General features: G+C 45.4%; 2 long non-coding RNA genes across 3 annotated transcripts; both read right to left on the bottom strand.

Moving 5' to 3' along the window:
- Positions 1 to 23,804: 23,804 nt before the first annotated feature.
- Positions 23,805 to 25,237, bottom strand: LOC128110502 (uncharacterized). Of its 2 annotated transcripts, none has more exons than XR_008218230.1 (2): positions 24,234 to 25,237; positions 23,805 to 24,015 (listed from the first exon to the last, which is right to left on the bottom strand). It is a non-coding gene; the product is annotated as an uncharacterized LOC128110502 (long non-coding RNA). The 2 variants fall into 2 exon arrangements; XR_008218231.1 differs by having other exon boundaries at positions 24,257 to 25,237.
- Positions 25,238 to 35,548: 10,311 nt separating this feature from the next.
- LOC128110829 (uncharacterized) lies at positions 35,549 to 71,081 on the bottom strand. Its single transcript, XR_008218342.1, has 3 exons — positions 70,952 to 71,081; positions 70,398 to 70,562; positions 35,549 to 37,313 (listed from the first exon to the last, which is right to left on the bottom strand). It is a non-coding gene; the product is annotated as an uncharacterized LOC128110829 (long non-coding RNA).
- Positions 71,082 to 72,089: the final 1,008 nt, after the last annotated feature.

The raw sequence follows: 72,089 nt of genomic DNA, 5'->3' as shown, positions 1-72,089 counted from the left end.
GAACGCCACCTGTTGTTGTCCTTGGGGCCTGCACACCTGCACACACGTACGTACACACAGAGGGGCAGGGGCTTCTGGTGTGATTCCCCTCATGCCCCAGTCTGCGTCCATTTCCTCCAGGAGGAAGGTGTCTGTGTTGGTTTCTTCTTTGACCATATCAGGGGTGTGGGCTCTGTTCTGTCACTGTGGCCCATCCAAAGGTGGGTTGACGGGCAAAGACTTAGGGAAATACCGTCTTCAGTCAAGGCCTGTAATTTAGAGAAGGAGCGGCCTGTTTCCAGTCCCCACAGAGGACAGCTCTCTGGGAGAGGTGCCCACACCCCATTTCCACAGCACCCTGCAAGCCCCTACTCCACCAGGTGCTCGAGGGTCCAACAAACTGATTGGAGTCCTGGCTCTGCCACACCGGGCAGTCACGCTGCGAGGTGATTTGCTGGCATCTGCATCTGTAAGATGTGGTCACCGTGCGGTTTGACGTCAGCTGAAGAAAGAGCCCTCATGAGGCAAGGATGTGATTTGTGGGCAAGGGTGGGGGGTGGGGTAGGGCGGGGTCGGGGTGATCCAGGAAGTAAGAATGAAACAGTGAGAGACGCACAGAGAAAGAACCAATCCCACGGGGGTTGGGTGGGGGGGAGGAGGGAGGCTGTCAAGCCACGTACGTACGCCTGACTCCTGATCGAGCGTCTTGAGGGACGGTATGGCCCATGCCTCACAACTGTCTGTGTGAGGTGTGAAAGGCCAATGGCACTCTCCTACCTCAGTCCCCATTCTTCAGTGCCAACTCTCCTGATCTTTGCCTGCATTCACTGGTAGAAAGAGCCCTCCCAGCCCAAGGACACCGGGGAGAGATGTTTTCATCTCTGCCACAGCTACAGTCACAGTTAGTAAAGGTGGGCAGACCCTGCGGGTCTTCCTATACTATCTCCTTGCTTTTGGAATGGAGTGGAAGCTTCCTGTCAAGCTCAGAGTGACTCAAGAAATAGATCTGTAACAGCTAGGTAAGGATTAAATAACACAACATCCTAAAATGCTTAACCCAGAACCTCAGAGTACCAGATGCTGCTTCTATTATTAGTAATTGCTCTTTATTAATAGACAATGATATGCTTTAAGGGGCACAGGACTCATTTGGGGAAAATGATTTTGGACTTGCCTGGAAGTCTGACTAGCTAGAGAAAGGAAGTACTTTTCACCTTGACCCGTAGTGGGGAAGCTTCAGGGGGACACGCCCTCTTTTCAGACACCTGGGCACAGTTTCTGATGTACAGCCCGGTCTTTTCCTGAGTGGGACTGACGGGTTCTAATGCAAGAACCAAAGGCTTATGACAGGGTGAATTACCTGGTGACCCCAGATGTCACCATCTGGTTTAACTGGGTAAGGCGGTGGGGGGGCATTCATGAAATACCAATACAGAATGTTCTGCCCAAACCTCTGTGGTTTGAGTTCAGACTGCACCTCAAGGTACCCAAACAATGACTGTGTAAAGGTTTTCACCTCATGATTTTGCTCCTGGGACTATCTAGACCGGTTTCAGCATCCCAAGAGAAGGCCCAGCCTGACCATAGGAACACAGGAGACATGAGGGTCAAGCAGGGGACAGCTCTTGTTAGACAAGGACCATGGCGTAGTCACCTTTGGAAGTCCTTGGTCCTGAGGGGAAAGTGCTCCCTGAAGGAGGCCTGTCTTTACCGTGAACAGAGTCTGTCTTAAGGAAAGAAAGCAGAGCTGGATCCCGGGGGGCTCACAGGCCTAAGATCTGATGAGGAGAGAAATCCAAAGCTGTTGACTTACATCACTCAGGCAGGACAGCTTGTAGCTCCCTTAGCATGACTTCCACCAGGTTTGGGATTCTCGACGGACAGCTGCCCTGCTTCAAAATCAGTGCTGTGAGTCTGAGCCCTCCCTACCAGCTATTTTCTAGTTTCAACCATCACCCCGCTGGGCACCTGTCCACCCTCCGCTAAGTGGCCACCCTGAAGGCCGAACGTTTTTACCTCAGACATCTGACTTCAGGCCCGGGGAGCTGGGTGCAGGAAATCAGTGTATCTGTTTCGCGGTGTTGTGAGGTATATAGTCCCCTCCCTCAGCCACAGCAGATGTACTTGGCTCTCCCCGGCACAGGGCACCCTCAGAGATCGGCTTAAAAACACATTGCTCAAGCCGCCTTGTCAGAGCTAATATATTCAGAAGCTGAAGGTGGTTCCCAGGACAGCCATGTCGGGTCTAGCATTCAAACATTTAGTGGCCGAGTAATTAGTGTAATAATTAATTTCTGTTGCTTAATCTAGCAATCAGGCATGTCTCTTTACACATGGGAAAATGCTAGTCCCTGTAGGGGTGTGTGTGTGTGTGTGTGTGTGTGTGTGTGTGTGTGTGTGTGTGTGTAAAATATAGAGTGTCAAGTGTGATGTAATTTAGGTTTGGAGATCAGTTTACGGAATAAATATGCTTTTGGGGCTGGGAGTGTTTCTCGGAGGTGAAGCACGTGATTAGCATGCTTGAGGCCTCTGCGTTCAATCCTGAGCGCACACGCGCACGCACACACACACACACACACACTGGATTTTAAAGCTGCTTTTCCTTTTGTTTGTTGTCAGAAGTTTGGGAGGAAAAGCAAAAAAGCAAATATCGAGAAACAAAAATTAAACATGCCTAACTTCAAATGCCAACTCTGTGAGAATTTTCCCGGGTAGGATTTGGTCAAATGCTATAATTTGCAGCTTTGTCAGTGAAATGTATGAGCAGCTAATCTTACCCAAATCCATCCTAGGCTTTTAGAGCCATGCATAGGAATCTGCTGTAATCCATAGGTTAGCTTAAATTTTTCTAGTAACCACATTTCTTAAAAGTCAAAAGAGATGGTAGAATTATTTTAAAGAATAGTCTTTACTTAACACAGTGTATTAGAGACACTGATTTTCAAATGCTAACCAACAGAGACGTGTTAACAGGATATTTTGCATTTTTTTTTCTTTCTACAATCCTGGAACTCTGGTGCATGTTTTGCATTTATAGCATGTCTCAATTTAATTACAATTCCAGTTCTTCAGCCTATGTGCGTGGTGCATGTCTGTAATTCTAGCTGAGAGAGGCTGAAGCAGGAGGATGACAGCTTCCAGGTCAGCCTGGGCTATATAGCAAGACACCGTCTAAAACAGGATAAATTCAGATCTTTGGTCTCCTTAGCTGTGTCTCACATGCTGGTGGTCACAGGTGACTGAAGGCTTCTCTACTGGCCGGCACAGAGGCACAGGGCAATGACAGAGTCACCTCTGTAGAGCTGTGACTTAACCAGAGATGACAATGTGGTCATCAAACAAATGGAGATGTTGTTTCATGTGTCCCGGTATTGTTGAGAAAATTCTAAATTAATCCTCTACCATCGCTAGCTCTTGGTCCTCTTAAAGTCGCCACTGCTGGGCAGCACATGATTAGTCTCCCGTTAGTTCTGCTGTGGATAGCACCTCTGGTGTATTGACGATGTCCATGATGCTTGTCTGGGATGCCGTTCAAGGACCTGAAGCTCACTTTTACTGAGAGTACCAAGTCCTCCCTTGCATCTGCAGCATGTCGTCTAGGTAACTGGAACGGGATGGGAAGGTTGCTCATCTCGATCTTCATATTGGGCCTGTTCCTTTGCTCTCCAAGTCTTTGGGTTAGAGGCTACTTACTCAGCTATGTGTATGGACATGCTAATGACTGGGGAGGTGTTTTGTGCAGAACTGTAACATAGGATTAACCTGACCTAGACTTGTCTACTCTCTCTCTCTCCTCTCTCTCTCTCTCTCTCTCTCTCTCTCTCTCTCTCTCTCTCTCTCTCTCTCTCTCTGTCTCTCTCTCTGTCTCTCTCTCTGTCTCTCTGTCTCTGTCTCTGTCTCTCTCTCTCTCTCTCTCTCTCTCTCTCTCTCTCTCTCTCTCTTTTGTTTTCTGAGACAGGGTTTCTCTGTGTAGCTTTGCGCCTTTCCTGGAACTCACTCTGTAGCCTAGGCTGGCCTCGAACTCACAGAGATCCACCTGGCTCTGCCTCCCGAGTGCTGGGATTAAAGGTGTGCACCACCACCGCCTGGCTTCTCTCTCTTCTCTTAAAACAAAACAAAACACCCCAAAGATACCTATGAGCCATCACCACCAGAAATACCAGACCATGAAAAAAGTAAAAGCAGGTAGAGGACCACCACCCAATCCTAGAAAGAACACAGATGCCCCTTTCTTTCATTAGTCCTGCCTGTCATCATTCCTGTTCTGTGTCTGCAGTCCTAGCCCCCCTAGAGTCGAGAAGCAGATAAGTGAGTGAAGTCCCCTTTTTTCTTTGGCCATTGACAAAGCCTTTCTTTCCCCCCGTAACTCATCTCTCAGACATTGATTTTTTCCTTGGAAGGAGCTTGCAGGATGATTTGGTTCAATGTAAACATTTATTGGATACCTTGATAGACTGGAGATGGGACTGCATCCTTCTTACCCTTCTACCTCTTTTTGCATTCATTGTGTGTGTGCGCGTGCGCGCGCGCGCGTGTGTGTGTGTGTGTGTGTGTGTGTGTGTGTGTGTGTGTGTGTGTTTAATCTTCCAGGGTGGAGTACCTTGTGAGGACCCAGTAAATACTGAGTGAATGCTGAGCCCCTTGCAATAGGGAATGCATGGAAAGAGTTCAGGCTGGCTGTGAACTTAAAGGACTTCTCACCAGGACGGAGAGGTGACATTATTAGGAAATGATGGAGGCCCTCAGAAAGCATAATTTTGTGATATGGAGAATATGATTTCCTGCCCAAAGGAGAGGGAACAGAAATGTCCTTACTGGCTCTACTTACCATGGGTAGATTTTATAGAGTGGTCAGGCTGGGTGGGGTTTGGTAGCCATGGAGACAAGTGCCTAGAGGAGAGGAAAGAGTCTGGGGTTGGCGAGCATCCCTTTTTCCACATTCTTTCAACCCGTGTTCACTCAGGGGATGCTGTGATGGTTAATATTGATTGTGTCAGTCGACAGGATCCAGAATCTCCTAGGAGACAAGCTCTGGGCAGGTGGGTGAGGGATCTTCTAGATCAGGTTGAATGAGATGGGAAGACCCGTCTTAACGTTTGGATTGATAAACAAGAAAGGGAGGCATGCTGGGAAGATGGCTAGGCAGGAAAAGCACTTGCTATGTAAGTGTGGGGAGCAGAGTTTTGATCCCCAATACCCATAGAGATGCTGGGTAGGCATGGTGGCTGCCTGCAACCCCAGTTTACGGGGCGGTGCTGTGGGATGAGTGAGCTGACTAGTCAGACTAGGCAAATCTGGGTTCAAATGAGAGATTTCCATGTGTGTACAGATTCATGAGCACCTACACATACGCATGTGTCCACATACATGTAAACATGCAAACACATATGCCCGCACACCGCACACATGTACACCTCATTTTTTTTCTTAATACAAAAAGGCAAAAGCAAGCTGAACACGAGTCCCCCACACTCTCTGCTTCCTGACTGTGGATGCACTGTGACCCCAAGCTCCTCCAGCCGTGACCTCCTCGCCATGATGGGCTGTACTCTTGAACTGGGAGCGGCACAAACCCTTATTTCTCTAAGGGGCGTCTGTCGGGCATTTTGTCACAGCCATGAGACAAGTGACTAAAATAGGGCGGTGTGTGTGTGTGTGTGTGTGTGTGTGTGTGTGTGTGTGTGTGTGTGTGGCCTCTATCCAAGGCCAGCCAAAAGTCAGAGCCGTTGCGTTTGAAGGGCGGTCAGTGCAGTGCCGCCTCATCCTCAGAAAGCCCCCCCCCCCCCCCCCCCCCCCCCCCCCCCCCCCCCGGCCATGGCAGACTTTCCTTTGGTCCCCAATTAATTAGTCCTTAAGTGCCATGCCTCAGGGTCCTAAGTTCCCATCTTCTGCCAGGATTGCACTTCCTGGGCCCCTGGTACTTGGGTGGGACCATCTGGCTAGTTGCAGCCAATTAACTTTGAGTAGTCATGAAGTGAGTCCTAGACCAGAGTGCTCCTTCTTCAGCCCCAGCCCTAGGAGATTTCTCTGAAGGACTGGCTGCTCCATCCACCTGAGTCACCATAGTGCTCCGAGCTCTTCCGCTGGCTGGCAGGGCAGTCGCGGAGACAGGGCCGAGCGTAGTGAAAGCACTTGGAAGCGGTGTGCCCTTCTTGGCTGACGGACAAATAGACAAGCCTATGGGGATCCTGGCTGCCCATAAACCTGCTGCTCCGACATCCTTTCTCTTCTACAGCTCTGCAGCTTCGGGCTGCTTCTGAGACCTGCCTTCCTTTTCTTTGACCCTTCCAAGCTGATTTTTCCTGCTTATTTGTTTCCTGCGGTGCTGGTGTGGGATTGAACACAGGGCCTCCTACTTGCTGAACAAACACAGTCTACCACGGTTACTCCCTTCGGCCACCAAACTGCTCCTTAGGGTCTACCTTGCGAGATGAGCGACGGATCTCACACCATTCATTCAGCAATTTAACAAAATACACCGAAAGCCTGCCTCCTGTGTGCTCACTCAGTTACAAAACCTCACCGCATGCATTCTTGCCCCCAAAGGAGTGTCATCCAGTGGTGTCGGAGCCCCTCGCAGTGACAGGCAAGAGATGATGACTCCAAGCCTGGAGAGTTAGCAGCCACTGGGCAGAGTGAAGGGAGGGGCGGGAGATCTCCTTGAGGGGACAGAGTGAGAAAGAGCAACAAAGACCAGGAGCTGAGCTGGGTCCATTCAGGGTCCACCAAGTGGCTGGGTATGAATAGCTGGGGTGGTGGTGTGGGCAAGTGGTAGATATGTATGAAATGGAGGGGGCAGAGGCAGGTCCCCAAGAGCCTGGTAACCATGGCAACAGAGATGTGCACAGGCCAGTAAAGAGATGCCCAGAGATTTCAGCAAAGGAATACTTGGATCAGGCTTGTGTGTGGTTGGAGAGGAGAAAGGAAATTTTTTTCTTGTTTCTTTTTCTTTCTTTCTTTCTTTCCTTTTTTTTTTTAATGAGTTGTCCAGACAGAGAAGACTTTCTGTGTGCTTCCTTGTGTATTTGTGTGCTTGTTTCTGTTAGGTGTAATTCTCTGGGGGAAGAACAGGGAGTGGTTAAAAAGAAAAAGCTCCAGAGCAGTGGTTCTCAACCTTCCTAATGCTGTGACCCTTTAATACAGTTCCTCATGTTGTGGTGACCCCCAGCCATGAAATTATTTCATTACTACTTCATAGCTATAATTTTGCTTCATAACTATAATTCTGTTATGAATCATGATGTAAATATCTGATATGCAACCAGGGTGGGGGTCGTGACCCAATCACTGCCCTGAACCAGAGTCCAGAGTGGGGGCAGAGCAGTGGGATGCAGACATCCGACAACAACTTGGGACCACTTGGTGAGGTGAAGACCGGGTGGAGGTGGGGCATGATGGAGGGAAAAAAGCCACAGGACAGACAGAACCAGCAAGTGAGAGACATCAGCCGGGAGGTGAGAGAGCCTAGCTAAGACAGACAGACTCAGGCAGTATCCTGGAGTGAAGGACTTCTGGAAACAGGGAAGGTCAATAGCAAGGCTTTTTTGTTGTTGTTTTTGTTTGTTTGTTTGTTTTTTCGAGACAGGGTTTCTCTGTGTAGTTTTTGTGCCTGTCCTGAAATTTGCTTTGTAGACCAGGCTGGCCTCGAACTCACAGAGATCCTCCTGGTTCTGCCTCCCGAGTGCTGGGATTAAAGGTGTGCATCACCGCTGCCTGGCCAATAGCAAAGCTTTAAGCAATCAGCAGCACCATGGAGCAAGAGCATCCCACCCACTTTGGTCCTTACCAACCCTCACCAGAAGGGACTTGGGCATAGGCTCAGGCCAGAGAGTGGGAACAGCCATGAGGCTGCTCCAGAGTGGAACTGAGGAAGTCAGCAATGGGAATCCGGGGTCTGTGAAGTACAACAGGTCCCCTCAAGGGATCATTGGAGATGCGGTTAGGAATCAAGTTTGAGTCTAACCTCCTTGATGCAATAAAGGCACGATTCAAGAAGAGAGGGTGTGAATGGCCACTAGGGTCTAGCAATTCTCTGAGAAAATGCATGGTAAGACATTGTCCATAGTCACCTGAGGATGTTGCAGGACAGAGAGATGTGTGTGGGTGGGTGTAAGGTAGCTTTGAATGGTGTCCGATCCACAGGAAAGTAAACTTATGATAGACCCTGAGCTTTGAAAATTGCTTTCTAAGATCTTCCCGGACTGTCTGCTAAGAAGTATTTAAGCTGATTTTTCTTGATGAAGTGGGTGGTGCTAATGGTGTGCAGATGGCCATATATATATGTGTGTATATATACATGTATGTATATATATATGTATATATGCATATGTATACACACACACACACACACACACACACAGAGTCTATGCTTGCAGAAAAGCGGCTTCAGAGTCTAAGGCCTCGGGTTCAGAACTTGGGTCCCAGCATCCTCTCCCTCCTTCCCCGCAACCCCCTTCTCCTACGGTGTTAGCCACTTTCCTACTGCTGTGATAAAATGCCCCCAACAAAAGTAACTTAAGGGAGGGAAAAAAGGGTCTGCCTTGGCTCACACAGTCCCAGGGTACAGTCTATCATGGCAGCAAGGACTTGAGGTCCTGGTCACGTGGCATCTGCAGGCAGGAAGCAGAGAGGTAGGAATGATTCTGCTCAGCTAGCTCTCTCCTTTATATGCAACCCAGGACCTGAGGCCAAGGAACGGTGCTCTCTGCTTATGGGTGGGTCCTCCCACCTCATTAACCTCATCAAGACAATCCCTTGCAAGTGTGCTTGGAGGCCCACCTCCTAGGGGATTCTACACTCTGTTAAGCTGACACTCGATATTACCCATCATACCTACTTAACCAAGGATCCTGTTACCTTGGGTCTGCATGCCGGCCGTCACCTCCAAAGTCATTGCCCAAGATCAGAACTAAATTAAAGGCATTTCCACTTTCCTACTTATAAGGAGGGAAAGAAGGAATTTGGGGGAGGGCTTCTTCTCCTTCTTATAAGGTGACTGAAAGTAAGAGACTGTAGTGGGATGTCCACAAACGCGGATGCAGACAGCGCCTGTGCTAGGGCCAGAATTGAGCCTCTCATGCTCCGTGCAAAATGGTTTAACTTTGACCTCACAGGTTGCGGCAGTTTCTAGCAACCACTGGGAATAAATCCTAATGGTTTTCTTCTCTTTTTCCTTTCAGGGAAGTGCCTCGCTGGAGGCTTTGCCCCTGAAGCTAAACACAGGATTCTCAATTCTTCAGTCTCCGCTTCCCCACTAGTAAAGGAGGCCCCGCTGCTCATATGACCTCCGATAGGCTCAAGTGCAGGGTGGTGAATGTGTCCTAAGGCATGAGGATGGATACTGTGTTCCCTTCCTAGACTGGCTGTCAAGGCATGAGTGGAGGCCCCTGCTCTGCACCCTGGCCTGTCTCCGCCCGGGACATCCCTAGCCCTGTGTCGTCTGCCGGAGGGTGGTGCGGCAGCGCCACCGTGTGGCCACACGACATCAAAGCGCCGTGGCTCCGCCCGCTGGGGTATCTCTCGCTGCTTAGCCAAGGGTCTGTCTGATTAGGATGCTTGGTTTAGGAACTTGGCTTGCCACAGAGGGCATCTCCTCCGGTCCCCATCTCGATTTTCTTGCACTGCCCCCTGGTGGAGGCGAGGTGCAGAGGGCATCTGCAGAAGGACCATTGACGGCAGAGGCAACTGTCTAGCTGCCAGAGTGTACCTCAGTGGTTTGAGTGCTCCGGTCTCAAAAAACAGGTAAAACAAAAATTCTCTGAGAGCTCACGACCAGGCCATGCGTTTGTTTCCCCCAGAGTCGGGAGAGGAAATGAGTATAACCCGCAGTCTCTAAGGAGGGTGCCCAGACAGACATGGTTACAAGCGACAGCAGGAAGTATCCTGCCTTCGGGGTCTTTGGTCATCCACTGTGGCACCCTGTTCCAAGCTTGGTGATTCCGAGAATCATCCCAGGGGGCTGTGTTCCAGCATGAACAGTCTCCAGATTTCAGGAGGTCCCTATGTAGGCTAGGTCCTGGATGCTGGAAAGGGAGACTTAACAACACCCTGGCACCTCTGTCGCTATGGAAACGCTCCCCGACTCAAAGCGGGTTAGGCATATGCTAAACTCCCGCAGTAAAAGAGCTATAGGGACCTTTAACTTATAGTGGGGGGAACTTTTCAAGGTCGCCCAGTGAACAAAGGCAGGAACCCAAGCCATCCTCCGTTAGGATAAGATGCAGCCTTGAGTCCCCTTCGCCTTTCCACCTGGAGACTTCTCTACAGAGTGAGGAGCTCACACTGACCCGACCCAGGAAAGATGGGGATTTGGGAAGAGAACTCATATTCAATCAGAGAACCTTGATCTTTCCACTTCTCCATGCCCAAGCCCCTCCCAGCTGCCTCCCTGCCTGAGGAATCAAGAGGTTTACCAGCACCTGTCTGTGACAGAGAAAGAGGAGACAGGTTTCTAAAGACTGCCCAGTCTTACAGATCTGCCCCTGCTGGGTAGATAGTGATCACAAATAAATCTGGACCTGGTGCATCACTTCCAGCTTTCTGAATCCACTCTGCTTTGTAATTACCGGCAGTTAATGGTTTTAAGGCTCTTGTCAAGTGTAAGGGAGCAGCGCCACGAATTAACACATTTGCTGTTTACAAAATATTGCATGCGCTGTGATTAGCCTCATTGTTCCGATAAGGAAACTGAAGCACAGTGAAGTATGTCACCAAAGGTCACTCAGAGAACACCCAACCCCCCCAACCCCAGGTGCTCCATCCGCCACCATGCTTCTGATGAAGAGGAGACATTCAGGACCTCTCAGTGGCGCTCAGGAGCCCAGAGAGAGCAAACATGTGTCCCCAACAAGACAGAGCTTTTCAATCAAAATCCTGGAATGGCAGAACCATGGTTTTTTCTCTTTATGAGAAAGAAAACTGCAAGGATCTTCTTGTGCGTTTGTTTCTTGTTGTTCTGTGTGGGAGGAAGATGTTCACTGCATCTGGGAGAAATATTGTCTGATCATACAGAGACTTATGGGAAGTCCCTTTGGTACCCTCTTAGACACGCCATTCTTCTCATTCTGTGTGGGATTGTACTTCTGTTTGGAGAAAAGATACTTGCCCTTTAACAGCTTTTAAAAACAATAACACTAATAACAGACAATCCAACATTGTGTGTGTGTGTGTGTGTGTGTGTGTGTGTGTCTGTGCATCCTATTCTTTGGATAGTGGAGTGGCAGATTGTATTTTCTTTTTTTATTAATTTTTTTTAATTCATTTCATATACCAACCACAGATCCCCCTATCATCCCTCCTCCTGCTCCCCGCTTCCCACCCAGATCTACCCCCATCTCCTCTTCCAAAAGGGTAAGTCCTCCCATAGAGGGACAGCTAAGCCTGGTACATTCAGTTGAGGCAGGACCAAGCCCCTCCCCCCTGCATCAAGGGTGAACAAGGTGTCCCACCATAGGTAATGGGCTCCAGAAAGCCAGCTCATGCACCAGGGATAGATCCTGATCCCACTGCCAGGGGACCCTCAAGAAGACCAAGCTACACAACTGTCTCCCTTATGCAGACGGTCTAGTCCGGTCCCATGCAGGTTCCACAGCTGTCGGTATAAAGTTCATGAGTTCCTATGAGCTTGGTTCAGTTATCTCTGAAGATTTCTCCATCATGATCTTGACTCCTCCAGGTTGTATTTTCTAAAAGCTTTTGGCCCAAATACATTCCATCTCACACTCTTATGAACTGAGACACTCCCATTGAAATTTCTAAGCCAGCTTAAGATGCTTCCTCCATGCTGCCCCTCCCAAACCTATGGGGAAAAAAAAAAAAAACACATGTAAGTGCTCTAGTCTCCAGGTTCTTCCACTGTGCCTGAATGTGAGTATTACAAAGATTTTGGTAATAATAAAAGGTTTCTGAACACACAACAACCTGAAATCAGTTTAAATGAGCAACAAATACCAAGTGTCCTGGTCATTGCTCACCTGTGCTGCATTGTGAGACTTCACTGCAGCCTTGGTTCTGCAGACACAACATGAGCACGGTGCTCTATGCATGCCCTGACACCATGCACTGCCAGTTAATGCAGTCTGAAACATTGGGGCTCGGAATCCAGACTTATGGCACGAATTGCAATGTTCTGGTTTTTGTTGTTGTTTTTACTGTACATATACAGTTTTATTCTCCTGTGGAAACATAATGGTTTAATTACAGAAAACAAAGGCACAATACTTTCCTGCCATTGTTTCTCAAGAGGTTAAGTATTAACTTAGTATACCTTTATATTGTATCGTGGTAGAGTGTTTGATTTTAAATTTTGATTTTTGAATTGCTGACTTGAGTTTCAGTAAATAAACCTTGGTTTGTACTTAGGACAGGACTTCCGACAATTTCTGAAATGGCCCTACGTATTCTTACGTCCCACACACTACATGTTTTTGTGAGGCAGCAGTCTCAGCATGGATAATTCTAAAATCAAAGTATCAGTCAACTCTGAAAAGCTTTGAAGAACTCTATATCCTGCAGTTTCAAGATTTCATTCCTTATATAAAAATAAGCAAGCACATTCATCTCAGTAGTGTGCAAAATTGCTTTCATATTTAATAAGCGGCAAAACTGCATATACATATCTCTCAAAGAATTGTTTTTAAAATGAACTTCTCTATGAGTTATTGTCAATAAATGTTTGTTTTATCTGCCTGTTTTATATAGCTATACATGTAGGATTGTAAAGTTATCTCGGGTGGAAAGGGGACATAAGGGACTATAATGACTAGCTTCTGAGGCACTTCAGCTGTTACTGTAGGCGACAGAGCTGGGCTGTCCCCACATACAAGATTGAGGAACTGGGTAACTTATTACCAGGATTTAAGCCACTAAGTTTGGGTGGCTTGAATGTAGTAGTAAATGGCTGTAATGATTCTGAACACTTTTATTTTACTGTTATCTTCTGTTCTTCAGTGAAGTTCAGGCACATCCACTTCTAAGCATACAGAAAGATTTCCCTGCGGGGATCTCTAGAGGCAGAATCGCTAGGCCCGATCTCAGTCTCAAAGGGGGTACTACCAAAGTGTAAGAAGGAACCCCCGACAATGGAGAGACACCTTGAAAATACACTAAGCAAATGGGTGTGTGTAAAATGACACAGCACAATATCGGTTTCCTAAAATTCTAAGAACACTCACTTAAGTGGTGAGAAGGATTGGTACCTGAAGGAAAAGGAGAGATATTTGAATTGAGTGATGAGTCCTTCAAGGGTCAAAGGCCTTGAGAATCTAGCCTCTGCTTAGGACACACTATCTCCAGCAGCATACTCACAGATACAGGGATCCTCCTGAGTCATTGCCTACAAGTCCCTAGCTGACAGACATCCTGGGCCAGGATCTCTAACTTGGGAAGTAAGCTAACAACAATGGGGGTATGTACCAGGCTTTTTTTTGTGGGGGGCCACCAACCAGCTCCCAAATCATGACACAGAGACTTGTTTTTAGTTTTGAATGCTTGGCTTAGCTTAGGCTTGTTTCTTGCTAGCTCTTTTAACTTAAATTAACCTGTTTCCCTTTATCTACCTTTTTGCCTCGGGGCTTTTTACCTTCTCACTTCTGTGTATCTTACTCCCACCGCTTCTTTATGGCTGGCTGCTGGCTGCCTGGCTTCTTGCCCCGGCGTGTCCCTCATGTCCCTCATTCTCTCCTCCTCCTTCTCTTGTTCCTCCTTTTTTTTTTTCCTTCTGAGCCTAGATTTCTCCTCCTATTTATTTTCTCTCCCTGCTAGCCCTGCCTATCCTTTCTCCTGCCTAGCTATTGGCTGTTCAGCTCTTTACTAGACCAATCAGGTGCCTTAGGCAGGTAAGGTGAAACAGATTCAACACATTTTTACATAATTAAACACACATCCTTATATCGTTAAATAAATGCAGCAGAAACAAAAGCAACACACCTTTACACAGTGAAAGTGATATTCTGCAGCATAAACAGATGTAACACATCCCTACATAGGTAAAATAATATATCACAACAGGGGTATTGGTACCACACATCATGTTCCCTATTCCCTTCTTACTTGGAGAATCAGAGAGCCTGACTGCATGCTCATGTGTGAAACATCCTCCATCCTCATAAATGTATCAAAAAGAGACCCTGCTCCTGCCAAGGTACCCTGATTCATCTGTCCAGAGACCCTGCCATGCTGTCTGTCTTTCTGTCTGCCCATGGTGTTAATAACTTTTCTAATAAATGTATTTCCCAGTGATCTGTCTTGGTGTTCTCTTGAACCCCCTACACCTTGAAACCTGGCTTTTGTTTATGAGACTCTGGGTGTAGCCAAGGTGTACAGTCTCCAGGAAAGTGATACTGATGTGGGGGAGGGAACTGTGAAACTTCAGTACTGTCTGTAACATTTTATTAGGAAGAAAGAAGGCATCCCAACCTCAAGGTTCAAAGCAAAGCCTATGATGCTGACCTCTATTAGAGTGTGGGGAATATATGAACATTGTTATTTAATTTTTAAAAATTGTTTTATCTATGCTATGTATTAATACTTTTATTATAATTATGTGAATATTTCTTCTCTTTTTTTTGAGGTAGGGTCTCTCTACAAAGCCTACATAGCCCTGGCTGTCCTGGAACTCACTACGTAGTTTAAAACCAGGCTGGCTTTTTTTTTTTTGGTTTTTTTCGAGACAGAGTTTCTCTGTGTAGCTTTGCGCCTTTCCTGGAACTCGCTTTGGAGACCAGGCTGGCCTCGAACTCACAGAGATCCACCTGGCTCTGCCTCCCGAGTGCTGGGATTAAAGGCGTGCGCCACCACCGCCCGGCAAAACCAGGCTGGCTTTAAACTCACAGAGATCTACCTGCTTCTGTCTCCTGAGTGCTGGGATTAAAGGTATGCATCACCATGCCTAGCTTTGATTGTTCCATTATTAAATGTAAAACTTTCAACTAATAATTTTAGGTCACAGTGATTATGGCTTTTGTGATTTTCTGTGCCTTAATGAATTTGAGCACATAACCAGATACTTAAAGCAAGGCCTTTGGTCTGTGAGGGGCTGATCTCTTGATTCAAATGTCTCTCCCTCCCCATTGCACATCCTTCTTACTACACACCAGGACTCCCCCTTTAAGAAACATGCATCAAGGCTCTGGCTGTAACTCAGCAGTAGAGTCCTTGCCCAGCATGCACCAGGGCGAGGGTTAATTCCAGACACTGCATTAAAGATGGAAGGAACCGACGTTCCCTTAGTTCTCCATCCTTCCACTGGTGCCTCTCCCTGGGGGAATGGTTCCCAGACATTCAGCTTTGCAAATCATTCCCTTGTCTCTTTTTGTCACCACACTCTAGGCTGTGGATCGTCCTTTGCCTTGGGCTGAGTGCTGGGAACATGCCAAGTATCGCTCAAAATACCTTCTCTTATAAATGAGTTCTGCTATAATAGCCATTTCAAAGACAATTTTTAAAAACTGACTTTGGCTTAAGTTGTTTGTTATTACTTTAACAATACGGTTTCTGTTATTTTTCCTCAAAACTTTCATGGCAGAGCAAGACTGAACCAAACCATGTTAGGCCTTAACCCTTAGGCCATCTGCTCATTGTGAGAAAGTTCTTCTTCTTCTTCTTCTTTTTAAATCTCAAGTTACAGGTAAAGAAACAGACTCCAAGAGTGTTTCTCTCTCCTGATAAATTGTTCATTCTTCCAGATCCATTTGAATGCCACTTACATAGGAAGCTTTTCTGCTGATGCCCCTGGGAGAGCAGTCCATATCCCACCACCTGTAGGGAATGATCTTCCTCCCTTCTCTGCTGTAGAGAGCCAAGCTTGGAGGCAGAGAGTGGCTTCTGCTCACTTGCATTAGTAGAACCAAGAAAAGCGCCTGATGTGTTGTGGCCACCTGCAAGGAATCCTGATTAGAACCTGCCTTGCTGGAGGAATTCCTGAGCCTGCATATGCTCATCAGTACCGACAGCAGAGCATTTCATCTGAGTGTATAATGGTACTCTTTGTGCAAAACAGCTCACAGCTGTCCAGGTTATTCCCATAAGACAAAAACAGGAAACTCCACCCACTTTATGGAAGAAACTTGGCCAAGGGACTGTCTGACTTGAGAGCCTAGATTCATAGTTAGGATACCGAACACTCCATTAACAATAATAGCAACAGAACAAATGTATTTGATGCATAACCTGTGACAGTCTGTTCTCTCTATCCACCATGTGGGTTCCAGGGATTGAACTCAGGTCACCAATGTGAACAAGAACTCCTAGGAAGAATCTGGGTCTGCAAGGATGGACTGATTAGAACTGTAGTGATTTGGAGAGATTGGAATGTTGTAGGTCCGGAGCCTAATTACTCTTTATCAATTTAGGGGCTAGCCTTAGCTCCCTAAATGGCCATTCCAGGCCCACCTCTGTATCTGACCTAACATCCCATGGTTAACAAATAAATAACCACACACCACTAGCTTCCACCTACTGAAAAGTTAAGAACGTCATCAGATAGCACAGGAGGCCTAGAGACTCCCCATCTTTCTGTACCAACCCCTCTGAGGTTTCCAACAATGTAGTATTAAAATATCTTGACTTGTAACTCGCTTTGTTCTGTTGCTATAAATCTCCACAAACTGCTTCCATAATGAAACATTATATCCAGGGAGATCTAAATGGTTCCTGGACCATAGTCACTCATAATTTTGCTTCCAGAATAAACTACATCTTATTCCTTTGAGACAAGAGCCATGTCTTTTGACAACACCAGGCTTAGGGCCAGTTATCTTTATCCTCAGAGCCATCTCATCTGCCTGAATATAGTGTCTTAGCTCAGAAGCTTTATCCTGTTACCACTGACCTCTTTGAGACAAGGGTTGTCTATTGGACTCTACTGGGGGCGGGGATGCGTATATGACAGTGTCGGTGAATGATGTATCATGGTGTACTTTGTCAATATTTCTTTCAAACTGCACCAGGGAGAGACAGGCAATACTGTGTGGAGTGATCTGCGCTGTGACATGAGACACCAGGAAGGCTCTGGGGTCAACCCAGCTGTTCTCAGGAAGGACTGAAAGAGCGTTGGCATGGCGGTGCTGTTTCCCTTCCAATGCCACACTTGATTAACTGAAACCCTCCTGCCACACCGGACAGCTGAAACCAGGCATCCCGCCCACCTAGGATGTGCGTCTCAGTGTCTTGTCTTACCTGAGTGTTGGTGTCGTTCTGTCCTGCTGCCCAGTTTCCTCCAAACACTTAGGAATGCGGCAATGGACAGGCCAGGTCCCACATGTGACAATTTTGCTAAAAGGTAGATGCTACCAGTCAAGGGTGTATGTTGAGTCTATGCTGTGGGGTGAACATGTTATTTGGTTTTCTGAATGGTTCCACAGAAATTTAAAACTTCAGCTCAAAGAGCTTAATCCTCAACTGCATGGGTGAAATTATGAAAAACCATATGAAATTATTATTATTGAAATCATATAAATTATTAAACTTACAAAAAAGCTCACAAAACAGTTGAGAATATTCCTTATGCTCAGGTTCAAATGTCTGTGAATAGAAACAAGAAGAAAACAATCTTCAAGATGAGGGAAAAACCAACTTCCTCTTCTAGCCCCAACCCCAAAGGGCAGAGAGAATATAATCAGGTTGTCAAGAAACTCAACTCTTGGGTTTCGAGGCCCTGACCAGCCATGGTGCCAGGAGTCATCCTTGAGCCTTTTAAGCCACTGGAGGGTGATTCAGCTGGGTCCCAAATGGGAGCTCTGCTGGAGAAAAGTGTGAAGGAAAAGGACTGTCCATCTCCTTCTGGATCTTCTAAAGTCAGTAGCATGTTGGTATTTCTTGCTTGAGGCTGGAGCTAAAATCAGTGATGTGGTCCAAGGACATGTCTCCTTAAGAGAAGTGATGGAAGAGCTGTGAGAAATGGTGTCATTAAGTTCACTGTAAACCATTTGACAACATTCAGCATCCTTCCGTGAGGTGTGGAGGTCAGTGAATGAATGATTAATAATTTTGATTAAGGAAGACGATGCATATAGCGTGATCTTGTGAGAGAAAATCCTGAACAACTCATAAAAGAACATTAGAACAACAACAACAACCCCTCCCCATGCCCAAATACGGCAATGTTTCATTTGTAGACAAGCCACACAGGAAAACCGACTGCATTTCTGTGGACTAGCAACAGACTTCAAAACCGAAATGAAGAAAACAATCTCATTGACAGCAGCACAACATTGGGACAAATTTAAAAGTATAAACCTTATAAGGATGAAATCGATGAATAAAAAGATAAATATACAATTAAATGGGCACTGTGCCCTGTGCTGGAGGACTTAACATTGTTGAGCAGTACTCACTATAAGATGATTTATGGATTCAATGCACACTCTGCTGAATCTCAAATGTCTCTTTTGCAGATACTGGGAAACAGGAATTCCAAGGTAGACAATAAATCTTAAGAAAGAAAAAGCAAATGGAGAGACTCCTAATTTCTGATTTTAGATGCCAGGTTAATTGGAGTGTGGCACTTTCTACAGAAAGAGAAGTCTGTCTATAGGAGGGAAGAGAGTAGAGGGTCCCCAAAGAAACTGTCACATACGTGGTCAATTAATTGTCAAGAAGAGTTCTGAGACAATTCACCTGTAACAACTGAATATCCACTGAAAACAACGATGTTGGGTCCCTACCTCACACTATTTAAAAATATTAACTTGAAGTGGTCATCAACCTAGACATCAGGATGAAAACTCTATGAGTCTTGGAATAAAAATAAATTGTCAGGATGTTGGGCTAGGAAATGCTTTCTTCACTATGATATTAAAGGCAAAAGCAATAAACAGAAAACGAAGTGAGTTGGACTCCATCAGAATTAGCATTTGTGATTCGAAGGACACATTAAGAAAAGGAAAAGACAGTCCATAAATGGGAGAAAATATTTGTAATCATTTATCCGGTAAGGTGTTGAGGGCTAGGCTGATTCCAGACTTTCCCTGAGGCTCCGATCTATGGACAATATAGATACTTCCCTAAACCAGAAATATGCTTGGCAAAGTTAGTAATAGCCTGGGGCCAGGGCCTTGGGAGCTTTTCCCTGAGGCCCTGATGCATAGGGAAGGACATAGTTTCTTTTCTAAAACCTGGAATATACTTGGCAGAGCCAGTAATGGCCTAGGGCCAGGGCCTTGGGGGAGTTTCAGCTTTGGGGTTTTTTTCCTAAGAACTGGACTCTTCCTAAGGGTCTGTGGTTACAAGTCCCAAGACTGCTACGTGTTTGTCTGTGCTTAGACACCCTGTATCCCCTTTCTGCAATAGTGCTTGATTAGCTTCCTGCTTACTTTGTCCCTTTGGATGATAGCTGTCCCCCGACACGGTCCCACTTCTCCCCTAAAAACTGTATATAAGATGCTGTACTTTCTTAATAAGCCTGCTCGGTGCAAGATACAGCTTGTTCAAGACCTCCCCATCCCAAACTTGTCTCCTTATCTTCCGACCTCCTGGTCCTCTCTCTCAGGAGCCTGTCACTGAAGAATGACCTGCTGGTCCAGTTCATTAAGGCACTTCAATCTGGACTATACAGTGAACTTTTATAATTAAACAATAAACAATGATATTCCAATTTTAAATGGCAAAGGATTTGAATAAGACTCTTCCCCAAATAGGATGTATCAATTGCCAACAGGTAAAGATGGTCAACATCACTGGTATCTAGACAGTGATACCCAAGGCACAGAAGGACTCTAATTCACTCTCAGGAGGATGACTGTAATAGGAAAGAAAGATAACAATGGCCATTGGCAAGGACACAGAGAAATTAGAGCCACCACACACTACAGACAGGACTGCAGGATGGGGCAGTCACTTTAGATGAGACTGGAGTTGTTCAGGGTGATCTGGCTGTAGACAGTGCAGTTACTTTATGAAAATACTCTTACAGATCTACAAAAATCTGTAAGTGTAGTATCCAAATGAACACATGAGCCAGTAATTCTACCTCTAGCTACATAGCCAATAGGAAAGAAAATGCAAGCCCCTAGACACTGTTCCTAGCAGTTTTAGGCCTATAATAAATAAAAGGATCATGTGATTTTTTTTTTCTAGGCAGATATGGACAAATGTCTACGCATCTTCTAAGGTGTTGGTGATAGATCAAAGGAAAAATTACAAGCAAGTGTAGTGTGATTTTTTTGGGGATTGCTTTTGGGGACAAGGGGAGCAAGGCATTACCAAGAAACCCACACCAGCATGGACGATGACTCATGAGAGCTCACACCCTGGAGCTCCCTGTGTGACTTGTATGCAGCCCTCTGGTCAGAGAGTCTCCTCTACCCAGTATTTGTTTCTGTTTGTATAATCTTGGGGAGAGGCTTTGGGAATCTTTTCAATTTTTGGAGTTTTCTGAGACTGTAAGTTTTGTGTACTTCCTGAGCCTTGTAAATTTCACTTACTTCCTAAGTCTTCAGGACGGAATGTTTTGACTCAGAGGAAGTAACTACACAACAAAAAGATAAGAACAACCAACGGCCAGTGGCTGAATGGGTAGATAAAATGATGCATATTTATATGCAGGATTTTGACCAGGCCAAAAATGAAACGAAGCACTGATACCTGCTCTAATATGGATGGGCCTTGAAAACATGATGCTAAGTGAAAAAAAGGAAATCCTAGATGTAGTATAGGATTCCATTTGAATGAAATATACAGAACAGGCAAACTTAAGGGAGACAGAATGATGGCTCATGGGCACGGAGCTTTCTTTGAGGGGCTATTATGAAAGTGATTGTAGTGATGGATGTGCAATTCTGTGAATATATTAAAAACCATTGAACTGTGATATTTAAATTGGTGAATTATTTAAACCACATGACTGAAGTGGTGACCATTAATAATGGCATTAAAAATACCAGCCACCGTTCCCTGGTCTTCCAGGACAAAAGAAGCGACGAGATGAGTTTACACTCAAACCAATAGGCCGAGTTCAGAAGTGCTGCCAAGCAACATCTTGGAGTTTAGGGAGCTTGGTGCTACGCCCATTTTTCAGGTGAGGAAATTAAGCCTGAGAGACTTTAATAACACGCTCAAAGCCAGGATTCAGGTTCGGTAAAGACATGCTGCTACAATACCAATCACAGGGAAAGTGGATTCTTCGCCTCAAATTTAGCCTGAGGAAATGGAACAAAATGAGTCTTTGTGAGACTATAGGGACAGTTGTTTTACATGGCAGGTGGACCCAGAAACGCTTCTAAGACAAGTGGTTCTACTTTGGAGCTGGGTAGACACTTGTGCTTGCTGGACATTCTGTCCAGGATGGAGACAATGTATTGTAGTAATGAGGTGCTGGCGCCCCAGGTTTGTGCCTCTTGGACACAGGATGCTCTGAGCCTGTCCATGAACCTTCACAAAGCTAGCCTGACTGTTGAGGCCATTTATGCTCTGTGACCAGCGAGAATATTATTTATGTACCCACTCTCCTGTCCTCGCCTCCTACCTTGCAACCACATTTGTGCTAGTGAAATCAACCTGGCTTCCAAGGACACCTACAGGGCCCTACGAAGAGACAGGCAACCTGAGCGTGTTGGAGTTTCACTGGAAGGGAGGCAATTCCTTTCTTTGGTGATGGGAGAGAGGAAGACAAGACCAGAAAGAATGGGTAATTTGGATGGGTTAGCAACTTTACAGCTTATTTAAGAATGTATATATTTTTTTAATTTTGGTTTTGAGACAGGGTCTCATGTAGCCCAGGCTTTTCTCAGATTTGTTATGTGGACGAGGATGACTTCGAACTCTTGATCTTGGTGCCTCCACCTTGAGTGCTGGGATTACAGGTATTGTTCTCCACCAATCCAGTTTTATGTGGTGCTGGAGACTGAACCCAGGGCTCTTGTGCGTGCTAAGCCAGTACTCTACCAACACAGAGCCTTTCAGCTCTTATAAACGAATGTTCCTTCTATTGTGTTACTAAATTTTTAAATTAACATAATAAATGCCCATGATAATAATGTAAAAATGACCTCTACTCCACACTTCAACCTCTCAGTCACCCACTGCAGGGGGACAACCTGTCTGCTGTGTCCTTGGGGATGTTTCTAGGTTCTCCCGTCCCTCCTGTCTGCTTGCCTCCTGTCTTCTCCTCTTTTCTTTCGTCTTCACCACAGGAACACACTCTGTGGTGTGAACTGAAGTTCCCAGGAGGGAAAAGCCACACCTGTGTTAAAGACTCATCAGGGATAGAGCTGGTAAGATGGCTCAGCAGGTAAAGACACTTACTATGGAAACATGGATGCCTGCATTTGATCCCCAGGACCCGAGTAAAGATGGAAGAAGAGATAGAATACTACAAAGTCAACCCCTGACCTCCACAGTTCACTGTGGTCTGTATGTACACACACACACACACACACACACACACACACACACACACACGCATTCATGCACACAACCAATTTTTTTTTTTTAATTCTTTGAGGCTGACTGATTAGAACTTTGTGATTGTGGAGAGTTGGAACGCAGCAAACTAAGAGCCAGGTTTTCTTGGGCTCTCTTCAGTCCCATTAATAGCCGTTCATTGCCCACCTTTGTGTTGGAACTAACGTTCATTCAACTAACAGGTGAAACATTTGGGATGTATTGAGTCGGTAGATCGCTAGCTTCCACCCATCCAAAAATCTCAGGATGTCTTCAGATAGTGTCTAGAGCCTACAAAGAAGTTTGCCCAGCTTCACTGTAAGTTCCCTACCCGGGTTTCTGCATTGTGTTTGATTTATGACTTCATTTTGTCCTGTGCCCCCCCAAAAAAACGTTCACATTACAGTTTCTGCAATGGAACGTGTTATTATTGGGCAGCCGGGATCTGTATTCACAGGCTATGGTCATTCACATTTGGTGCAGAATTGACCATCCTATCCTTTTGGGGTGTGAGCTGAGTTTTGCGACACCTGCATGGTGTCTCACGCCACAATGTAGTCTCTTACCTTGAAGACTTTTTTTTCACATAGTTCTGTGTCATTCTGCTTGACACCACATCCCATGCTACGGAAGCTCCTTCGCATGTCCACCCAGGCCCCACAGCTAGGCTATTTAGGCCGTTTGCAAACGTAGCTGCTATAAGCAATACCAAAAAAATAATCCTTGCACATCCATTGTCGAGAATACAGGGGAAACATGATCAAAATATATTGTATGGGAAAAGCTAATTATAAAAAACAAACAAACACGCTATGTTGAATTCTTAGGGCTAAGCTGATGAATCCTTAGGAGAAATTGCTGAACCCAAGAGAAAGGATTAGTTTATACTTTCAATAGAGATTTTGGAAGTGTTCCTGGATTAATTGGAGCGCTCACTAACAGGCTGTGTGCTTGTTTCCACTGGTCCATAAACACAACATCACTTTCCAGTCTAGATTGGGATGTGTAGGCTATCGATGATTCTTAAAGAGTCAGGTCCTAGGATCACTAACTTATTAATGTTATATGATAAAGAGTAAAGATCTTTGCAGAGGTTCACAAAATAAGGGATGGCTGAATTATCCACGTGGGCCCAGTGTCCTCACGAGACAGAAGGAAATCTGACACAGGCAGAAGAGAGGAGGCCTCTGTGACAGGCCCAAAGGGAAGCCCTGAGAGAAGGGAGATGCTGGGTCTGGAGAGAGAGCTCGATGGTTAAGAGCACTGGTTGCTCTTTCAGAGGACCTAGGTTTGATTCCCAGCACCCACTTGGCAGTTTACAGCTGTTTGTAACTCCAGTCCCAAGGGGTCCCACATCCTCTTCTGGCCTTTATGTATACCAAGTGTACAAGACACACATGCAGGCAAGCAAACCAGCTAACCAATGAAACCAAACCAAACCATACACATAAAGTTTAAAATTTTTAATAATTTTTTTTTTAAAGGAAGATGCTACCACGCTAGCTTGGAAGGTGGATGTGAGGCCATGAGCCGAGGAACACAGCTCAAGAAAATGGAGAAAGGTATAGGAACAGACTGTCCTTGAGACCCTCGGAGGGAGCATAGCTTTGCCAGCATTCGCGTGTTGGATTGAGCTCCGTAAGAGTCTGGCTCCTAGAACTGTAAGAGAAAACAAACCTTCTGTAAGCCTCTAGGACACTGCTAATTCCTTATGGTGGCGGTAGCCAGCACAGGAGAGAAGGCTTTGTGCTGTGGGGAGGGCAGCTACTGCCTCTTAGCCTCCACATCCTCAGTCATGTGACGCCTGCCGCCCTCTCGCCCTCCCGGCTTGTACCTCTCCCCTGCCGTGTGCGAGCCTTAGTGCTCCCTGGCCTCACCTTCTTGTGCTCCCTGGCCTCACCTTCTTGGGAAGGCGGCTGATTCCATCCCGGGTTGCAAGCTGGATGCTACAGTATTTCCTCTAGCCACCCGCAGATCTCTCCAACAAGGTGCCAGCAAATAGCATTTTCTTTATCTCGGTTTGCTTCCAACACGCTCATTGTGTCGTGTAGGTTGCCTTGGGGACCTCATGTGTATATAAACATTTTTATAGTGTTATTTTGCAGCTCTCACAGTAGAGCGCTATGGGCCCTCTTCTCCAAGGAGGATGTGGGTGGGAGGGGCCCAGTCCTCTATGAATTAGGCATAGCTTTTCTGTTCTGTCTCTGAGAGCAGAGCGGCATCTTTCACTCGGTGCTCTCTTGACATCTGGGATGAGGAAGGCAATCAGTGCTCATTGAAGATATCCGTGGGTTGCTAGAAAGGGGTTTAGGGAAGAATAAAATCTGAAGCTTAATTTGTGCATTCAAAGGTTCAGGTCTGGAGGCAAGACAGGGAGGCAGGCAGCTGCTGGGCGAACTGTTTAGGGCAGTGGTTCTCAGCCTTCCTAATGCAGCGACCCTTTAATACATGTTCCTCATGTTGTGCTGACCCCAACCACAATATTATTTTGTTGCTACTTCATAACTGTTTTGCTACTGTTATGAACCATAATGTAAATATCTGATATGCAGGATATCTGGTACGTGACTCTCAAAGGGGTCTTGACCCACAGGTTGAGAACCATTGGTCTAAAGTCTCTTGAAGGCAGATGTATAGTTGAAGGAAGTCTGAGGTTTACAAAGACATGAGGCTACAGGGTGGAGGCTCACCTTGGCCATCTTTAGATGCCAGAAACACACACACGCACACTCCCCAACCCACACAGTCACATATACATATACTTACAAACACACAGACATATATACACAGATACACACACACATAGACACAGACAAACAGACAGACAGACAGACACACACACTCACCCGTACCCCCAGCGCCCATGCCCTGGGCTTATCGGGTGAAAGCTCAGTGTGTCTGCTCCCCAAATCACCTGTTAAAATAGTCCCGTACTCCCTCACATTCTTTCTGGCAAACAGAACTGGCCAGGCAGCAGATGACAGACTAATTATCCCAACTATCAGAAACTTCCTCCATGTCTTTAATGTACCTTGACGATCTGGTGGCTTGTCATTTGGAGGCCTCTTAATTGGCTACATGATTGACACAAATGTGGGGGATTTTTATTTTAAGAACTGAGGCAAGCCTATGTCTTCAAAGTTAGATCAGTTATATGATGCCAAGAGACCTAGTTTGCACCCACCATGGGCTAGAATGTGAATTTTAGAGTGACTGATCCTAGGTAGCTAGCAAGAATGACAGCGAGAAAGTAAAGTCTTTTTTTCTGGGTTTAATATTTATCTCTCACCAAATGTTCCCCCCAGCCCTAGGTTGTCCTGAATTCCCCTTGCAATGAACGATACCATGAAAAGACCTCTTGTATCTCTTGGGCAGATGTAACCTGACACTTTGCTTTGTCTGGACTTAATCAGTCGGGTCTTTGGGGATTGTAAGTGACAGAAATTTAATTTTAATACAAGTCCAGGAGTTGAGCTGTTTAAATTCTAGCTGTCCACGGGTGCACAAACCGTGGGGGCAGCCCCTGTCACTGTCTGTTTACTCTTCTGACTTCCCTCTGGGAAGTTCTTCTCTTCCTGGGTTGGTAAAGATGACCTCTGGCAGTGCCATCCTTACAGGACCCTAATTACCCATCATGCAAGAGAATCAGCATCTCTCTCAGGATTCAGGAGAGCGCAGCATCCGTGGAAGGCGCTTATTGGGCCTGCATGAGTCACGTGCTCTTGTCCTGACACAGGCACTCGAGGCAAGAGAATGGAGTCTGTTCTACGGTTGGCCAGGCCCCGGTCATGGGATCGTTAGAGCCAAAGATGGCTGTGATTGGCAGTCCCAACAGACCACATGAGATGGGAAAATAACTTCTCTCAGTGACCCGGGGGGCAACCAGACCAAGAAATCATTTTCACAGACACTAGAACTGAAAGGCAGTCCCTGGTAGATCCTGTGTCTAAATTTTCCCTCTGGAATCTCCTCTCTTGATCTGGCAGTGTGGCCAGCTAGGACAGGGAAGCTTTGAGTTTCAGTTGTACTGGTTCTGAATGTGTGAAAAGCTGGGGCTACTTTGGTCTACGGTAGCCTGCTGGGGAGGGTGTGGTCTAGTTCTTTGGGACTGGAGCTGATGAATGGAGGGGAGAGCAGACCTTTTGTAAGATTCAAAGAGAACACGTCTTCATGTGAACTTTCTCCCCTTTCCAAATGTGAGCCACTCTGCTGAGGGTGTCAGTGGGTTCTGAATTGGAGGCGGTATGGATAGCCTTTGGAAGCTTGCACTTTAGTTAAAATGGGTCCTTCATTGCTGGGCTACCATAGCTCTAAAGTCCTCAAAGACCTTTTGGCTGTTGGTCACTTAAAGCTTCCTTTATTTATTTTGCAGAAACACTGGCTAGAAAGACGCTGGAAAGGTACTGATCTGGATCCCCACTTGAAGCTGGAGGTCTCAGTTTGAATCCTGAAGGAGCAAGGTCCCCTTCCCCTCCCTGCCATCCCCTTTGGCAGATTCCCTTCCCAGAGGACAGTCTAGAGGTCCAAATGCTCTTTATTTGGAGCATAAGTTAGTCCTTAGCTCTGGCACACAGAATTTGCCTCACTTCCTCTGTAGCCATTTAAATACGAAAAGACTGTTTTTGGATTCCCTCACACTCCTTTCTCCTCCTCCTTCTCCTCTACTTCCCATCCCTCAGCTAATATTTTTTAGCTCTGTGCAAATTTCTTTACATGCTCATGTTCACCTATTCGTCACCTAACATGTGGGCAGCATCATCACATGCGTTTTGTAGGCAAGGAAATAGCCGTACAGAGTTATGGGGCTGGGAGGGTTACCAAGGGGGCTGTCAGAGTGGGCAGATACCAGAGCTCATGCTCACAACCTCAGCTGACCCACGATTCCTTTACCAAAATCCGCATGAACCACATGTTCAGAATAACCTGCAGACAGTCGATTATGGCCCTGAAAAAGCAGACCAGCATTTTAGGGACGGTGAAGAGGAAGTCTGAATGAGTGCCATCTCAGAGAGGATGAGGAGATGAAAACTGCATCCCTGTGGACCTGGCCCTAGCTCTAAGGGTGATGCTGAATGTCCTGGCCCGAGAAGAGGGCTCTGGGATGCAGTGATCACAAGAAAAAGCGCAGGAGACAGGTCTGTGTTTTATTCTAGACCATACCAAAGAACTAAGGTAGATGTTACATTTTTTGAGAACTGGGGATACCCTTCAGCCCGACCCACCCTAAAGAAAAGTTATGAGAACCAGATGAAATGACAAGATGTGGATTTTTGAAGCCTGAAGGAAAACATCACTAATAGAAAATACCCAATTTTGCTTTTAGGTGAACGATCCGCATTTTCCAGTCTCTGTGGGCAACACAGACTTCTGGGACTTCCAAAGCCAAACCAGAAACCCGTGTGATGACATCTGTGTGCCAGGACATCCCTTAAGGCAGTGAGGGTGACAAGCTGAGAAAGGACCATTTTAGCTAGTGAGAAACTCCGGTCTTTCCACATTTGTGAGAACAAATGCTTTTATCCCATCACCTTCTTTGAGGGTTCTCAGGGGCTCGACTCCAGGAGCGCTGGCTGTGAATTAATCTCCGTGTCTGGAAAAGCTCATTGCATTTGTTTTCTCTTCTCCCATTGAGGAAACTTAGCTTGCCGTAATCTTACCACTTACTACAGCATATGTACAGATGACTCTTTGCCAAGTCTTCCTTGGTTTCCCGTGGCTTTCCCCCGTGCAGAATAAAGTAAAACTCCCTCGACTTTTTCAGCATCTAACAATCCGTTCTGTGATGGTTTAGATGGTCTGACAATTTGACAGATGCTAGAATCGCCCAGGAGACAAGACTCTGCGAAAACCTTGGTTGAGTTCATTGGGCTGGTATTACCCACCCTAAATGTGGGTGCCACCAGTGTGTGGGCTGGGTCTCAGACTGCATAAAAAGGAGGACGCTAGCTGATCACCAGCTTCCTGACTGCCGCTAACACAATGGGATCCGCTGCCTCATACCCCCGCCACCATGACGTCGCCACTATGGACTCAACTCGAGCTGTAAGCCAAGTTCCTCTTGAAGTCACTTTTTGTCTGTCAGCTACCCTCCGTTGTTGATTTATGTCACCATCCTCTTTTCTTTCTTTGCATAGGAACTCTTTATCTTAGCTTTAAAAAAAAAAAAAAATGAGTGCTGGGGCTGGCCTTCCAGAGCTTTGCACACATGATTCAGACAGTCTTGTTTTCTGAATTCATGAGATGACTTCCCCATTTGGGATCCAAAAAAGTCATTTGGTTTATAGAATGCCAACATACTGTGGGAGGAAGGGGAAGGGGCTTTGGGTATCGGCTCTGCAGAGCACAATTTTAGCTACAGAGGATTAGGCTGTCCATTTAAAAGAAAATTAAAAATAGCAGGAACTTAAACAAGATGAAAGCTTGTATCAAATCTAAGGTGTATAAGGCCAGATGTAGTGGTACACATCTATCTCCAAACCCAGCACTTGGGAGGCAGAGGTTGACAGGTCGCTACAAGTTTGGGTCATCCCCGGCTATACAGCAAGGCCCTGTTTACAGCAACAACAATAAAAAAAGTGTTGGGGGCGCTGAGGAGATGGTTTGGTGGATGGCTATGCAAGTACAAGGACCTGAGCCGCAGTACCATGCAAAAGCTGAATGTGGTGGCATGCAACTGTAACGCCAGCTGGGACACAGTGGATCCCAGGAGCTCACTGGCCAGCCAGCCTGGATGAAACAGTGAGCTTCATGTTCAGTGAGAGACAATAAATAAATAAATAAATAGATAAATAAATAAATAAATACAATCAAGGAAGACTTTCAACACCCAACATCAACTTTTGACCTTTGGCGGGGCTCTCCCAACACACACACAGTCTAGAGGCAAGCAGTCAAGGAATGCTGCAGTATGGCCCCCCAGGGTCACTCAGACCCAAGCTCCTAATTCTCCTTTTCTTTCTCAGCATGTGATTTCCAGCTTCAAAGTCAGCTCAAGTCCTCAAATAGTTGCTGGTCATTTTATATGAGTTTTAGGCCAGTTACAGAAACTAAACAAAAGACCAAAAGGCAAGTATTCTAACAGCCCATTCTCTTTCAATTGCTTCTATGAAGTTCCAGACAAAACACTTGCTCACATCTTGTTGACCGAGCTAATTCTGATGGCCATACTTGGTAGTTCTGTAGTAGAGTACCTAAAATCAAATTAGTATTAGAGAAAATGTTTTATTGAGATAATTCATACATTATGCAATTCACCCACTTAATATGTACGATTTCATGGTTCTGATGAATTCAGTTGTGCATTTATTGCTTGACAGAGTGAATGGCAATTTTTCATTACCTCTCCACCAATATGACAGGGACCCTCTAGCCATTCTCCGACTGCCACCCTTTTCTCTTTCCTTCCTCGCATAGTCTCAGCCTTTGGCAGTCCCTTTTCTACATGCAGGCTGTAGATTTGCCTACGCAAGACATTACAATATAAGTGGAACCAAACAAAATGTGGCCCATTGTGATTGGCTTCTTCCACAGCATGAGCTCACCAAAGTTCATGCTTATTGTAGGGTGCATCTGTAAATTCTTTATTTCCTTATTTCTTTTTCAAAGTCAATACTCCATTGCATGGATACGCCTCATTGGTTTACAGACTTCTTGGCCGATGGGCTATACAAACAACGAAGCATGGGCATTTATAATCAAATTTGAATGTGAACATATGCTTTTATTTTTCTTCGGAGTTGAGTTTCTGAGTCATGTGGCAACTGAACACCTAACCTTTTGATGAGCTCTCAGGCTCTGCTGAAGTGTCTGTGCCATTTTATGTTAGCACCAGCAGGACCAGAGGGCTCCCATTTTGCCACATCCTTGCCTCACATATTGTTCTTAGTCTTTGCATGGCAGTGGATGTGAAATTACACCTCATCTACCCATGGACAAACGATACTGAGCCTCCTTGACTATTAGCCATTTATCTTTCTTCCTTGTGGAAGCATACCTTTGGATCTTTGGCCAGTTGCTCAAACTGGATCATTCATCTTTTTAAGATTGGGTTGTAAGAGTTCTTTCTGTATCCTATGTACAAGTCCTTTACTGGATCTGTGATTCATAAATATTTTCTCTCATTTTGTGTGTTGCCTTTTCACTCTGCTGATCAGGTCCTTGGGTGCTTAGAAATCTCTAATGTCAATGTCAACCAATTCATCTATCTTTGGCCTTCGTTGCCTGTACATTTGGTGTCATACCCAATAAATCACTACTGAAGAGTTATAGTGTCATTTAAATGACTTTCCAATGCCCAGATTTTGTCCCAAGCCCTATGGGACTTGATCCCTCTGCTTGAGAATCATGCTCCTTATTTTCTGTGTTTATCTCTTTAATAACTCTTCATCTATTAAGGTGTCCTGGACCTGCCTCAACTCTTCAGAATAAAAGGAACAACTAGGATATTCTTCATCTATGCGCTCAGGATGCTATTGCTGTGGCTTGGAGCAGCTGAGTCTTCTAAATATACACACTAAGAACACAGGAAACTGAATGACTAGGGAGCTGCTGTCTAAGAACACTTCTTGTAGGTCCACCACATACACCACCATATTAAGAACTCTGAGGAAGCATCTTGTCATAAGGAAGCCACTTTGATTTTGTTTAGTGGTTAAATAAGTACATATCTCAGTAGACCTTTTATTCTCAGCATACTATTGACATGCCCAGGAACATGTCATCATTTTAGGTCTCCTTTATCCCTTTCAACTTTCTCTAGTACTGATAACTTCCACCTGCTCTGCTTAGTCCCTGCCTTTCCACTCACTTTCCAATATTAAAGTATTATAGTGCTGTGGGATGACTCATCCCTAACCTGCTTGAGGGCCAGAAGGCCCAAACAAGTAAAAAGATACTTTCTGAGAGCCAGCCTGGGTCTGCCTGATGGTCTTAGCAACAGCAGCTGAAACATGATCTAGAGATGACCCGGACCAATGAGAGGCAGCCATGTCGCACCAGCTGATGCATATTCATCAGACCTCCCCCCAGGGTGGGGTGGAGGGTATATAAGGCTTGCCTCTTCCTGAATAAACTGAGCTTGTTGTTTCGACATTCTCCCAGAGTCTGTGTGGTTTGACTCTGCGCCTACGTGGCCCCCGCCCCCCAGAGGGAACGACAGCAAAGGACCCTGCTACACAGTGCCAGTAAATTTCATAGTCCAGGGACAGCCATTATCAGGCTCTGTCTGATCCACTGCACGTTCTCCAGTGTTGACCTAGTGAAGTCTGCTTCAGACTCTGAGCACAGTGAGCAGGAGCCGCCTGCTTCTCCTTCCCTGTCTGATGACTCTTGTCCCGGTCTACTCTGATGATGGCCTGTGCTCTGTTCCAATCAAATATAGAGACAAGGAGATAGGGACAGAGGAGGACAGCCCATCCTCACTGTTCTGTGTGGCTTGTGCTCTCACATGGGCTATCTGGGAATGGTCACAGCTGGCTCTTGTTGGCAGGCCTTGCTTGAACTGAGTCCCTCACCTACTCCAGTCTGCTCCTTTGCAAAACGTGGCTAGCTAGGTTACAATGAAATGAGCTATTTGGAAATATAAGCGACAAATTTCTCTTGTTGTATAAGTTCCTAAGCATAAATGCTATAGAAAACCCAGAGGCGGGGCTTTGGAATCCTGGAGAATGAAAGAGTGATTCCAGTTGAAACAACAGGGGAGTTTATGGAGAAATCGTTATAAAAAGCAGACAAACTAAATCAAAGTGAGAAGGTGGGGACCTGGGTGCATGTTAATAGGCTGACTGCTTAGGGACAGGGGAAGAAAGGTGGGCAGAGCAGGAGCCAGAACACTTGACAGAGCAGAGAGTCAACACAGCCTCTGAGCAATGTGAGGATGTGAACGCCTCCACAGAAGCCCAAGGAGGAAGGAGACCTTGGATATTAGAGGCTTTGGGGAGTCCCAGTGACATGGCCCAAGCTTGAACCAGACCCATCAAAATGGCAAGGTTGTCAATGTGGGTCAATTTCATAGGTAGACCTAGAAGATGAGCAAATAGATCACAGAGAGTAAGGACTCCATACTGACTGGGGCTCACACAAAGCACTGCCAACTAGGAAAGAGACCCCAGAAAGAGCAGCGAATTTCAAACGGAGAAAGAACATTCAAGGTGGTCTCCGATATAACTCAGAGAAAGTCCCAGTTCAGAAGCAATGGGAACTTGAAAGTCTGCTGATATTGATGACAAAGAACCAAAGCATTTACCAAAATGATGATACCTAACAGAATTTTCCCAAGGGCCTGCCCTGAGAGGATTCCTCCCAGAGTCCTGGGGAAGATGCTATGTCTGGCGTGGGGTTATCTGAGGGAAAAGAATCTATGTACACCATGCTCTTCTGTCCATTACTTTATTTCTCTAATACAAAATTCTGTCTGTACAGCTTCAGTTCCATCCTGACTCTCAGTTCCTCTCTGTACCTACTTTTTCTGTCCCCTCATAGCTCTGGTAATAATTAAGCTGCTATGCTTTTGATCTCATCTTCGTCCCCTGTTCCTTCACCCTACATCTTTCCTTCCTCACTTCTTACCCTTGGCCCTGATTCACCTACAATCTACAAGAAACTTTTCCTTGCTCCTCACTCCTCAGCCTGAGCCATTCTGCATTACCATCTCTGATACAGAAACTCACCTTGTTCTCTTCTCCCCGGCCACGAGGCTCTCCCTACCATCTACAGAAACTGCCTTGTTCTTTCTTTCCTGGCCACATGACTCTCTGCCTGCCTCTGGAATTCTGCTCTAGTCTTTACTGCACCTGGTTACTCAAAAAGCCCTGTTGTCCTCAGTCAGTCGCTCTGCAATGCCCCTAGGCTTGAAGGAAGGGGATGGTCTGAGCTTCATTTGCACAAGAAACAAAGCTATGCATCTACAGCCTGCTTGTCTCCTAGGCCTTGCAGATGTGTTAGTTACCTAGTGGATCAGCATCTGAGACGCTTAGCTGTTTGCCAATATGATCCAGTAGGATATGGGCCCACAAGAATTTCATAGCAGAAGACAGCTGAAATATTAAAAACCGAATAACACCAAATATTCCTTGATAAATGGCTTCCTCTAGAAAAATGCCTTGAAATTTCGAGGTATAGCTTTAATGTACAGCTGAATCTCTATAATATATTCTTGTGGCCTGCAAGAGATACCTGTAATAAAAAAAAGTAGTCTCTCTGTTTCTGTCTGTCTCTCTCATGCACCCTCCCTACCCCTCTCTCCCTCCTCCCTTCCTCCTCCTCTCTCTCCCTTCCTCCCCCTCCCCTCCCCTCCCCTCCCCTTTCCTCTCTACCCTTTATTCTCACAACCCAGTCACCAAGTGGTAAGGAAGCCCAGACCTTGGGGAAGCCATATGTAAGTATTCCAATCAATTGTCCCATTAAGGTTTTTTACCAACAACCAAAGTCAACCCTAGCCATTCACAAAAACATGCCTTCAGAGGAGTCCGGCCACCATTGTCAGTGTTTTCCAGATGAGGCCTTAGACATTATGGATTCGGAACAAAGTGCTTCATTGGTTCTTCCCAATTTGCTGATTCCCCACCCCCCACCCCAGACCACCACCACAATGAGAAATGGTAAAATTATTGTTTTATACCTTTGAGCTTTGGGGAATTTTCTTCACACACTTAAGAAATAGCTCAGTCAGTGCTTGTCTTGCAAGCATAAAGACCTGAGTTTGGTGCTCAGAACCCATGTCAAAACAAAGCAAAACAACAAAATTGGGTGTGGCATTGCTTGCTTGTAACCCCAGCATTAGGGAGGCCGAGGCAGAGACAGGTGTATTTCTGGATTTCCCTGGCCAGATAACCTCAACTATTTGCTAAGTTCCAGGCTAGTGAGGATTCTGTCTCCAAAGAGATTCTGGGATAGTGGTGTAGTGTCTTTAATCCCAGCACTCAGGAAGCAGAAGCAGGCAGAGCTCTGTGAGTCTGAGACCAGCCTGGTCTACATAGAGAGTTCCAAGACAGTAGGGGCTACATAGAGAGACCCTGTGTCAAATGAAAGAAAGAAAGGAAGGAAGGAAGGAAAGAAGGAAGGAAGGAAGGAGAAAGAAAGAGAAAAAAAGGAGAAACTGAGTAACACCTAGTGACAGTGGTTCTCTGGTTTCAGTATGTGTATATGTGCATTCACACCCACATACACACATGTGCCTGCAACACATGCACATACATGCATGTGCACACACACGCACGAAACAGAATAACCTGTCACATGTCTTATGTGCACGTCACTTTTTAACCTTGAGTTCCCATAGCTAAGTGTCCTTGCTTGTTGAATTTTTCTCACGCAGTATAGGTCTGGAATTGTGGGTACAGGACAGCTCCAGCTCCATTAAAAAGGCATAAAAGGCCCAGAGTACCTCCCACGTTTGCAGCAGAGTTACAGGTAAGAGCAGGGGACTCGGAGAGGAAGAAAAAAAGAAACGAAGGGGAGAGTGAAGTAGGATGAGAAACGGTGATGAAAGAGAGGAGAATGTGGCTGAGGAGACTGTGGTCTGTGATGTGTCCCCGGATGGACTTACTTCCTGGGAGGCCCTGGTCGACATTCTCTCTGCAGGAACCTGATGAGTAACACACAGCTAGATGGCGCAGGAAAGTATCTACCTTTCTTCCTCAGGCTGGAGAGAGCAACTAGTCATTGTCAAGTCCAAGTTGGGTAAACCACCCCTTCCTGTCTGGCTGTGTGCTAGGGCCAGGGAACATGGATGCTCCGAGACCCCACCCTCAAGGAGCCAGTGTTCATCTGGGAAACAGACAAAAACCCTTCTGTCATTTTGTTCCTCCAAGGAAGACCTCAGTTAAGATATAGGTAGAAGCCGGGCGGTGGTAGCGCACGCCTTTAATCCCAGCACTCGGGAGGCAGAGCCAGGAGGATCTCTGTGAGTTCAAAGCCAGCCTGGGCTACAGAGTGAGTTCCAGGAAAGGCGCAAAGCTACACACAGAGAAACCCTATCTTGAAAAAAAAACAAAACAAAACAAAAAAAAAACCCAAAAACTAAACAAGATACAGGTAGAAACTCTCAAATGTGCTCTCTCTCTCTCTCTCTCTCTCTCTCTCTCTCTCTCTCTCTCTCTCTCTCTCTCTCTCGCGCGCGCGCGCGCGCGCGTGTGTGCGTGGTGGTATTATAGGGAGGAGGAACCTTACTGTGCGGATTTAATTAAAACAAAAATACTGCTTTTTATTTTTATTTTGAAAGCACTTGGCTGATGTTAACGAACCATCTGGGACTAATTTGATGGTTACTCCAGGGACTTTGGCAAATAAAAGGGGGCGGGGGGCTCCAAATGAGTAGCTTTAAAACCTGATAGTTGGACTTTAGTTAGAACAAAGTCAGTTGAAAGCAACTCAGACTGGCTTAAGGAAAAGAACTTTGGAGACAGATACAATCGAGGAGGCCAGGTCTGGATTCAGACATAGATTCCAGGTTTAGACACCCTCACGGCGTCTTGGGTCCTGCTCTTGCCTTTTACCAGGTTAGTTTTGTTTATCAGGCTTCCCACAAGTGTCCTAATTGCTCCAAGCTCTCCGCTCACGGTGGCAACATGGCTGCAGAGCTCCAACTCTCTGTACTCCCAGTCTCTCTCCATGGGGGCGGTGCAGCAGGCTCTGCTGAAGTCTCTGGCTGAGGGGTGTGTCTGGTGCAGAACTCTTCACTCTGATTAGGAATGGAGCTAATCACAGAAGCGAAGCAATGGAGACAGGAGATGCAATTGACCACATAAAAAGAGAGCGGGGGTGGGGAATGGAGGGAGTGAGGGATGTGGAGTAGGGGGAGTGAGGGGTGGCAGGGGGCGCGGGTCAGATGTCTACACAAAACTGGAATATTTCATTAGAAAGAAAAATTAAAAAGAAGTTCTAGTGAATAAAGTTAAATGGTCTCAAAATGGCCCAGAGACAATAATAATAGAACAAAGGGACAAATTTAGGAGATTGAAGGGCACTGAAGGAAGTCAGGCCCGCCGTGTTTCTGGAGTCAAGCGTCAAATCTGGCGTCGACAGCTCTGAAAGCTTCACTGGCCACCAAAAAAGGGCATTTCCTCTCTCATTGTAACGTTATTTATAGTACACCTTTCATGAAACAAACAAACAAAACAAAACGAACTGCGATTTCTATGGCTCCTGTTTGGGGCTCTGAACCACAATCCTTCAGGGAGCTTGGAGCCAGGCACTTAGCATGCCCACCGTGGCTCTGTCTGTCCCTGCTCAGGGTGGCACTCCTTTGGTAGACAGTGTTTCTCTGTCTGTCCCTGCTCAGGGTGGCACTCCTTTGGTGGACAGTGCTTCTCTGCACCTCTGTCTGAACTGGCTGAGGTTTTTCCAGATCTGCTTTCTAGTCAGTCTTGGGCTGAATCTCCAGTCACTGCGTGGGAAGTCATGCGTGGGCACTGTTAGGTAAGTCACAGGATCTTCCTGTGTGACGGGTCTAGGTCCCCCCATTTCCTTTTCTAGTGGGCCCACATCTAGTAAATGAGAAAGTTAGATGTCAGAGAGACGTGGTCACAAGAAGCGCTTAGCCAACCTTAAATGATGGAGCAACCCCGAGAACCCAGTCCTGAGTGGTGGACTTTTTATATTATATAAAATTATATAATATTTTCATGGGATTGTAGCTTATGTATGGAAAGCTGTATAAAACATAAAATGCACAAAGTCGATGGATTTTTAACACGATACCCTTTCACTCACCACCCAGACGAAAAAAAGAGAGTTCTCTCTCCAGCCTATAGCCTTCCAAAGTTCTCTCCACAAGTTTCTCATTCCGAGTGTAATGGAGGAAGCAAATGTGTCCATCTCTTCTCGTCAATGAACCACCAGATTGGAAAAGGCACACAGAGACTTCTTTGGAATCATCCCGTTTGTTTGCTTTAAGCGCAAAGAGCAGACTTTATCTTTAAAGCTGGTTTCAACTCCCTGTTATATTTCTGAGGCTCCGACTAGGAGAAGGAAATAGAGAAAAGGCAGAAGTTAAATTTTGTCCTACCCTTGTTTGGAAGCCTGATCTTGATAAGCAAAGAATGTAATTAAAATGGATTACAGACTATTAAACACACGCAAGAACAAAATGATTGCAGTGTGTGCCAGTCAGTAATTAAAGCTCTAGAGGAGGAAAAAGTCACCATCACTTAAAATGATTATTTGTCAAGGTTAGTAACAAATATTGACATGCAAGCTTTTTTTTTTTTTCTCTCTCTCCCCCTGTTCTTGCTTCTTAGAGGCAGGCACTCAGCAATTAGTGGCGCATATTCCAGAATCAATATGGCCTTGGGTCTAAAGCAGAGAGATCCATACATTTTAAAATTAGCGGGCAGGATGGCAGGCAGACTCCAAGTAAGAGAACTGCTTCCAGGATCATTCAATTAGTGCTTCAAAGACAAAGAGGAACCAGTTAGGGCAGCATCTCCTTAAGTGGGTTTATTTCAAAGATGTTCTTAGGATAACCACGGGGAGGGACTTCTTCTCGCCAGTGGGACTTGATGCTTTATCTTTACGATTGAAACAACTGGAGGCATGGAATGGAAATGTTGCTTAAACGTGTGGTTCAGTGATGAGAAGCCTGGACTCTGAGGTCAGACTTCCTGGAGTCAGATTTGAAAATCTTCCGTTTTGTCTACCAGATTTTGAGTAAGTTCTTTATTCTTTTTTAATCTCTTTGTTCCCTTCTCTGTAAAATGAGAATAATAATCAAATCGACCTTATATAACACTGAAAAGAACAAAGAGATCACGCAAGCAAAAGTCTTGGAATGCAGTAAGAGTTCAAAATGTATACACCATTCCATCAGTGAGGACAGGCTGGGTTATGACACAGTAACATGCAAGCCCCCAAATCCCACTGGCTTTACTCAATGAACTGAATTTCCCACTCAAGCTGTGTTCTTCCCATTGGGCAAGGCAGGTGAGGAGCAAACTAGGGCCATGCTTCTCATAGCTACTCTGAAGCTTTGCACTCTGTAAGCACGTTAGAAGGAGCAGTCACAGAGACAGGAGAAGCCCACCAAGATGTTTCATTGCCACCACCTAAGAGAGACAAATGTGAATGGTAACTTATCTCACTGGGCAGAACTAGTTGACTAAGAATCAAGTAGTTTACAAAACTTTAATAGCAGAAAGAACACTGTTCAGTGAGGGCTTTTTCTCTGCCAAATGTATTCCCCACCACCACCACCAATGTTATAGGTGTATAAGGCCTTTTACCATATGAGTTTGGAGAGCATTTAAACCTATGATACAGCTGAATCCCCAAAGAACTCAATCACCTCACCCAGTACTCATGATGAAGTCACAATATTCTAGGTTAGAACACAAGGATGGACTTGACCAAGTAAGGGCTTTCCTCCCATGCACCCTTCGGTACAACAATGATGCAACCAATTAAATAGAGCAGACAATCTTCTGTAGCAGGAGGCTCTAGCAACGGACAGCCAGTGGGTGTTAGAGGTGGGTGCACGTGGTGAGAAGGTGCCAGTCTGAGGGAGAGCTGTAAACATTTCTGGGCAGAGGGAAAATTCAATGGATTCCAGGGGCTGGAAACACAGGCAATAAGGCTGGAGGGTAGGGGATGAGAGGGAGGGGTGACAGGAGAGAGGTGGCAGAAGGGATCAGGAGCCAGCTCAGTGGCCGTGAGAAGAGGCTTGGAGTTGACTTGCAGAGGTGTGTGTTGGGGGGATGAGGGGAAGGGACTTACGGATTTGCAGCAAGGAAAAGCAGCAACCCAACTAAACTCTTTTCAAAGATCTCTGAGCTGCTGGTGAAAGGGAGGGATGGGAGGAAGGCAAAGAATGGGAGGAGACAGACAAAGTCCTCCACATGGGACGTGGGGGTGACTTGGATTGCACTGGGGCAAGAGGGAGACAAGGTCACATCTGGGGACGTTTTGTTTGTGAAGCAGCTGGTAATGGAATTAGCTTCATTACGCAGCTGGTAATGGAATTAGCTTCATTACCTGCTTTACTCGGACTAGTTCCCCAATGTCCAAACAGTCATTCCAAGGATCCATTGAAACCACCCATTTTTGGATGGGGCCTGGGGATCAGCGATGCCCCCGAACTCTTGGGCTTCTCAGAGTCCCCACACATCTCTATACAAAGGTGTGACAGAGTCCTTGAAAATGTTGTTCTACAGTGAAATCAAGTCAATGCTTATTGAACAGGCAAGATGCCTGGTACCAATTTCTTGATCTTCAGATTTCCTGTCCAAATTCAGTAACTTCTTGCCTTGTGCCATAGCCTCATGTTCAAGGCTGCGTGTGGATTAGACTCTTCCATAACATCATATGTGAAGCTTAGGTTTCAGCAGAGGCAAGGGTGGGCATTCAGGCAGAGCCCCAACCTGGCGCTGGGCTCCACTCTCACCTGCTGTGAGTAGGGCCTGGCTAACACTTCTGGATTCCCTGCAACAGCTGCTGGCCCAGAGTTTGTGTATCAGGCATGGGGCCTCCAAAGACAGAGGAAATGAAGTTCCCAGTCAGCTTACAAGTTAGTGGAAAGGACTCCAGACATCACTCCTAAGTCTAGCCTTTGTGATTATTCTCCACAACATTTGGGAACCTTCCCCTTTCCCAGAGTCATGGGGGGGGGGGGGGTGAATGGTTGGTATGGGAACAACTGCCATTTTGTAGACCTGAACCCTGGTGTTCACATGTGACTGGGCTTTGGGATTGTTTTGGTCTGATGTTCCTTTGGTATCCTCTCTTTGGAATAGGGATGTTTACCCCGTGCCACTGTAAACAGAAAAGATGAAAACTCTTTTATGGGGCTTACAGTTGAGAGATTACCTCACATCTCAAGGCATACTTTGGACTTTGGCCCTTTGAACAGTGTTAAAACTACTAAGACTTAGTGGACTCTTACAGATGAACTAAATTCATTTTGCATTATGAGGTGGTTGAATGTTGGGCAAGAATTGGGGTGGGGGAGTCACTTACGTATTCTAGCCCCAGAGGGGTCTAAGAAAGGAGGCTTCTGGCACCTGCAGCCTTTACAGCAGGTGGTGGATCTGCAGCCCAGCCAGAGGGTAAGTAGGAGTTTTCCAGAAGGTAAAACATGCTGCATAGCACCTGATCAACATCCTCTTATGCCACCATTACAAACACACCACCTCATCCTTTACTTCCTGCAGTTCTCCAACATGGGCTCCAGAACCAGTGCCTCTCCCAGGACCCAGGCACGGTCCAGCTCTTTAGCTAACACCCGACAACACTTAGGTGTCTGGCTCTTTAGACCTAGAGAAAACGGTCTCAAGCATTTGGCATCTCTATCCCCTTGAGGGATGCTAAGAACGCGCAGAATGCCAGGTAGTTTCACCTTGATGAAAGCTACCCAGACCCAACTTATCTTCAGCAATGAAGCAATGGGACATCTCTGTAACCCACATCCTCGGGGCAGACAGGCCACCTGGATAATGCCTACCTGCCAAGGTGACTAGTGTGCTCATTACTGAAGTCAGACAGAGCAGTAATGAGCCGTTCTCCTGTGAGGTCATACCCCTCCCCACAACTAACAACATGTAGGTCAAATCACATCAGGGGCAACTTTGGGGCACCCTTCAGAATCATCGTTCCTAAAGCAATTCTTTCCAATATAGGTTGAAATAAGTCATCTTATTGCTGGGAGTTAAAATAGTATGTCACTTCTACTTTTAAAAAAGTGGTTGCAGTATTTTAAAATGTCTTTGACCATTTCATAGATAAATGCAATGCATTATGATCAATCTTCTTTGTCCCTTCTTATCCTTCTCTCGCTCCTGGTGACAATCTTGCTCTCACCAACTAGCTGTTCTTCTACATTCGTATCTTTTTTTGTGACCCATTAGGTATAATTACAGGTGCTTGTTTAAGCATAGGTAGGGGGTTATTTACCGGAGTGTGGACAACTTTCCATGGCTATACCACAAAGAAAGACCCTCCTCCCCTTGTTACCATTAACTGCCAATAGCCCCTTGGGACTAGGGGTGGAGTGGGGCTCATAAGCCCCTTCCTTCATCCATGATGGACTGTTGAAGGGCCTGTGCAGGTCACCAGAGTTGCTGTGTGTTCGTGATTTCCATAGCCACGTCATATTCAGAAGGGAGCACCTCATAGCACTCCTCCCACCCTCCAGGTATTACACACCTACTTTGAACCATACATCTTAAAGGTCTAAAATGGAAAGGTTGTGCATTTACACTACAGACTCGCAGGCAGTAGAGAATAGATGAAGAGAAGCATACCTAATCTTAATGCAAGCACTGTTATTATTTTGGTATAATTTCTTCATGATACTTTCTGAGTGTCTTAAAGATTTATAACCATACACATATAGTATTTTATCTTTTTAAATGTAGATTTAAGAAGTCTTTACTGGGATGCATTACCATACTAGATTCGGTGTTAAACACTAAGAATTCAGTAGAAGGCTAGAGAGATGACTCTGTGGTTAAGAGCACATGCTGTCCTTTCAGAGGTCTTGAGTTTGGATCCCTTACCCACATCAGGTGGCTCACAACCACCTGTAACTTCTCTTCAGGGGATCTGACACCTCTTCTGGCCCCCACAGGCATCTGCATTCACACACACACACACACACACACACACACACACACACACACACACACACACACACACACACGCACGCACTTTAAAAAAATAAAAAAAAATTAGTTTTTAAAAATAATTCCATGGAAAATGAGACAGGAAATGTTAACTAGACATTAACAAAGAGCTGGGATATGTGAATGCAAGTATAAGGCAGAGATTATAGAAACTTCTTAGACTAACCCTCAACCTAGAATTGGAGGAAGTACTCAAGGCAGGCTTCCTGGAGAAGGGGCTCTTGGACCGAGAGAGAGGCTCAGCAGTGAACTTAGCAAAGAAGAATTGGAAAGGATGTTCCATATGGAGGGAGGAGTATAGTTCATGGTATGGGAAGGACCATAGGTGCTTGGAAGATTTGTCAGGAAGCCAGCTCAGCACGGTGGTAATCTAGATTATGTCCCAGACTGAATGATGTTCTCTCTGGATCCACGCATTGAAGCCTGAATGTTCAGCTCTGTTTGAGGCAAGCCTTTAGGGATGTGATTGGTTAAGGTTAAGGGAGATGATAGGGCGAGGACCTGCTCCATTAAGACCCAAGGTAAGGAAAGACCGTGGGAGGGTAACAGGATAAGGTCGCCAGCTCTAAGCTAGGATGGGCCTCTCCAGAAGCCAGCCCCACTCAAACCTTGATTTTGCATTTCCAGCCTGCAGAGCTGTGAGAAAGCAGTCCAAGTCACCCAGCCTGTGGCATCATAGGGTAGTACCTAGGCATCTCTCCTTCCTGATCCCAAAGGCCACATGAGTCAGGGCTCTTTAGAGAAACAGAATCAATTGGATTTATATAGGGGGAGATGTTTATTATATGGAAATGACTCATGTAATCCAGAGGCTGGCAATTCAGGATCAGCAGGGTGCATGTCTCAGCTTGAAGGCTGTCAAGCCAGTAGGTTCTCTCACCAAAAGGGAAGGTCAACTTCTTGTTCCATTCAGGCTGTTGATTGACTGGACAGGGTGTATTATGCATCGGTAATGGTAATCATACCCCAAAACACTTCCCTAGAAATCATCAGAACCATGTTTGGATCAACTAGCTGGGCACCCCATTGTCTAGTCAGATTGACACATAGGATTAACCACCACAGACTCTTTGATAAGGAAAGGTAAGGGATATAGGGGTGAGGCAGGGGGCCAGAGATCATCATAAACAGCCCTTTAAGCAAAACTAACAAGTTTGAGCTTAATCCTAAAGTCAAGGGGGAGGCACTGGATGGATTTACTCAGGCAATGACAAATGCAGTATCCCCACATTGAGAATAAATATTGAGAGCTAGGTATGGTACACGTGCCTGTAATTCCAGCACCCAGAAGGCAGAGGCTGGAGTGTCTCCAGTACAAGGTCAGCCTGGGCAACACAAAAAGATGCTGCCGCTGGGTGGTGGTGGCGCACGCCTTTAATCCCAGCACTCGGGAGGCAGAGGCAGGCGGATCTCTGTGAGTTCGAGGCCAGCCTGGGCTACCAAGTGAGTTCCAGGAAAGGCGCAAAGCTACACAGAGAAACCCTGTCTCAAAAAACAAAACAAAACAAAAAAAAAGATGCTGCCTCAAAAATACAAATAAAGAATAAGCCCTGGGGCTGCTGTGTGGAAACACATAGAGAGCTGTCCTGCGCAGCTGAGCTGGTTGGAGAGCCCAGACTTCTCCAGCAGGCCCCATTCCCATTTTGGTGTGTGTGTGGGAATGGTATCTCATGGAACTTCTCAGTGCACTCGATGGCCCCTCACGCACTGGAAGGACAGGAGTGGGAGCAAAGGAAGTATGCAGCTGTGGGAGTACTGGGAATCTCATGACATCCGTCACGTGGTGGCTTCCACCTTAGGGACAAGAGGTGACACTTTTTTATTGGTTAATTTTGTTATGAGTTCACACACGTATATCATGTCTTCTGGTTACTTCCCCTCATCATTGTCTCTTCCCTCCCTCCTGTCCCCATCGGCCCTCCTCATCCCTACCGGTTCCTTTCTCCAAAGAATGACTTTGGGTTTTTTTGTTTGTTTGTTTGTTTTTATGACCCATTTAGTTTAGGCAGGGCCATCTGTGTGGCTCCTGGATCGGGTCACCAACGGATGCACAGCTGAAGGTAATGGCTCCCCTCTCCCTGCATCTACAAGGAGCAAATAGAGCAGCGGTGAGTGGGAGGGCTCCCTGAACCCCTCCTCCACCCATGCCTGGTCACTGGCGGGCCCATTCTCAGGCAGACCCAAGTGTAGCTGTGATAGTTTGAATGTCATTGGCCCCCATAATCTCATAGAGAGTGACACTATTAGGGAGGTGTGGCTTTATTGGAATGGGTATGGCCTTGTTGGAGAATGTGTGTCACTTTGAGGTTTCCCATGCTCAGGATACCTCCCAAGTGTCTCAGTCAACTTCCTGTTGCCTGCAAGATGTAGGACTCGAAGCCTCAGCACCACGTCTGCCTGCATGCCGCCATGCTCCCCGCCATGATGATAATGGACTGAACCTCTGAACTGTAAGCTAGCCCCAGTTAAATGTCTTCCTTTACAACAGTTGCCATGGCCATGGTGTCTCTTCATAGCAGTACTAACCCTAACTAAGACAGTATGTAGGGATGTGACTTCTTGACCATTTTCCTGATGTCATTTACAGGTGTGTCTTGCCATTGTGAATCAGATGTAAGCAAATTTGCTCTTGTAGTCACAACACCTCCCACATGGCCATAGAGATCACTATGATACTGGGAGAAAACAGCTCAGAGCAATTGCCCTGGAAAGCAAGCGTGACCCGTGGTTGTCCTAGGCTGAGAACGAAGGACCTCCTTGCCAGTCCCCATCTCAGTCTGGATACCAAGCCCCACTCTTCAGGGAGTTTCATTTCTCGGGACTCAGGGACCAACTGAACATGATGTACTCACCTAGTGTCAACAAACTCTTCAGTTTCTCTCTGCAGATGGAAACTCAGTCATTTTTCTGCTTCAGTGAGATGAATTGCACAGCCCCATGCTTAGTTCTGTTCTCTTCACATCTTCAGTAGCAAGAGAGGGCAGAAAACATTCCACTCTCCCCCCTGACAAAGTGACTGTGATCTCACACGCAGGACTATTTTTGTTTCTGTTTTTATCTTGATGTGATTATAGTCTCTTTTGAAGCTTTGAAGATAAGACTTCCAGACACAAAAGAGCAGAGAGGACAGAATAACAGATATTCATCTGCTGTGTTTGGAGGAAAACAGAAATAATGGAATAAAACGCCGGACTTTCAAAGTCCCGTGCCTGCCATATTGAAGTTTTCTGAAGCAGAGGATGACCCAGTGGTCTTCGCTCTAACATTGAGATATTTGCTCTCTGCCTGCTGCTGTGGCTGAACCCAATGGGATCATCCAGAACAGAGGGTCATGAGGCCTCAGCTTTATGACTATTCTGATGTTAGAGGAAGGTTCCTGGGTGTCTTTTCAGATATTGTAGGTGGACCACTAACTGGGACTGCAAAGTGGAGTCAAGGCAAGCTTGACCCAACTTGACAGTGAACATGAGACAAACTCCTTCCCTCAAGCCCAGCAGAGGAAGGGTGACTTGCACGAGGGATGCTGATCTCAGGTCTCCACGAAGCAAGAACCACAGGCTATGTGATGAAGGATCAAGGAACTTCCTTATGTAGTTAGAAGGCCTTTCTCACTGCAAAACTGCCTAGCGAACTAACTTAATAGGGGTGTTGACCAGCATGTCAGAGGTGGCTGTACACAGGAAGGGACATGGTAAAGCATCATATAAATGGGACTCTCTATTCCAAGGTCACGCTGGCCACTGGTCAAGAAGTTCCACAAGATTAGGAACCGAGTGTATAAGCATGGTAGGGATGATGGAACTTGGGTCAATTCTGGGTTGTCCTTGAGAGCAATTGAGTGACTTTCTGCAGGGGAGGGGGAAGAGATTGCATCTCTGCCAGTGTGCTGCTCTTGTCACGAGGAAATGGGGGCACCATCTTGGCTAAAATTAAATCAGGCCTTTCCTCCCTCTCAGCCCACCATGCAGGCTAGGCATGAACCGGGCCAAGGTGTTAATGCAATTAGGGCGGTGAGCTGGGGCCCAGCCACCCGCCTCCTCTCTGACTCATCTGCAATCATGCCCTCCAGGTGACCCATGGCATCCTCCCCAGTTGTCCTTGATTCTCTCCCTGGCACTTTGCCAGCAGGAGAGGAAAATTCCCATGATGACTGGTGAAGGAGATCATGACTCATGAAGAAAAGAAACACTTGACTTTAATATTTTTCCTGTCTCTTTGGGATACCATGGGGCCCATGATTTCATGGGGGAATGATCAGGTCCGTGAGGGGTCAAGAAGGTCAAGAAGAGGGCCTGACCCTTCGTATGTGTTCCACAAATCACGTGCTCTCTTCACCCTTTTTTTCTTACAACTGTTTCCATTATTACTAACGTACCCAACTTTCCCTAGGCCTGAGCCCACCTCCTAACTGCCATGATGTCTTGGACTTCCTTGCCAGTTCTATTGTACCTCACCAGGATGTCAGTACGTGGTGACCTTGAAGAAAGCGAGATGCCCTCGGATCAGCCATAATGAGCATGGGAAGCCCAAGGCATCAGCATGTCTCAGATCATTTGAGAAACATTCCTGTGAAATGGACAGCCCGTGCTGCTCAGAAGACACACAGAAAGCCAGAGGGTTCTGCTCACACAGCCTCACACAAACCCTCAGAATCGAGACTCGGTTTCACTCGTTAGACTCCTGTGACTTGCTTCGTTTCTTCTCCTTCATTCATCTTACAGGAATTTCTGCTCCCTTACGAAAGATGCAGCTGAGACCACCTGGCCAGGCCCAGAGCAACAGCACCTTCTACTTTGAAAGACACTTGAAGATCCAGGAGCTTCAGCTACCCTGGCTGCTCTGTAGGTCCTCAAGTTGGCTGTGGTGGAGTCTCGTGGCCCAGGGTCTGATCCTCAGAATTGCATTTTCAGCATTTACTTAATCTTTTAGAGCCTCAGTTTCCCAAGGGCAATGGGGTTAGCAAGGCCAATTGGTAAGATTTTGTTAATGATAATTAAGTAAGGATAACAGATGGGATACATTAGGAGGTAAGTTAGACACCCAGTGCTTGTTTGACCCAGGGTCCAATAGTACCTGCAGTTCACAGATGCGTGGCTGGAAGTCACAATGAGGGTGGTCATAGGTCATCCACTTACTAGAGTCGGGGGAATTTACTCTACCTAGCTTAGAAGATGTGACTGACCAGCTGGAGTAACAATAGCAAGAAAGACATCTTGGTTGTACAGCATCCAGTGTCAGGCCCACAGCATCCTTTTCACAATAGTGGATGCTGCACATCCACGTGGGGATCAGTGGCAGTGCCGATCCAGGCCTGGGGAGCTAGTCAGTCTTCAAGGGGATGAAGATAAGACAATTGATAGCGCAAAGCCACTGGCCCCATGGGATAACTATGTGACTGCCAAACATCCACATGGCAAGGCCTTTTCCTCATTGTATTTCCTCTGAGGCCTTATGCACATGCTGTCTTTCTGGGACATGTCCTTCTTTCAAGAGTGCTCAGCTGCCCTCTAGCTGTTAAGAGGCCCTGGTTGTTTGCAAACCTCCTTGGTAGTACATGCATAGACGGCCTTGAAGTGGCAGGTATTTTGCAGGTGGTTATTACGGCTGCCTGGGTCAGGTTTTTAGAACCAGAGTCTCCTGGAGTCACCCCCTTTGTTTTTTGACTTTGAGCCTACTTCTATGGGCTTTGATTTTAGAAAGCTATATACTAAGGACGGGACCTCATGAATTCTCACCATCTGGGGAGGGTCGTGTGTGTCCCAGGAGAAAGGAGAAGGGAGGTGCAGAATGCCGGGGAACCGAGGATGCAGAACAGTCAGGCCTTTGACCCACTTCTTCCTCCATGCCACAGGCATTCTATTTTAAGAATTGCTGCTTTTTGTCTGGCATCGTTGACTTGGAATTTGTATTTCTCTTCTCAGCTCCTAGGGTTGTGCAGCAGCGGGCTTGTATATACCCAGGAGAGCATCAAAGGGCTTTTAAAGATTTAGGAAATTGAAAAGCTGTTTTAAAACCATTGGTGAGCTAAAATCAGCCACAGGGGCCATATTTACAGCAGGGAAATTGGTAAATGCTAACATCACAGTGTTTGTCTTTGGGGAGAAGCCTGGTCAGATCCAATAGATGGCTTCTATCCTGAGCTCCTGATATCCATAGCCCAGTGAACATATAGGGCTGACCCAGAGGTACCCCAAACACAGCCAACTCCAAATTGAATTCAATCTATTCCCTCCACTAACATGATTATCCTCTTAGATAGTATCTGTTTTGGTCACTGGTACCAAAAAAATGTCAAGAGTCAAGGAATTCTGATAATGAAGGGATGAGTCACAGACTTCAGCAGAAAGATGACTTAGTGACAAAGAGAATGCTTCCTCTCTCTGCAGCCAGAGGCAGAAGTGACAGGTCCTGGGCGCATTGGTAAGTGCTCTGAGGTTTAGGGGTGAAGTCCCCTTTCTCTGAGCAAATGTGGAGACCGTTGTTTAGAGAAAGGTGCAAACCAGTACTCCAACAGTACTCCACAGATGCAGAGAAAGTCTGGAGAGGACTTCGACATCTGTGCAACAGACAAGGAGTCAACTGTAAAATGTGCACATCCCCACTTCCTTGTTTGTTTTAAAACGGAAGCGGCAAAGTCTTTTCGCCCTGCCTTGATGTGCTAAAGGGAGACGGGCAGAAGTATAGGAATCTGGGTAATGAAGTTTATAGATGTCCCCGAGACAACTTTGTCTTCTCATAACAGGATGATAAGAAGCAGGAGACACAGAGGGGAGGGGAGCATCTCAGGGGGACTTCCAGATCAGGTGCCACAGCGACCCCTGCAACACGCTGCTTCTCAAAGTGCTTGCTTGCCGCCACAGTTTCACTCTTTGTGCTGACAGCCAGGCCAACATTGCTCATCATCCACAGTGCTTTCCTGTAGCATGAATCTTAAAAGATCTTATTAATAAAAACAAACCTGAGGCCAGTTATTGGGGTGAACGCTGGAAGATCAGAGAAGCAGAACAAGCCACAGCTAACCTCACCTCACCAGTTCCTCAGCCGATCCTGTTTCCTCAGACTGGAAGCCTCTCAGTCCTCATCCAGAATGAATCTCAGCTGAACTGTGCTGCTCAAAGCCTGAAAGCTTAACCAGGCTAAAAGCTTCTAGTTTCTGGTCCTCACGCCTTATATAACTTTCTGCTTTCTGCCATCACTCCCTGGGATTAAAGGCTCACTTTCTGGGATTAAAGGCTTGTGTCACCATGCTTGGCTGTATCCTTGAACACACAGAGATCCAGGTAGATCTCTGCCTCTGGAATACTAGGATTAAAGGCGTGTGCTACCACTGCCTAACCTCTATGTTTATATTGTGGCTGTTCTGTTCTCTGACTCCAGATAAGTTTATAAGCGTGCACAATATTTTGGGGAACACAATACCACCACACTTTCCTGCCTGACCCTGTGTATACCCCAGAGCTCTTTCTCACACCATTGCTGGTCAATGAAGGTGATTCACAAGATGAGAATCACTTGCCGTTCCTGCCCTCATTCAAAAGAACTGAGCAGTGAAAGTGAAAGACTTGAGGATTCATAGAATATGCTTACCAGAATAATTGGTTTATATTGGTTTTCTTAAATGCTTAGGAATGTAGCTTGGTTGATAGAGTACATGCCCAAAGTAGCATGCCCAAAGCCCTGAGTTCAACCTCCAGCATGGCATAAACTAAGTATGGTGGCATCACCTCTAACCCCAGCACTCAGGAGAAAGAGGCAAAAGGATCATGTGGTAGTTTAAACAGGAATGGCCCCCATAGAGTCATGCATTTAAATACTTGGTCCGACATGTGGACCAATGGAATCGAATTGAAGATCCTGACATTAATCCGCACACCTATGAACATATAATTTTTGACAAAGAAGCCAAAAGTGCACAATGGAAAAAAGAAAGCATCTTCAACAAATGGTGCTGGCAAAACTGGATATCAACATGTAGAAGGCTGCAAATAGATCCATATCTATCACCGTGCACAAAACTTAAGTCCAAGTGGATCAAGGACCTCAACATAAATCCAGCTACTCTGAACCTGCTAGAAGAGAAAGTAGGAAGTAGTCTTGAACGCATTGGCATAGGAGACTACTTCCTAAATAGAACACCAGTAGCACAGACTCTGAGAGAAACAATCAATCAATGGGACCTCTTGAAACTGAGAAGCTTTTGTAGAGCAAAGGATACGGTCAACAAGGCAAAGCGACAGCCTACAGAATGGGAAAAGATCTTCACCAACCCCACATCTGACAGAGGACTGATATCCAGAATATATAAGGAATTCAAGAAATTAGACATCAAAATGCCCAACAGTCCAATTAAGAAATGGGCTATAGAACTAAACAGAGAATTCTCAACAGAGGAAACTCAAATGGCCGAAAGACATTTAAGGAACTGCTCAACATCCCTAATCATCAGGGAAATGCAAATCAAAACAACTCTGAGATACCACCTTACGCCTGTCAGAATGGCTAAGATCAAAAACACTGAAGACACCTTATGCTGGAGAGGATGTGGAGCTAGGGGAACTCTCCTCCACTGCTGGTGGGAATGCAAGCTTGTACAACCACTTTGGAAATCAATATGGCGCTTTCTTAGAAAATTGGGAATCAATCTCCCCCAAGATCCAGCTATACCACTCTTGGGCATATACCCAAGAAATGCTCAACCACACCATAAGAGCACTTGTTCAGCTATGTTCATATCAGCATTGTTTGTAATAGCCAGAACATGGAAACAACCCAGATGCCCTTCAACTGAAGAATGGATAAACAAAATGTGGTACATATACACAATGGAATACTACTCAGCAGAGAAAAACAATGGCATCATGAGGTTTGCAGACAAATGGATGGATCTAGAAAAAATCATCCTGAGTGAGGTAACCCAGACTCAGAAAGACAAACATGGTATGTACTCACTCATAGCAGGATACTAGACATGAAACAAGGATGACTTGTCTGCTACTCACATCACCAGGGAGGCTACCTGGAAAACAGGACCCCAAGAAAGACACAGGGATCACCCAATGACAGAGAAATGGAATGAGATCTACATGAACAGCCTGGACATGAGTGGGGGTAATGAAAGGCAAGGGTCGAGGGAAAGAGAGCTTGGGGGAGCGGGAGATTCCAGCTGGATCAACAACAGAGAGGGAGAACAAGGAATAGGAGACCATGGTAAATGAAGACCACATGAGAATAGGAAGAAGCAAAGTGCTAGAGAGGCCCACAGAAATCCACAAAGATACCCACACAACAGACTGCTGGCAATGATCGAGAGACAGCCCGAACTGACCTACTCTGGTGATGGGATGGCCAAACACCCTAATTGTTGTGCTAGAAACCTCATCCAACTACTGAGGGATCTGGATGCAGAGATCCATGACTAGGCCCCGGGTGGATCTCTGGGAGTCCAATTAGCGAGAATGAGGAGGGTTTATATGAGCGAGAATTGTTGAGACCAAGGTTGGATAAAGCACAGGGACAAATAGCCAAATGAATGGAAACACATGAACTATGAACCAATGGCTGAGGGGTCCCCACTGGATCAGGCCCTCTGAATGGGTGAGACAGTTGATTGGCTTGATCTGTTTGGGAGACATCCAGGCAGTGGGACCAGATCTTGTGCTCATTGCATGAGTTGGCTGTTTGAAACCTGGGGCCTATGCAGGATTGTTTGGCTCGGCCTGGGAGGAGGGGACTAGACCTACCTGGACTGAGTCTACCAGGTTGACCTCAGTCTGTGGGGAAGGCTTTGCCCTGGAGGAGATGGGAATGGGGGGGGGGTTGGGGGGAAGGTGAGGGGGACGGGAGGGGGGAGAACAAGGGAATCCGTGGCTGATATGTAGAACTGAATTGTATTGCAAAATAAATTAAAAAAATAAAATAAAAAAAAAATAAAGCAAAAAATAAATAAATAAATAAATAAATACTTGGTCCATAGGGAGTGACACTATTAGGAGGTGTGGCCTTCTTGGAGTAGGTGTGGCTTTGTTGGAGGAAGTGTGTTACCACTGTGTGGTGACATTTTGTTTGTGCTTTAACAGATAAAGTTTGCCTGAAGATCAGAGTGTGGAGCTAGCTACTAGAGGCCAGGCAGTGGTGCACACACCTTTAATCCCAGCACTTGGGAGGAGGAAGCAGGAAGACCAGGAGGAGTTCAAGGCCACCCTGGGCTACACAAGATTGATTCAGTCTAAAAGAGAAACAGAGACAGGCAGTGGTGGCACACATCTTTAATCCCAGTCCTTGGGATCTCATGCTTTTAATTCCAGCACTAGGGAGGTGGAGACAGGAAGTGATATGGCTGGGCAGAGAGAGGAATATGAGGTGGGAGGAGACAGGAGCTCAGTCTGAGCATTCCTAGAGGTAAGAAGTTTCACAGTGGCTGGCTGTGCTGCTTTTCTGATCTTTCAGCTTTCACCCTGATATCTGACTCTAGGTTTTTATTATTAAGACAAGTTACGATTCACACAACACTAGGGGATGGGCTTGAGGTCTCAGAAGCTTAAGCCAGCTCACTTTTGGCTGCTTGCCAATCAAGATGTAGAACTCTCAGTTCTTTCTCCAGCACCAAGTCTGTCTGTGTGCCGCCATGCTTTTCACCATGGTGATAATGGACTAAACTTCTGAAACTCTCAGCCAGCCCCAATTAAACGTTTTCCTATGTAAGAGTTGCCATGGTCATGGCATCTCTTCACACCTAACTAAGACAGATCAGAAGTTCAAGGTTAATTGGGTCTGGACTTACTAAACATCAGAGATGAATTTTTTTTAACCAAAACCATGACTCTCGGGACAATCGGGCGTTAGGGTGGGGAACATAGGCATGTCATTCCAGCACTCAGGAGGCAAGGGCGAAAGTTCCAAGCCAACCTGAGTTATAAACAAGATCCTGTCTCAAAAACCAAACCAAACCAAAACTGTAATTTTTTTAAAAAAACATAACAATTCCTAATCAAAGACAATTTAGCCTTAAGTTCTACAAGCTTGGACCAAAGATGTATTTTTTTCTAGATGTATTTTTATTTCTTAAATCATCTTATAGGTATTAGATATCATTATAGAAGTTTCAAATAAAAGTATGTTTTAATAAATTCTCTTCCCCCCAGTACCCCTCAATCCTTATAACCTTATGAGAGGCCCCAGTTTCCTTTCCAATCCAATGTCACAGGTGCCCTCTTGCCTTCCCTGCCTTGGTATTATTCTTTCCAAATCCACACGGTTTCTTTACAGATGAGTGATATTCCACTATGTATGTGGACCACATTTTTATGACTCGATCATCTGTTGATGGGCATCTATGCTGGTTCCGTTTCCTAGCTGTTGTGAATAGAACAGCAATAAACACGGATGTGCAAGTGTCTCTGTTGTGGGATGTGACGTGCTTTGGGTGTATGCCCAGGAGTGGCCTTGCTGGCTCATATCGTATTTCTGCTTTGAATTTTTTGAAAAGTCTGATTTCTGTAATGGCTATGCTAGTTTGTTCTCTCGCCAGCAGTGAAGCAAAGAAGCCATGCTTATTGTTGCTGATGTGTGATGTGTGACAGATGTACAAAACTGGGTGAGATGCTGGACAATGAGGATGTGGTAGAGGTGAGCTTCAAGCCCCACCATGAGGTCTAAGTATTTTTAAATCAAGGATTATAAAACAAGCCAGGGCTCATTAGCATTTTCCAATGAATGGGAATGGATGGACTAGTATTGATGGGCAAAGCTGGGATCCACCAGTCTGGTAGCATGAGGCCCCAGCAAGGAAACATGGCTCTATTCCACAGAATCTCTAACCCAGTAGTTCTCAACCTTCCTAATGCTGTGACCCTTTAACACAGTTCCTCAGGTTGTGGTGGCCCCCAACCATAAAATTATTTTTGTTGCTAGTTCATAGCTGTAATTTTCCTACTGTTATGAATCATAATGTAAATATCTGTGTTTTCCAATGATCTTAGGTGACCCCTGAGTCTGCCTTCAATAGAATCATCTGGGAGTCTCAAGGCAGAGCCCACTTAAGGGTGGGCTTGAGGCAGACTTTTGGAGCCCTACTAGAAGCCTTAAGGCAGCTAAACATTCTTCTGTGATTGCTTTTACTAAAGATCCTGGGTCCACAGATTTAAGACAAAAGGGGGGTTTCGTTTTCAACCTCACCCTTCCTTGTGCTCCCATCTGTGATGACGAGATGGAACACACTTCCTTGGAAGGAGCCACTGTTCTGGACTGTGCTCTGGCTCCTCCCTTTGCAGCCTTTCCACTGCCTCCTTCTTAAACATAAGTGTTCGATACCAGAGATTCTGCTCTTATCCTTCTCCAGTTACAGACTCCACTTGGATGGACCAATTATCCTTTTGTAGTCTGAAACGTAGGATGGCATGCCAGATCATATCCTCTAATCCTTGCCATGAATTATCCAGCTGACATCTTGAATATCCTATAGGCACGTGCCACTAAACCTGTCCAAAATTGAACCAGTTATATTGGTACCAAATTAAAAAAATAAAGCCTTACCCTTGGAGTAGTTTAGGCCAGGAGGAAGTCCAAATTAGAATTCTCTACTTCTCTCCTTGTGTCTGCTCTCTGTCAGTTGTTTGTCTTGTTGTGTGTGTGTGTCTAAAGTCTGGCACTCCCCATTGTCTATCATCAACAAAGGGCTTTGTTCTGTATTTATTGAACAACACAGAAAACATTGAATGAAAAAGGAACAAGGGTTTTTTGTTTGTTTGTTTGTTTTTTTACAGAACTCTTTAACAAGTTTTACAGGGGAAGGTGTTATTTTATTCACCCCAACTGACCCAGAATAGCACTTGGAACCACACACAAATGTTATTAGCCTATATCCCCATGTTGCTTCCAATATTTATAGTGGACAGTTGTTTTATCTAAGGTTGCCTTCAGCCTGTTGACAGCTTTTAGCAAATGATTACCACAACACACACACACACACACACACACACACACACACACACACACACACAATTTTGGGGTCAGGGGCATGGAAAAGTACATAGTTTATTATTTTTTAGTTGTGAGCCCAGCCCTTAACGGCTGAGCCATCTCTCCAGCCCCATAGTTTATTATTAAAGCTATGCATTTAGAGCTAAAGAGTTGGCTCAGAGGTTAAAAGCATTTATTCTTGCAAAGGACCCATGATCCACTCCAAGCACACACACTGGGTCACAACCAACTGTAGCTCCAGTCCCATGAAATCTGATGCCCTCTTCTGACCTCTCTAGGCACCAGGCACATACATACACATGCAGACACATAAAAAAATAATAAAATAAATTAAAGCTATGTATTTAGATTATGTTATAAAAACCTGTTGTGATCATCTTTTTGTACACCGTGAAGATGTGTCTCTGTCTTTCTTTACCTGCCTAAGGCACCTTTTGATTGGTTTAATAAAGAGCTGAATGGTCAATAGCTAGGTAGTAGAGGATAGGTGGGACTTCCAGGCAGAATTAGGAACTCTGACTCTGAGGAAAAAAATCAGAGGCGAGAGATTCACCAGCCAGACTTATGGTACAGAGAAAAAGTTGGATTTATGGTACTGAAGAGAGGTAACAGGCCACATGACAGAACATAGATTAATATAAACAGGTTGATTTAAGTTTTAAGAGCTAGTTGGGAACAAGCCTAAGCTAAGGCCAAGCTTTTATAACTAATAAAATGTTTCTGTGTCATTATTCGGGATCTGGCAGTCCAAAGAAAGACCCATTACAAAAGACTGTTACACAAGAAGTGTAAGGTACAGTGAGGTTAGTTACACAGTTTTCTTGAAGATAAGTTACATTTAAATGGTTTGGCACACAGTAGGGTAGTGGACTGAGTACATAGTTTTAAAAGATCTCAAGGCTTATTAATTTAGTTACATAATCTGGCAAAAGTTCTGTTTCTGAAGGTTTCAGGAAAAAAAAAAAAAGAAGCTGTCCCCACAAAGTGTCTTCCCTTCCCAGTGGCCAGTATTGCTTTCATCTCCCATTATGCAGACTAGACTTCTGAACACTCATCCATCTTAGCTCCCTGGATTTCATGAACACTTCGCAATTCCAACCCCTCTCCACTCCAGCCCACACCTAGCCATTGGAGTAGCTTCCTGCAGCCCCCCTGCACTTAGGTCTGCTTCTGTCCCTTCTTGCATATCATGGCCGAACTTGGCCTTCAAATGTGCACGTTTCCCCAGCTCATTCCCCAAGTTAAAGCACCGCAGTGATATCTGGTGCCAGCAAAACAAACAGTATCATCTCCTGAAGCAAAGCTCGTCGGTTCCCACCCCACCTTCCATACTCTGGAGCCTGAAGATGCTGCACACTGCTGTCTGTAGTGCCTTGCCCCCTCTGGACACCTCATTAGACAGCACACCTTTCTTTCCAAGATGTTGTCGCTTCAGCTCCCAGCTGCCTAAATTCCCTCCCTTTCTATAGAGTGTCCCAGAACCCCCCCCCCCCCCCCGGTGCATGTCTCTATGTGGCAGATCTCTGAAATGGGGATATGAGTTGATCTATAGTGACTATTCACTTTTTCTCTGGATACATCTAGCATCTGAATTTTCTTACTATACGAAGAAAATTTTCTTACTTACTTACTATAAGATACATATATACTTACTTATATGCACACCTTATAAGCCATGCCTGCTTTCTTCAAGGCAAATGGAAAATGCCAGCTACCCACTCTTCCGGTGTCCTTCCACTTAAAATAAGAGCTGCTGATGGTCTCCCCAAGATAGACACTCTGGGTCAGGTGGTGGATGCTGGGGTCTCAATTTTAAGAGGGTGACTAAAGCAGGTGCATCTATTTGGGTGCCTGGAAGTGGGGAACCCCATTAGTGACACCAGTGGTGTAAGCTGTGCAAAACGCAGTGGATCAGCTGTGGTTATTTCTCAGCCCACTTCGTTTCTGTTCCTGATTCTGTAACCCACCCTCACATCTTCTAAAAAACCAATACAGAATAAGTGTAGCTGGAGAATTTCTCTCCAGCTCCTGCCAAGTCCCGCCAGTCCCGGAGCCCACTTATAAAATAAACACACAGACTCTTACATTATTTAAACTGCTTGGCCATTAGCTCAGGCCTATCATTGTCTAGCTCTTACTCTTATATTTAGTTAAGAGTTTCTATTAATCTATACTTTGCCACATGGCTCGTGGCTTACTGGTACCTTACATCTTGCTTGTCCTGGCGGCGGCTCCAGGCAGTCTCTCCCTCTGCCTTCCTGTTCCCTCAATTCTCCTCTCTGTTAGTCCCGCCTATACTTCCTGTCTGGCTACCCGCCAATCAGTGTTTATTTATACAGAGCTATATCCACAGCAAATAAATATATACATTTATGGGGAAGTAGCTTTATTGCATGATGTCATGTCTGTAATAAGATATAATATTATATATATAATGTATAATATATATTATAATTATATTATAATATAAGATATAATATAATACATTACAAAGTTTACCTGTCATGAACACACAGTTCAATAGCGTCTAGTAAATTCATGGAAGTCTGCAGTCATCACCATCATTCAGCCACTCAAAGATATTCATTCTTGTGACTGGTTTTTAACACCATCCATGTCTCTAATCCTAAGTAACTACTGTCTGTTTCTTAATTCCAAATATCCTCAATCACAAGGTGGTCTTGTCTGTCCGCAGTTTCCTACAATATTTCATTGGTACTTTTAGGTTCAGAGATGCCTGTGGTGATATTTTATTTGTGCTTTAATAAAGCTTGCCTGGAGATCAGAGGACTAGGAACTGCCATTATAAGTAAACAAAGAAGTCAGGCAATGGTAGCACATGCCTTTAGTCCTATCACTTGGCAGGCAGGAATCTGTCTGGATCTCTGTGAGTTCAAGGTCACACTGGAAACAGCCAGTTGTTGTGGCACATGCCTTAAATTCTAAACACTAATTAACCATGGAGGTCTGGAAGTCTTTACAGGCAGACAGGAAGTGATAGAACTGGGCAGGTAGAGGAAGTGATGTAGCTAGACAGAGAGAGCAAATCAGATGGCAGAACAGCAAGGCATATAGGCGTGGGTAGACAGGAAGTAACTCACATTTGGAAGCTGCCAAGTTGGTGAAGTAAGGTTAGCTGTGGCTTTCCCTATTTCCCTGATCTCTCTCAGGTTTTCACCCCTATATCTGGTTCTGTGTTTTTTATTTAATAAGATCATTTGAAATTCATCTACAGATGCCATTTCATGGATCAGTGTTTATTCCTTTTTATTGTTAAATAATATCCTATTATCTGGATCTATTACATGTGACTGATCCACTGCCAGCCAATATCATTTTGTTTAACTTAGCCTGAAGTGGGTCTAGTCACCACCAAGAATTCAAACCACATTTATACTCACTGAGAATGTGAGCTCCTCAGTGGCAGAAATATCTTCACAGTTGTTTTGGTTTGTAGTCCCTGGAGCTACTTCTGGCAAACTGATGGTTCATTAATCATTTTATTGGTATGTGGATTATCAATAATACCAGAGGCAGAGTGGAGGAGACATTGTAAACGTTAACATTTTTACTCAACTTCATCCAAAGAAGAAACAATTGATATAAATAATAATCATCTGTGTCTTGCATGCATAGATGTTCCTCTGTTCATGAAAGAAGCTAGCTCCATTCTCTCACTGCCCCACCCTGATTCCTCTGCTTGGCTCAACACTTTCTTGTCACACAATCCAGACTCATCAGAAGCCACCAGATGACCTTTCACCTTGGCTTCATTGTCCCCTCCTCATTCTTTTCTCTGGAATGGAAGGTTGAGATTCCCCTCCTCATGGAGCCTGGATAATGCATCTCATGCAATATTTATGTTCTGCACGTGCCTGGACTTCCCAAGCCATGCCCTATTTATGTATTCAGGAGGAAGTACTCAGAAACATTATCTCATCAAATGGAGCTGAACAGTGGCTCCACTTTATGAGGAATTATTGGCTGTGTTTCTTCTTTATTTGTAAATGTGACAGCCAAAAAAATGCCTTATTTTGTGAGAGACAGCTGATTAAACACCTTGGAATATTTGTCTGTGCAAACTACAGCATCATTAATTTGTGCCATAGGAAGAAAAGCTGGGGAAATGTGATTCAGGCAGTCTTGGCTCCTTCCTTTGTTTGAAACAAGGAATATTTATGTCTTTGGAGAGCACATTGTGAAGAGTCACCCTAATGGATCCATGTTTACCAGACTGACATCAGTAGGGTCACTTTATGCTCATCTATTTAAAACCTCAAAGTGGATATTTTAGTCTTAAATAGCAGTTGTCCCACAATGAACAAAAGCCTCTGTGTTTCCCAATGTCTCTCTCCCATTCCTTCTGTCTCTCTCCCTTCTAGTTCCTCATTGGCCATTATAGTCTCACCATTACTACACAGTTTTAAAATGGCTTCAGCATCTTGTGAATATCTTTACTTGGATTCGAAGAGCAAGGGCTTTCTCCTAGTAGAGTTTGATGGGGTTTGTTGAATGCTTGATTTTAAAGTAGTGCCAAAAGGTTGACTTTTCAAACAAATGGGAAATTCAGGAGCTGGGGAGATGAGTTCATTGGATAAAGTGTTTGTTGCACAAAGCATGAGAACCTGGGTTTGATCCCTGGCACTTAAGTTAAAAAGTGGGGATGAAGATGTGTGCTTGTCACTGCAGCTCTGAGGAGGGAGGGACAGGAGGATCCCTAGAGCTGTCTGGCCAGCCAGCCAAGCCTAACTGGCAAGGTCCAGGTCCTAATGAGAGATCCTGCCTCACAAAACCAAGGTAGATGTTTCCAGAGAAACAACACACCCTAGGTTGAACTCTGGCCTCCACACACGTGCACATATGTGCACACACAAATACACACACAACTCAGGAAGAAAAAGCTCCCCTTCTAAAAGCATACAGATTGTAGTCACTGTTAAACAGATTGCTTCTAAAATGAAATTTGTTTGCTCCTCATTAACTATTTTCTTTTAAAGACTTCATGGAAATACTAAGAAGAAAAGAATTTTTCATGAATCCTGCTTTTTTTGGGTGGTATAGAATTCTGGGATCATACAACATTTTATTGGCAGTCTTTACTCATGTTTCCAAAAACTGCATCATGCAGATTCCACCATATGCCTAACGTTCATAGCTAAAACCAGGAACTGATCAGTTTGCACATCATGACTGTTGCTGTTTCACACTCTGCATAATCAAGCTGGTCTCCTTGATTATTTCACTCAATCCTCACAATAACTCTATGAAGAAAGCAGGATCCCAGCCAGGCATGTGGCTGATTCCTGTTGTATCTACTCTGCAACTACTGACTTCTAGAGTCACTCTGAAACTTTTGACCATGGCCTAAGGGGACCTAAAGGTCACTGCCCTGCACCAGATTGCTCATCTTGGCCGTCAAAGCCTATCCACCTCCCCTTCTACAGGCTGTGGCTTACTGCGGGGTACAGAGCAGAATTCACAGTAGGAAAGGTGCTTTGCATTGTCTTGGAGTAGGTGGTGATGGTCATGGTAGGCTTAGGGTGGTGGTTTTCTGTCCATGGTCCTGAACTAGCAGCTCTACGAAGGAGACATTGTGCGGTCTTTAACTGGCTCCCCAGTTATTCTTTTTGATGTTCTGAACTACTCATAGGTTTTCCTTTTCATCTGGATAAGGTTTCCTAAGCCTTTAAAGCAGTTAACAAAAACAAACCCCGGGACTTCTGCATCACTGTGCATGAAGGAGACTGGATTTGGAAGCCTAGGTTTGACTCTCAGACCCACCATTTATTTGCTAGTGAGATCTTGGCAGCTGGAGGTGGGAGGTGGGGTGGGGTGGGGGCATCACTCAGCCTCTCTGACTTTACTGTCTTCATTTTAAAGTGAGAATAAGGACAGGAGAGAGAGCTTGTAGGATGACTTTACCGTACAAACAAGGTAGTTCATGAAAAGTGCCTGAAGAGTGTGTTGTTAGTAGGATAAAATTTGATAGTGCACTCCAGAAGTGGTAATGGCAACAGTGTTGGTTATAATAAACTAGTGTAACTTTAGGAATCATGTTTTCAACAGGGAACTTCCTAACCATCGAAAAAACAAGGAATGGCCTAAAGAGATGGCTCAGCAGTTCAGAGCACTTGCTGATCTTGCAGAGAACTAGAATTTGGTTCTAAGCATCCAGTTAGGGAGCTTTCAAATGTCTATAAATCCAGATCTAAGGGCTCTGATGCCCTTTTTCTGGCCTGCATGGGTACTTGTATACATATGTGTACACACACCCACATCCCCCCCCCACACACACATAAACAATAAAGTAAATATTTTTTGATAAACAAATGAAATACATTTGGGTCAAGCCAGGAGAACAAATTCCAGAGTTAGTATTTTAGTGGAGAGTATCACCAATGAGTTTATGAAGCAGGAAGCTAAAGGGGGAACTTTGAAGTGACTCTGGGACACTGTGCTGGACAGTTTTATATCAACTTGACACAAGCTGGAGTTATCTGAAAGGAGAGAACTTCCATTAAGTTAACGCCTCCGTAAGATTTGGCTTTAGGGCATTTTCTTAATTAGTGATTCATGGGGAGGGCCCAGCCCATTATGAGTGGTGTTACCCCTGGGCTGGTGGTCCTGGGTTCTGTAAGAAAGCAGATTGAGCAAGCCATGGGGAGCAAGCCAGTAAGTAGCATCCATCCATGGCCTCTGCATCAGTTCTTGCCTTCAAATTCCTGCCCTGTTTGGAGCTCCTGTCCTAACTTCCTTTGATGATGAACAGTGATATGGAAGTGTAAGCCAAATAAACCCTTTCTTCCCAAAGTTGTTTTGGTCATGGTGTTTCATCACAGCAATAGTAAACCTGACTAAGACAGACAGTAATGGCAGGAAGCATCTACAAATCCCCAGGGCTGGATCAAAAAGAGATGAGGTCTGTGTCTCCAAAGCCATGAAAGACATGAATGGTTCACTCTCATGTTCATGATGCTGTTAAGATTCAAGATGGAATCAGTAAGTAGAGATATCTTGGTAAACTATCAGTCTAGTTCAACATGGAGAGAGGACCTTGAGACTCAGTATTATCCTTCATGTATGCTATGCAATGTGTCTTTGTATATCCTTATTTCATGCAAGGGAACAGTTAAGAAGGATTATTCAGAACAGGAAAAAGGCAAAGCATCTTAGGCATCCTTTAGTACTCAACTGGAGCACTGTCTAACAGACATCCCCAAATGGAGTGCCAAAGACTCTAGGAAAGAGGAACTCTGCTTAATATAACCTTTTGCCTTTTTATTATGAGTTGGAATTCAGTGGAACAATTCCTACCCAGTTTGAGAAATATTCATAAATGGCAAGTGATTTTATTCAAAGGAGGTGTAAATGGAAAAGACAGCACCCCACATCATAGTTTGGTTGCCCACATGACACTCTTTAAGTTTTATATCTCAGTAGGACTTTTTTTCAATATTCCTTTTCTAAAAGATTTCCTATCTGCTGCTAAATATCTTGGATAAATGCCTGTTTTTCAAGGCTGTTTGAATGTGACTCTTCCATCCTGCAGACTTCTTACTTGCAGACTCCTCACTTAGTAAGTTAAATAAGTCTTAAATATTTGTTCAGTGGGTTGTTACATGAGGCTCTTTTTTTAAAAGCTGATGACGACGACGACTATGAGACTGACGGTGATGATGATGATGGCGGTGGTGTTTGTGTGTGATGCGTGTGAGGGCACATGCACTACACAAAGAGCGTGTGGAGGTCAGAGACCACTTTCAGGAACTGGGTCTCCCCTTTCGCCACAGTGAACCGAGAGCCAAAAGGGTGTATATATGAATATATATATATATATATCAATTTACTAATGGGTTGCTATGGGAAAACAGACTCACAGATACAGGATAAGGTAGATCCAGTTGCAGAGTCCTTCCGTTTTGTTCAGGAAAGATGGGGATCAACACACGTCATTCCATGCTGCCTGACTCGGTCTCCACTACCCAAGACAGAGTGATCCCCCTCTCTCTCCTCTTTTGAGCAGTCATGTAGGCAGACAAGAAGCCACGCCCTAAGGCTTGTACCCTAAAGCTATTGGCAGAAAAAATTCCCACAACACCACAGGTTCTGGGGATCAAACTCAGTTTGCCAGGCTCATATACTAAGTGTTTTTCCCTAGTGAGCCATCTCAAGGGCCCAAGAGTTTCTATACAAAGTCTCATTATTTTAGCCCAGGCTGACTTTGAACTTAAAACCCTCTTGCCTCTGTCTCTTGAATGCTGGGGTTAAAGAATAATAGTTTAAAAAAATCAAATTTTGATGAGAATTGGCACCAGATAGGATACTTCATTTAGCCAAAGCCACACAGAAAGTACTGGACTCAGATTCCCATTCAGGTCTCATTGCGCCAAAATTTGCCTTATGATCTCTTCCTGTCTTTCCTCCAAAATGATCTGTTGCGTCAAGAAATCACACACAGAATGGCTGCCAAGTTCCTGACACAATCTGATAAAACTGAGACTCACTTTTATAGTGACAGAACCCAGTCTAATCTCTTCAGGGTAAATTTATAGACCAGACAGGCCCGAAAAGGTCAAAGGCTTGGGGACAGCATGAACCATTATGGAAACGGTAATGACAGTCTTCGAAGATGATGAATGCTGAGACAGACATGGGGTTCCAATTGCTTAAGGCCTGAACTGGCGGCTGCGGCCACCATGGCTGAGCCCAAACAAACCCTCCCCTCCCCTCTCCTCCCTTCCCCTCCCCTCCCCTCCCCTCCCCTTCCAAACCTTTAGACATGGGCTCCCAGGCCTGGCTACAACTAACTGGCAGGAAGTGTTTGGCTGTTCATCCAGGCTCTGTGACAAATTCTGAAGGGACTTCGTGCAGAGTGCAGAAGAAAGGGGCTATTTGGGAATAAAGAGAAACAGCAACCACCACCCAGGGGGCTAATGCAAGCTTACAGGTTCCATTTCGGATTTTTAGCGTGGAGAATGTAGCCCTCAGTTAACTTCACAAATATTTAAAGGCCTCCAGGTCAACGGCACTGTGGGGAGTGCGGAAGCAAGAAAAGGGTTTCTGATCAATCTGCCTCCTTACTCCTTCAGTCAATATTTTCACTGCAATCTTCCTGTGCCCCAGTCCTGGAAGTGTAACAGAAGCCAAAGCAAACGGCCCCTGCATGGGCTTAGAAGTAGGAGGGGAGACAGGCTCTACAATGATCGGGATGCACACTCATGCACTCCTGTTTAGGACACTGATGGACTCTATGGATAAAGATGGCCCCATAAAACTTGAATGGGGTGAACATTTCCTATCACCGAGTGACATCATTGTAGAACTCCACCTTGCTTACATGTTTGTGGTGTGCAGATCACCCGTTACTGCCTCCGGTTACATAAAAATACAGCAATAATACAGCTATGAACAGCACATGAGACTTGCTCATGACAAGAAGCCCCTGTTCCTGGTTTCATACTTACTATATCATCCTTTTTATTTAAAAACATTTTAAATTATTTTTAGCTATTTGTGCCTGTGGTGGGGTATGTGCATGTGAGTGTAGTGCCCTTACAGGCCAGAGGCTTCAGATTCCCTGGATCTGGTATAAGTTGTTGGGAGCTACCCTACATGGGTGCTGGGAACTAAACTTGGCTTTAAAAGCACAAGAGCAGTGTGTGCTTTTAAAGGCTGAGCCACCTCTCCAGCCCCATTCATTATATTATCTTTTAAACTCGTTTTAAAGTGTATTTATTTTTTATGTGTATAGTGTGTGTGTGTGGTGCATATGTGTGTGCATGAATGTTTGCATGCATGTGGGTGTGTACATGTTGAGGCCAGAGGCTGATGCTGGGTGTCTTCCTCAATTGCTAGCCATCTTACATTTTGAAGCAGGGTCTATAACTGGACCCAAAGCTCACCAATTTGACTAGTCTAGCTAGCCAGCTGACTCCATGGAATCCCTTACCTTCACCTCCAAAGTGCAGGGTTTACAGGCAGGACAACATGCCTGCCCTACAGGTATATGTGTGCTGGGGACTGAACTTCAGTTCTCACGCTTACATAGTAAGTGCTTTACCCACTGAGCCATCTCCCCAGCTCCTAAAATGAATTCCTATCTAATAAAAACAGTATTTTCCTACAGATGTCCACTGTGTTACATTGCTGGGGTCTAATGCCCTTGTACACTGGTTTAATAAAATGCTGATTGGCCATTAGCCAGGCAAGAAGTATGGGCAGAGTAAGCAGGTGAGGAGAATTCTGGGAAGAGGAAGGGCTGAGTCAGGAGTCGCCAGCCAGACACAGAGGAAGCAAGATGACAAGGCAGAACTGAGAAAAGGTACCAAGCCACTTGGCTAAACATAGATAAGAATTATGAGCCAATTTAAGTGTAAGAGCTAGTCAGTAATAAGCCTGAGCAAATGGTCGAGCAGTTATAATTAATATAAGCCTCTGAGTGATTATTTTATAAATAGCTGCGGGACTGCAGGTGAGAGAGATTTGTCTGGACTGTGCGGGGCCAGGCAGGACACAGGAAAACTTCCAGCTACATTACCTCATCAACAGCCTCATCCGTTTCTGCATCTATCAGGAGCTCCCACCCAGAGGCTGACCCATCTAGGCTTTTATGGCAGTATGTTTCAGAACAGATTGCTAACATTAAGCGAACAATGACTGTGATAGTCTTTGAGGAGTAACATGGTTACTTGCCTCGCTGCAACAAAAGTCCTTGAGAAAAATTAACTTGAGAAAGGACGGTTGTTTTTTTTTTTTTTAATTTTGTATGTTAAGTTCTTTGCCTGCATCCCTGTCTGTGCACCATGTGCATGCCTGATGACTGTGGAAGTCAGAGGAGGGCATTAGATCCCCTGGAACTGAAGTCACAGATGGTTGTGGGCCACCACATGGGTGCTGGGAACTGAACCTGGCTTCTCTGCAAGATTAGCAAGTGCTGTTAAACACTAAGCCATCTCTTTGGTCAAAGAGTTTTGTTTTTTAAATAGTATTTTCAATTTATTATTTGAAAATTTCATACCTGTATACAATGTATCTTATACCCAATGCCCACTCTCCTCCTCTAACTCCCTCTGTGCCCCCCAACACATCTTCCTCCCAACTTCATGTCTTCTTTAAAACAAAATAATTGAGAGCTCAATTAGTGCTACCCATATGCACATGGCTGTGGAGTCATCCGCCGAGGCATGGGCACCCCACCAGTGTGCACACCTCCAAAGAAAAGAGACTCTCATTCGCACAGCAGCCATCAGTTGCCAATAACTCCTCTGCTAGCTGTGGGGGTTTCCATAACCCCTCCCCCACCCACGCTGGCATTTCAACAGGCTTGATTTTTTTTCCCCCCTGAGGCAGAGTTTCTCTATGTAGCTTTGGCGCCTGTCCTGGAACTGGCTCTGGAGCCCAGGCTGGCCTCGAAATCACAGAGATCCGCCTGGCTCCGCCTCCCGAGTGCTGGGATTAAAGGTGTGCGCCACCACCGCCTAGCTCAGGCTTGATTTTTGCCAGCCTGCATAAACACCTCCTGGCACTTCGAAAGCTAGTGAGCAGGAAGAGAGTATTATCCTAGTTCAAAATCCATTTCCCTGGGTCCTACAACCAAAGTTTGGCTTCAGCAATAGTTCTTCCCATGTGCTTATTGAAAACAACTAAGAACAAGATGTCTGTGCTTTTCTGGGTGCTCTGGGATCCCTCTGACCAAAGCTCATAGGGAACTAACCTCTTGCTGGCCCTGAGACTTTTGGTTATTAACCTGTGTCTTCTGTGACCAGTGATGTCTACCCATGCAAAGGAACCTCTGTTCAAATTACTCCCCCCACCCCTATTTTGAAATTACATTTTAAATTAGCTTATAAACTAGTGGGCTTTCAAAAAGCTTCCTCATACATCCCTTTTAGCCAGCCCAGGAAAACAAGTTTATTTAGCTTATAGTTCTAGGAAATACAGTCCATCATGCCAGCAGGAACTTGGGGTACCTGGTCACACTGTGTCAGCTGTCAGGAAGCAGAAAGAGATAATGCCAACATTCATCTCTTTCTCCTTTTTATGTACTCCAGGACCCATTTTTAAAGTGGGTTTTCCCACCTCAATTAACCTAATCTAGTTACCTCATAGACAGGCCAGAGGCTTGCCGCTTCAGTGATTCTGGTTCCTGGGAAGTTGATAGTCAAGTTAACCATCACAAGGAGTGCTCAGTGCCATGGAGAGGGAGGGGAGTAGATAACATAGATACAAAAGGACAGAACCACAGTGGGCGCCAGGGTTTGTTTCTGAGAAGGCAGGAAAGGCCTCTCAGAGGGACTGTCCGAAGTGAGGGAGCACACTGCTTAAGATGTAAGGACAGGGGCTGGAGAGATGGCTCAGAGGTTAAGAGCACTGACTGCTCCTCCAGAGGTCCTGAGTTCAAGTCCCAGCAACCACATGGTGGCTCACAACCATCTGTAATGAGATCTGGTGCCCTCTTCTGTATATATAATAAATAAATAAATCTTAAAAAAAAAAAAAAAAGAGAAATGTAAACACCAAAAAAAAAAAAAAAAAAAAAAAAAAAAAAAAAAAAAAAAAGATGTAAGGACAGATGTGAGGACACGCTGTCCCTGGCAGAGGGAACTGTTGATTCACAGGCTCTAAGGACAGGGCAAGGCTGGATTTTCAAAAGCAGCAGGAGGCTGGTGTGGCCAGGATGAGCTCATCAAGTAAGAAACGGTGATGGGAGGTCAATGGCGGTCATGCCTGGCCTTGCTGGCCAACAGGGGTTTGTGTTTTACTCTGGTGATGTCATCTTGTTCTGCTCACTTAGCAAATGAGGACCTGCCCTCCTTTCTCATTAAACAAACAGCACACAGGGCCTGTGTGCTCTGTTCCGCTCTGGCTGTCACAGTAGGGCTACCTGCCCTCCTGGTCCTCGACACTCACTCAGTGAAGCTAATTGCAAACTTTATTCCCTTCCTCTGCTGAGGGTATCTCTCTCTATTCTCTTATCAGTCAGTTAGGAACTTCATTTCAAAGCAGCTGTCTAGTGCTACTTTGTGCATTCTACATAGGTCCTTAATGCCTCTCCCCCTCCAGCTCCAGAGCTTCACATTGTACCTCCATTTCAGTCAATAGCATTGCTATAGTTCTCAGTAGCTCTCTCTACCTCTGGACCCACCCAACCGCCAATCTAGTCTCTGTATTGATTAACTGTCTTAACGTGTAAGTTCAGTAATGTCTCTGTGGTTTGGAAATAAAGTGTCCAAAGAGCTTATAGTGAAGGTCTGGTCCCTGGGTAATGATGCTATTGAGAAGACATTACATCATGGAGGTATTAACTTCACTGAAGGGAAATCCATTGGTGAGTTCATGGTGAATGGATTATTGGGCTATGGGGGCTGGCTGAAGGAATTAAGTCATTGGAGCCATATGCTGTTGAAGTACACATCCTGTCCCTGTTTTCTCTCTCTCCCTTGTTTTTAGGCATCATGAGTAACAGCTCTACTCTACCTTGCCCCCCCCCCTCGCGTGCTCTCCCCACCATGATGCTCTGCCTCATCGTAGACTCATAACAATGGAACTAGCTGACTATGTGCTGAGCCCTCTGGAACCATGAGCCAAAATAAATCCCTTCCTCTTGAAGTTCTTATCACGATGATGAAAATCAACCAGTACCTCTCCCCTGATGGTAGCTACAAGCTGTTCCCAAGCTCCCTCACTCTTAGCACTTGGTGGTGACCCTATCACCAAAGTGCCCGCTCTCCTAAAGCTCATGGCATGGTGGCACATATCCGTCATCTTAGAATTCAGGAGACTGAGGGAGGAAAATTGTGATATTGAGACCAATCCAAACTACATAGAGTCCTAGGCTGCCTGAAGTATATAGTAATGCCTATCTCTACTTAAATAAAGGGCCATGCAAATCATTACTCAGGGATCTAATTGCACATTGTTGTAAAGGTTATGACTAGGTGTATGAGAATCTTCTTATCTGTGTATAGAAGGGGCATCAGGGGTCAGGAAGTCTTCTTCAAATTATTAGTGACCTATATCTGCTGTAACAAATTACCACTTAAAACAACATAGGTTTACTCCATGACAGTTCTGGAGGTGTGGAGTCTAACTTAGTCTCAATGGGCTGAAACTGATGTTTGGGCATGGCTGCATCTTCTCTGGCGGTTATAGGAGGAGGCTCTGTTCCCTATTGTTTTCCAGCATCCCAAGGACACTTGTATTCCTTGACTCTTTCCATCTCCAAAGATGGTAATTCCTCTGCTTCTACTGCCACATTTTCTTGGACCCTGACTCTCTAGCTGTCATTTATAGGGATCTCTGTGATAATGTTGGGCCCACCAGGTAACCCAAGGTGATCTCCTTATCCCAGGATCTTATGTTAAGAATCACAACTGAGCACTGCCTTGGTCATATAAGACAAGTCTTTAGGGGATTAAGATGTGGACATCATTGGGACCATCCTTCTGCCTACCACAACGAGGTTTGAAAATGGCCTTGATACATAAATGGAAGCAAAGGGAGTTAATTGATCAAGGAATAGTAGGAGAATGTTCTAGAAGGAAAAATAGCAGGAACAGGGGTCCTGGGGCAGGGAGGAGGAGAAGGAGCTGGAGAACTTTAGAGAAGGCTGGTGTTGTGGAGCCCAGGGTGGAGAAGGAATGTGGAGGATGGGACAGTGAGATTGGGTTGGAAATAATGGAAGATGGAGCCTTCGGCACTGAGGGAAAGGAAGGTGTAAACAATCGAATGTGTCTTTTGTACACATGGAAGCAAGTGTGGTCACTGGGAACCCTCTAAGAGGATGAGGAACTGGAAGCCATTTGAGCAAATGACTTAAAGTCTCCTGATCTCTCACATATTGTCTACAAATCACATGCATACCTTTCCCAGTAGCTTTGATGTCCATTATAATAAGAGAAATTCTGAACACATAAAAGTAGAAGACTGGCAAGGTGGCCCAGCAGGTAAAAGCACTTGCCCTACAAGTCTGAAGACCTCAGTTCAAAGCCTAATAGCTGTGGAAAGGTGGAACGAGAGAACCAACTCCTCAAGGTTGTCCTTTGGGCTTCATATATGCACTGTAGCATGGGTGTACCCCTAATTATACATCAAACACACAGGAGCAAGTGCCCATGCCTGTGCACGCATATACATGTACAAACACACACTTTAATAACAAAGTAAAAATTAAAGACAAAGGTAGAGTGAGAGTTCGTGGATCTATCCATCCCCTAGCTATGGGAGCTTATTAGTTCATGCCCAGTCCTCTGCCATCTGTACAGTCCCTCAGCATTATTTTGAAGCAAGTCTGAAATAGTCCATAATTTTATCCAAATTTCAGATTCAATGTATTTATGTATGGGCAAGTAAATTTTTATCTAACTAGCTCTGTGTGTGTGTGTGTGTGTGCGTGTGTGTGTGCACACAGTTTTGCATGTGGAGGTCAGAGGACAACCGAAAGTCAGCTCTCACCTTCCATCTTGTTGAGGCAATCTCTCTGCTCCAGCTGCAGCACTGAGTATTCTGGGTCAGCTGGCCCACAGACTTCCAGGCAGTTCTGTCTCCATCTCCTAGCTCACCAGAGGAGTGCTGGCATTACAGATACATACCACCACATCCGGCTCTTTACAGGGGGTCCTGGAGATCAAATTCAGACTGTCAGGGCTGTGCGATTAGCCCTTTCACTCACTGAACAATCTGCCTATCCTCAGAGCATCTTAAAAAACAAAAACAAAACCAGAATATTCTGACATCTCAGAAGTCCTTCATGATACATTTGTGGAAATAATCAGCTCACGCACTTAGTCAGCCACATAGGAACAATATTCCTTTTTCTTCTTTGCTCAAGACTTTTAAGCACTTTCCATCATAAAACCCACATCCTCTTGGGGCAGAGGGTTTCTCTTCTGCCTTGGTTATTGCACCCCCACCCAAACCTTCTTTGAATGCTTTTTGCAGGTGGTCGGGACCTGGGAGAACTGGATCCCGTTCATCAGATGGGACAACGAGGCTCCTGCTCTACTCACAGAACTGAGATGCCGGGTTGGATGAGTGCTCCATCCAGCCATTCCCATAGCGCTGAGGGAGAGGGCCCTTTCAACTGAGGCAAGAAGTTCATGCAGCCCACGCTGCTCAAGTCAAGGACACCTGCAGCTAGGCGCCTTCCTTCCCCGTTCCTCTGTGTGGTTGGATGTGAGGGTGGGGGGAGGAGAAGGCTCTAATTACACCTTTCTTACACGCCTTTGGTTCTGTGACTATTCAAGGAGGAGGTTGACATCTCTCCTCTCAAATAAAGACACGCCTCAAAGGTTTCCTCTCTGTCTCCTCTCTAGCAGAGCCTTTGCTGTCTGGTGAGGTTCTGTTAGCATTATCTGCTGCTGTGACACAGCCTACAAATATACTGGCTTAAAGACGCAATCATTTAAATATGGGAACAGACAGATGCAGTGAGTGCCAGGAAACAGTCTCAGATATTGTCTTTTAGGGTTTCCATTGCTGTGAAGAGACACCATGACCATGACAACTCTCATAAAGGAAAATATTTAATTGGAGTGGCTTACAGTTTAGAGGTTTAGTCCATTATCATCATGGTGGGAAGCATGGCAGCATGCAGGCAGACACGGTGCTGAAGAAGGAGCTGAGAGTTCTTACTTCTTGATCTCACAGGCAACAGGAAGTGGTCTGAGACACTGGGCATGGCTTGAGCATATATGAGACCTCAAAGCCCACTTCTACAGTAACACACTTCCTCCAACAAGACCATACCTACTCCAACAAAGCCATACCTTCTGATAGTGTCACTTCCTTTGGGGGCTGTTTTCTTTCAAACCAGCATAGATGTGTCTCTAGTACTCTGTTAAATGGTATATCACTACTTTGTCCTGTCCTCAGTTCCCCCCAACCTGGACTTCTGAGTGTCCTTCTGGTCCCTCCTCTTTATCTCACCCTCTGTGGTTCTGGAGATCTGGTCAGCATCCCCCAAAATATGTTGGTTGAGAGGGGAAGAATGTTTCTCCTTTGAAAAGTCTGAATATTACATCATAGGATTGGGCTACAGATACTGAGAATATAAAAGCAGACACATTTAGTATAGTCGACTGTACAGATGCTCTTCTTCAATACAAATGTCTCCCCATAAACCTATATACAGAAATACCATGCCAA

Source organism: Peromyscus californicus, unplaced genomic scaffold (genome assembly GCF_007827085.1).
Source record: "Peromyscus californicus insignis strain IS unplaced genomic scaffold, ASM782708v3 Scaffold_15__1_contigs__length_86483966, whole genome shotgun sequence".
Taxonomy (NCBI): domain Eukaryota; kingdom Metazoa; phylum Chordata; class Mammalia; order Rodentia; family Cricetidae; genus Peromyscus; species Peromyscus californicus.
The sequence above is the reverse complement of the archived record's forward strand: the minus strand, read 5'-3'. Positions and strand labels throughout refer to the sequence as shown.